Below are 72,089 nucleotides of genomic sequence, written 5' to 3'. Positions count from 1 at the left end.
CAGGATATATACTCTCTTTCTTTTGAAATTACATGAGGAAAATGAGGCATAAAAGATATCTCTGCTGGTACAGATCTGCCCCTTCTTAAGTCTGTGGTAAAATCTACACTGACTTCAAGAGGAGTTATGAAAGCAATGCAAAGCGCCTTTGAGAACTTTACCTTAAAAGATAGACCTGCAAGGGATTTTAGTTAAGTATCATAGCACCTATCCAACAGATGAAATTTTATAGCAAAATGTGTAGTCCTAAGTTAGATGTCTGTTTCCTTACAGATTGTACTAAAAACATGGAATCCACAAAGACATGCTAGTCAAGGAAGCACTTCAGGAAATGTCAATATTAAACATATGCCTTAAACCTTCTCCCTGTGCTGCAACTTACTTTTGAATTAGAGGAGAAGTGGCCTTCCACTTGGAATTCCATGTTTCCAAAGCCCTGAATTACAGCATTTGCTTCCTAAGGAAAGGGTGTTCTTTTCCTCTTCTAGCTTTTGGATAATAAAAGGGTCCAAAAAATGCACATTTAGTTTTCTTTGCCTCATGGAACTACAATCTCCCACCTCCTAGAGAAGTGCTTGCTCTCCCCAGCCACAGCTTTCCTAGATAATTAAGTAATCACTGGAATAGACAGAAAATGTGAAGTACTTGATAGTCAACCCCCCTCCCCACGAGAAAAAAGAAGCTGGGTTCCAGTTCGTGAATCAGTGTATGTATTTAATACTAAGTAATCATTACAGCAGTGACTGGAATCCAGATCTCCCCTTTTCCCAGGTGACTGCCTTAAGTACCAGACTCTTTCTGTCTTCTGAGAAGCTTGTTCTTTCACTAGCTTAATGAATATTTAATCACTCTCTGTGAAGTGGAACATCACATCTTGCAAGGAGAGGCTGTGAGCAGCCAACCCCAGAAAATCTACTAGCCTGATGCTTAGAACATTTGGGTGAGAGATGCCGCTTCAAATCCCTAACAAAACAGAATGAATCAGGATTTTCTACCTTTAAATGAAAAGAAGTTCACACTAAACTTAAAGCATATACTCAGTTCTACTTTTATGCAACAAATCCTGAATGGATTGGCATCCCCCATTCATTTATAGGGCCACAGAACTTGGCAAGGTTCAGGAGTTAAAACTATTCTTACAGCGTTACATATACAATAAATGTGTTGGATAAAGTAACAAAATCCAAAGATTGTATAGGCATGTGTTACACATCTGGAGGATCAGGATTTAGGCAGTTAGCAGATTGTCCAGAAGCAGGCTTTTGACTCTTGGATAATTTCAATAATGAAGTGCTGGCTGCTTGGGCACAGTCTCAAAGAGTTATATCATCTCCTAATTCCCTTTTTGGAGTTAGTAAAATTAAGAACAATAATTACACAGTCACAGGCTGCCTAAATTGGGGTCTTAGGCTTCCTAATCGGTTGGTGGGGTGAACTAGGTATCAAAAAGCAGTCCAGAGAGCTAGCCCACTGGGAGCAGGCTCATGTAAAGATAGCAGCTGTGAAAAATCAGCCACAGATTTTGGCTATACCATTGCCTCCCTCTGAAGATTGTACATTGATGTTCAGAGATTCCTCCTGTTGCCTATACAAAGGCATCTGGTGTCATAAATGTGTGCAGGGTAGACCTCCAGCTGCTCTTTAATTGACACCCCAGGTCTACTTAGTTCCTGTGTTATGCCCACCAGCTCTGCAGACAGATAAACCTGGGATGTTTGAAATAGCACTAGGGCCTTATTCATGGATAACTAAATTCAACCTTGAGTCATCTCAAGCTGAAACGAGTCCTGAACCCAATTCTTAAGCATCCTAATAATAAGACTTTCTTAGAGAAAACAGGATCAGTTCCAGATGTGTTTTAACAGACATACTTAAAAGCTGTAAGGCATTAAGGCTTCTTGAGTCCATGGTATGACATCAATGCACTTTGGAGATGGAGATCTAAAAATTTATGGTCCTAAATGCTAACTTTGTTACTCAGCTTTTCTATGAAATGCAGGGGAAGAATAGAAATTAGAAACTTAAATATTTTATGGGCCTCCCAGGATGAACTGGCAGCTGAACAGAAGATTAGAGCAGTAGGTTTTGGACTTGGGTCTCAAAAGTAAAATTCAGCTCACCCAATTTTACTTTTACTGTAAAGTTAAATGTCCATGACTGGACAAGTCAGTCTAGATTCTCTTTATCATTGACAAAGGCAACTTCACGGGTGCAAGTCATGCCTCCATAAAATCAGTCTCCTTAGGTCAGTGAGGGACTCCTAAATATAGCATCTAATGCCATTCCAAACAGCATAAGATATCACTCCTGGCCTATATAAGTCAAGTATATAGGTCCTGCTTTGTACCTGTAAGCCCAAAACACAATATGGATATCCTGGTTACCCTACTGCCTCTCCAGTGGCACTTGGCACCTCAGCAAGAAACATAACTAAGATCTGATCCTATGAACAGAATCACATCTCACTTGTCTGTCTGAAACATCCATATCATCACTTATGAAAGACATTTAAAGGTCTGGAATAGCAAAAAATTTAGTAGTACCACTTAATGTGTCTAAGGACCATTCTTATAAAAAATGAAGCCATCTGTACTTCATCCCAAACCATTTTACAGTCAAACACCTAAAAACTAAATTACTAAAAACTCTTTAGAAATTTTGAAATGTAGCTTTCCTAGAAAGCTCCTTCAAAGGGGAAAAAAATCATCTGTATACTCAATTATTAATACTGAAATGTAAACCATAAAAACACATTGTTTTGTCTTAAGCCAACAGTGTTGTACTTTTTCCATCTTTGTGTTAAATATACAACCTTATTATGGATAAACAACTACTATAAATATTATATCACAAACCAGTTATAAAAAATGTTTTTAGATACATTATTTGTTCATGCCTTTAAAAATAGGTAGAAATAAAAATTTATATTATATATTAAAGTGATGTATAAAGGAACCTCAGGAATAACTAGCTCAAAATTAAGGTTTATATGCTGTATCTTTCTTGTTTAATATGAATGTTCATTGTACAGGGAAAAAAAATAAAAGATACTCCTTATAGTCCTTTTCCTTGTTTTTATGAGCATGGTGTTTATGTATGATGGGTAAGAACATGTTTTTAAAGTGTTTATTTTTTTAAATACTTTTTAAAGTGTTTATTTCTGAAGATATCTTCATTGCTTTCATTGTTTAAACTCTTTCTATCCATACTTACTAAATATTTTTTACAAACAGTATGGTTCAAGCAATAGTCAATATAACTCCTGTTTACAACAGCAGTCTGTCAGGGGTTAATAAAGGCTTACCTATAACTACCGCCCTCTTCAAACTCTCTGTTTCTCAAAAGTCTGTAAAAGTTGTCCTCCCAGCTTCCAATAGCATTAATAAACTGAAAATCTCCAACAGAAGAAGCGGGTTTTGTCTTTAAATTTCCTTCACTAGAACTGCTCCATAGTGTTGCTTCCTTCCCTAAATGAATGAAGACCCTGTACTACTTGTGGCTCCTGGAGCCACATGAATGCACATGTGTGTCCATTGGTGTGTGCGTACAACACGTCTGTGCTGTACAGTGTGCTCCTCCCGCCTGCCTTTTTTATGGTCAGATGACCATTGAAATCACATAAATATTTTACAGGAGGAAAAAGATTGATTCTCCCTAGCTGTAACCCTTTAAAAGTGAAGAGAAATAGGTACCTCCAAGGAGTGATTCATCTATCCTGCATGAGATACTTGTTCAGAGGTAGGCTGAATTCCCATGAGGTGTTATACTTTTACATTGACTCCAAAGAGACCTTGAACAAACAGTTCAGGTTCAATGCCTATTTTTTGAACGTCTAAAGCCAGTTGAAAGGAATCTCACCCTAATTAATTGTTCTGTCCCAAAGGAAGAAATCAGTATTACTGTATCTACACAAAAGGAATTGACGATATCCATGTAGCTGGCCTGGTATAACAGAAGATTAATACTGCTCTTACACCCACTCTCTGCTGTTGCTTCCTTGCCACCCCTTTTTGGGATCTGCTTATCACAGCTAACTATCTCACCTACTTTTCCTTTCCTGTCTGTACCTTTGCCAGATAATCACCTCAGGCCCAACAGTGCAACATCATCCTGACCAGGACCTGCGCCCTCACGTTGGCAGCACATGCACTGCATTGCCCTCAGCCACTGATCTTACCTGGGACTTCTGCTGGGATCATGCAGCCCCAGGTCAAGCTCAGGGATGAGAGGGGGGAGAGGAGAAAAAGGCAGACTGTATTTAAAATATCTGAGATGCCATGAGGGATGCCCACTGCATTAATTTTTAAGAGTAGAAGCAAGTAACAGAAATTAAGGACCAGCTTAATATACAGTCATACAAAATACATTTTGCTATTGATCCTGGGAGTAGAGGACACCTCCTCTTTTTATATTCTTCTCATCTCCTCCATCCCACTTAAGACAAAGAAACCGAGTTGGATTTCTGAGAAGGTGAGGGAAGTTTCTAGCCCAGCCAACCAATCTGCTGTTGCTCCTTCCACTTTGGAGTCATTCTCATGTTCACACATCTGCAGCCAAAACAAAATCCTGAATGAACAGAGTCCCTATTTTCCCATGCTCTTTTTCAGACCCACCTGAAATTCATGCAGACCTGGGCCACAAAGACTGAGGTGAGGAGATACAGCTCTCCAAGGCTGGTTAATTAGCTGAGGCTTTACATCTGTGCCAGTGCCATGAAAAGGATAAGAACCTCCGGAGAGCTATTCAGCTCAGCTATCACAGCCAGTTGTCCTCAGGTGAAATAAATCTCCATCCAGAAATGTCTACCTCTCTATTTATGAACAATAGCAGAAACCTAACTGTTAGCTCAGACCAGACAATCTGTCTCTTTTATGGTTAAAAGTAGATGGGATGAACGCACAGCTCATTGACCATTTTCTTTGGTCACAAGGTTCACTCTGTGATGACTGATAAATAGAGAGATGCCACCAGCCTGACAGATGTATGAAATCAGCCAACACATGAATTTCATCAGATTCCCTTTCAGATCATTAATTACAGCAGGTGCCTTGCTACTGGTGGTAATCTCATTTACCCGGAGAGTAAGGAACACCTACTAAACCATGCACGAAGCACAGTAGTGCCAAACCTAAGGGGCACACCACAGAATAAAGAAGAAAGGGAAAAGATATAGACAAAATTATGTATGGGGAGATAGAAAATACAATGTTTCTTGTACAAAGGAGAGGTGGGATGGGAAAAATGACCACAAGTAAATGGAGTATGCTATGCAGAAAGACAGGGCTGGCTGAAGGGACCAAAGGTCAGATGGGGAGAGGGAGCATTATCCTTATATCATATCTCAACAGTAAAAGAGAAATCCTTGGGATTTCCTTGGGATCAGTGGGCATTCCATGTCCATGTACAGCTTTTAAAATGAATATGGAAGAAAACTACTGCTTGGTGGTTGTGGTGAAAATTGCCCATTAGAGATTGTGTGCAGATCATGAAGATCATTCCGCTTCAGATTATGGAAGGAACTAAAATTTACGTCCTCAAGGTCAAAAGCTAGGGTTTTATCCACTATACTAAAGAAGCTTGTGGTTTTTTATATATATTAAGTGACTGCGAAAGGACAGATTGTGCAACAACTAGAAGTACACTGTAAATATCAAGGTTACCAAAAGTCACACAGCAACCTTTCCAATAATCTGAAGTGGTGATAGGAGGAGTAACACAGTGAATTTGTATTGATGCAGAAATCATTAACCCTACACCCTCACTTGGATTTGCATTAAAGAAGCAGCTGGCTGTATTTTCATGGACATTGCTTCTACCAAAAGTGTTTAGCAGGTCAGCAAGTTTACTGGTTTTGAGTATGTATGTGCATGTGTGTCCACCCATGTGTCTGTGAATATTTGTTGGGAAATATATAATATCCTGAGCTCCTTATGTTACAAAACAGTGTGCATATATTATTCAAATATTTTAAACATGCGCTCTTAAAGACCACTTAAGGTGACTCAATTAAAAGAGCCCAGATTCTGCCAATTTAGCAGCTGTTTACTATTACTTTGGGCAGTCCTACTGAAATATGTAAGATTCTTAGAAAATGAGTTAGTCAGGCAGAATCTAACCCAAACTGCTATTTCCACAGATCATTGTAAACAACCATTTGTGTTAGTTTCATGCAGTCTGTTGTCACTCCTGTATGCTATGAATTGTCCTATCCTTTACAGATGGGCCCATGTAAAGCTAGAGATCATTGGGATGCCTGAGTCCCTTATCCATGTAAACCGGCTACTACTCACATTATTTTTCGGTGCCAATGATTTGAAACCCTAGAGTGGGCAGGCAATTTTAACTGAAAAACTGGGAAAGACTATTTAATAGTAAAATAAGTAATCAGCAAGCAAGTAACAGTGAATCATTAAGATGGTTAAGAAAAAATAAATAGAAAAGAGTAACTGAAAAAGCAAGGATAAAATTAAACAGTAATGATGATTTATAGTAAGATACTCTGAGACATGACAGAAGTCTCAGTACACCAAAAGGAAAATCTTGTTTGCTCAAATTATTTGTTTCTTCTGTCTAATGAATGTAATTCTAATATACAAGTGATAACACTGGCATTTCTTTGAAATGTTGATTCAGTTTAATTATGAAAATCACCAAGGTATTTTCTGGCTGCTGCATCACTCCCTGTACTAAGATTAATCACATCAACATCATTCATTTAATCTTCAAAGAGTAAGCAGTTGTCCACAAAAGCCTTCAAATAGCTTCATTAGTGCAATTTTTCAGACTCTAACACTTATCTGGCAGCATATGATTGAGAGTAAGGAAGGTCATTATATTCATCTGTTTCCTAATCCAGTTTATTTTTTAAGGTTTCTACTTTTTTTTTTTTTGTGGATAACTTTAAGCTCCACTTTCTTGTCCTTTATTATGGACAACCAAACCATGTGCAGTTTAAATGCAGATAAAATTGTTGGTGACTATCATGATTTACTCAGTTTGCAGCAGATGAATTTGAGCCAGAATGTGCTCCTCTCCCAAGCCCAGCACTGATTTAACATACATATTGTTTTTGTCACTAATCACAAAAAAAAACCCCTTAAAATATGTTTACTTAAAACATGCAAACAAGGTTAAAAAGGTGAGACACACAGTAATGTGCCTAATGTTTTCAGTGCCAGACTGAGACTTATTAACAATGTTTTAGAGAATAAAAATAAGTCCAACCTCTCCCTATTATTAATATTTAATTACATGCTAAGAGCCTCATCCTCTTCAGTCTCCCATGGATGCTAAAAAGACCTTCCTTTTTTTGCATATTACTTAGAAACTTCTCAGGCACAACCCTGGGTATTTTCAAAATATCATGGTACCCAGTGTCCAATTAGCTGACACTGTGGTACAATCTTTGAAGCATTAAATTTTTTAAATATAGCATTGCAACCAAACACATTAACACCAAGTGTGACAGCTCACTATCACAATCACAATCACAATGACAACCTAGTCAGACACAATTGTCTTACCTACATTGCACTAAAACAGCCACTGATCAAAATTTACTTAGTGCTGTTGTTGAAAACTAAAGCCTCCAGGTTTCGTTTTGGAGCTTTAAAAAACAAAGACCTTATTAAAGTTTCTGCTAACATATTTGCCTGCAGCTGTCAGTGAATTTTGCAAAAAAATCCATCAATCAGAAAAGGGGAATCCTTGAAATGCCAGGCAGCAAATGTATTTTTTTAAAATATAGACTATTTAAATACCTATAAACTGTAAAAATAGCCATTAAAATGAATTAAAATTATCCATTTATTTAATTTTAGATTACAAAAAGAAAACAATTTTGCATTTAACAAAAAAAACTTGAGTAAAAATTTACAAAAATTAATCTTAAGGCTCTGGTGAATTGCCACCATTGCAAATATGCCAATCATTCAGAAGGTCTCCAAAAGCATGCGAACATGTTTGAACCACTAAGACGATTGAACCACTAAGGTATTTGTTTTATTTACAGCTGGATTTAGTTTAGAGAGAGAAGCACAGGATAGTTCTGTAGCTACAAAGCAATATATTTGTTTCTGTTGTCTCTATATCTCACAGAGTTATTTTCATTCCTTTCCCTGGCATACAAACAGCACTCATGCCCTGTCCTTGGTATGAAGTGCTATCTAAAATCAATTGCTATATGAAGAAAACAGCATAAACAGACTCCACGTAGTTCTCAACCCAACCTAGCCACTCAACAACGTAGAGGTGAAGCTTTTTTAACCAAGGGTCCCCTGAAAAAGCAAAGATTTTCTTTATGCTTCTACTTAGAAAAAAAAAAGGAAAAAAAGAAGAGGAAAATCAATATTCTCAGAAGCAGATGTATAAGATGATACCTCACTTGCAACTTGTGGTAGATAAGACTTCCCCAGCTTTGGTGCAGAAAGGAAAAACATAGGCTAGTGCAATATTTATTCAAGGCAGAGAAGATTAAGGCATATCTCAACATGAGTTTACATACAAGCTTTAGTCCTTGGGCTATTTATGAAATCCAGATTATTTTTTTCCTTGTGAACTCTTTGGCTACTGAAGATTCAATGCTTGGGGACTCCTCACTCGTGACAGATTAAGTCATGGAAATAATTTTATTTAGAGCAGGGGTCAGGATGCAAGAAAGTCACAACAGCTGGAATAGATGCTGTAGCTGAAGGGATACAGAAGCCACAGTAATATGCCTCCACAGGTATTTATCAGCATTTTTTCATCTGGATATTTTAAGCCATGCTGATATCCCACCCTTTGTTTGAGGTGTAAGATGCCATATGTTTTTATTTCTACTTCCATATAGAAGAGCTTTCCTTTCAAGAACCAAGGGCCTCTGCAAAGGATTTGTTGTTGTTGTTAAGAAAAATAGCAAATTTGAGATTGGAGAATGGTGCTTTTTAAAACCTTTCCATAAATTGCTCTCAGATCTTGTCCCTAGATCTTGGCAGTATGAGGCCACATCATTTCAAACGGTGAACAACAGAGGGAATGACCAGATTCATCCTGCAGTTTGTCCCATTTCACTGAAATGCTTAGAAATTCTTATGTAAAGTAAGCTTATTTCTGCCTCTACCTTCCCTCTGCAGGACATGGTAGAGTTGGGGACCGCTATTCTGCCGTGCACTTTTAGACAGGAATCTTTGTGGAAAAGAAACAGCTGTATATCCTTGGAATCCTTCCATCCACAGAGTTGTCTGCAGTCATGGTTCGGTACTAAAATCAGTATGTTCCTAATAACTTAGCCTTGAAGGGTGACATTTAAGCTCTCTTTTTCACTTCTTTTTATTCAGATACTTTATTCAATGTTATCCTCAGGAATCCCAAAGCTTCTAGGTCTCAATCAGGACTTAAAAGAAGGAAAATTCTTCAAACAGATCTTGCTGTGACAAATGTGAGTATTATGTGCTACTGTTCTTTACTGTTCTCCTCAAATCTCAGTTTCCCTAATTGCACATTACTTCTCTGAAAACTATGAATTATATAATGAGTTTAATCAAGACATATGCTGCAAGCACTCCTTCAGTTATCAAGCAAAGATAAGAAAATAAAGCTAATCACAGGGAAGGCATTTTCAATTAATCTGCCTCACTGTGTCCATGTACAAGTCATTAATTTACATTGGTTGCTTTTAATTTTAGCAATAAATGAACTTTTATTGTTAATGTAGGAGCAGATCCCTGAGTAAGTGACAATATCCCTGACAAATAATCAATTAAGGATGTATTTATATAAATAGTAAGAGCAAAATAACCTGTAATCCCTCAAGACAACCACGAATACAAATTTATTTAGATCATCCCCTAATAGAGAATTCACCTCTCCAACGGTCATGATCTGTCTTTTTTTTTTTTTATTAACAATACACGAGTTTTCAATCAAAATTGGTACCAAGTGAAAAACCTTCTTCATAGAGCATGAAGAAGTAGAGATTCACCTTTCTGACAACCTTCTTTCCTGTCTTCTATATATCCTCATAAAATATTTACTCTGCTTCTGAATGACCACTCTGATTATCCTTAGACTCCTTTTCAGATTCCCTGATGATGTCATGGAAATGTTAAACCCATTATGCTAAGCTAGGACCTCCATCTACTGTGACCTCTTGGCACTAGCTTCTGAGGACAGCATGACACTTTTACATAAAAGTTAGTCTTCCTTTGGGTCATCAATAGGCGGACTCGTAATACATCAGTACTTCAATCAACACCAGGAAAATTTAACCAAGGCCATGTAAAAAGCCCAAACCCATTCTGTGCTTACAATAAAGTGATTAAAACATCTATGAAAAGGTACAATTATTTTCCATTGGAAAACAAGCATTTATATTATTTCACGGGTCCACCCCACAGGTAATACATGGCATTCCTTTTCATTAAGCTATTAGGGAAGTGATTAGTGACTAGCACCCTGCTCTAATTATCTTTAATGTAGTGTTTCAAATTGATCATGCATAATGCAATTAGAAATCATAATTAAATTAATTTATATTGATTTAAGCCTTTATAAGTTGTTAATAACCATGGCCCATTACATTAAATTCCTACAAGCCAACATTAATATTTCCAATATGCTGGAATATTTCCCTTTTCCCCCCTTCCTTGCATCGCCCACTCCTGCAGGAGCTCGCAGGCGGTGGCCGTCGGGGGATGCTCCCGGGATGCGGCCGGCGGCTCCAGCCTGGCCCTCAGCGGTCCAGCGCGAGTGGGTGCTGGGGAGCGAATCGATCGCTGGCTCTAATGCGGGAATAATGACCGCTGCCCGGGCTGGCAGCCGCCCCTTCGATTTCCATGGAGACGGACAGACCCCGACAGCCGCCCAAGGGGAAAACTCGAGGGGTGGGAGCCAGAACAGCGAGCGGGTGGGGAGTGCTCACCGCAGGAGACCAGCCGGCCCCCGCCGCTCCCCAAAGGGGCTCACCCCGGAGCTCCCGCTGCCCGGAGGGAAGGCTCGGGGCGCTGGCACTGCCCGGGCGCGGCGGGCAGCGGGACCCGCGGGGCCGGGCTGGGGGTGCGGGCTGGGGGTGCGGGCTGCCCCGGGGGCTCCCGGGACATGTGGCCGTGGCTGCAGCCGCCCCCCGCCCGGCGGAAGGCTCCCAAACCTCCCCTCTCCAGACACTGACCTTGTACCGACCGCCCCATCCTTCCGTCCCCATCTCACCCCCTCTGCAACACAAAGCTCGGGAGAAAGTTATTTGCCCCCAGTTGCAATTAAACTTGTGCAGCGCGGCCCCCTTTTCGGAAGAATATGCTTATAAACAGGCAGTAAATCATCTTAGGCGGAATGGCATGGGCCAGGTAGGACCCTCGAAAGGGAGCTCTACCCCCTCACCCCGTCTGACACCTTTCCACCCATACGAACGCTCCAGGGTCAAAATACGTTTTCCAGCGAGAAAGATGCCCGGCTGTAATAAAATCTTACCGTGGGGGGTGTCACAAATCATTTAAGAAACCATCTTTGCCTAAATAATATTTCCTTTAAAATAAATTCGGGATTCACAAATCACGATTCGGTTTGAAGAGGCATGAATTCTATTATATGTACAATTTAATCACGGGGTATTTAAAATAGACATTTCCATCTAAAATCCAATCAGAAATCAACACGGTACCTCGAGGCATTAAGATGATCATCTCCACTTTGCATTTGTAAACTGGTAGAAATAAATGTGGCTTGTGGATACCAAGAGGTCAAGTACGGCTGCTCAAATATTTTTCTTACAAAATGACGGATTTATTAGACAAATAAGTGGCCCGGCTGATGCAAAACCCCCAGTGATTGAATTTTGACGTTGAGTCAACAACAACTCGAACTACATCAGTGCTCCAAGATTTAGTTATGATGGTAGAGATTACTGAACAAATAGGAGGCAGAAATGAATACAGATTTCCTAGGATCTGCCCCTGGCACCCTCTTCTTGACATTCCCCTCCATATGCTATCCCTATTCACAGTGTATTCTAATTAAAGGACTGGGCTATGTCTTCTAATTTTACAAGAACTTTTAAATAATTAGTCTGGTGTGTGTTAAAAGGGACAGCTTCAGACATAAGGGGATTTCAGTCCCTTTAGGATCTCTCTTCGGCTTTGCAGTTATCATAGCCCCCTCCATGAGGAAGGGAGGAAAACGCCTCTGATTTGATTGCAGAAAGATGTGAACCCTGATCAAACTGCCGTATGCAAACACAGGCGTCCGCGGTTCATATCCAGCCCATTCAAAGGGAATGCCTGGAGAGGGGGGGGGGGGGGTAGGGTTGTGTCTGGGATTTTGGTGTGAGACTGGGGTTGTTTTTTTTTTTCCCTTCCCAGTGGAAAAGATGTTGAGGGTTCAGCATTCCTGTGAAAATCTGTCCACCGATCCCAATCGCCTCTGAAACCAGGTCGGGCAGTAGCCTGCACTGCCCTGACAGCGGAATTTTTACCACGCTGAATCTGCCCTCTCTCCTTCCTCCCTCCTTTTCCCCTCCCTCTCTCCTTCCCCCGCTCCCACCCTACAGGTGTGTGTATCCAAAGAGAGTTCCTGGGTCTGGGCGCTGTCAGCCGACAGGGAGCGAACCGTGTGCTGGAAAGCCTGCGTGAGCCGGGCGAAAGCCGTGTTATTCTTGCTTCATTTCTTCAGCGCTCTGAAGCGTTACTTTTACTTGCTAATCACGAAGGGGCGCTTAAATAATTGAGAGTACGTTTAAGCATAAAGCAGTCAGTTTCTAATCTTTTCAGGGGAAAAGGGACTAATCTGCACCTGCTGTGAGAGCCCTTTTTTTATTTATTCTGTATATTACTTCCACTCCAAGCTGGACCTGATGGCTCCAATTACAGTTGAGCCTTGCAGAATCCATACCCTCCCTTTCACAGCTCTTTTCTCTTCTCTCCTCCGCAGCAATAAACTTTTCCTTGGCAGAGAAAAGGGAGAGGGGTGATCTTAACAGACACCATTTAGCCAAGATTATAATTTATTTATTTTTTAAGAGAAGCTCTTCAGAATTCCCAAGGTCTCCAAATCTTCCTTCTTTCTATTGCCTCTACTGTTTCATATGCATATTTGTAGAAAAGAGAAGCACACGCAGGCTGTCACAGTGGTCCGGATTGTTTTTGGTTTTGTTTTGGGTTTCTTTGTTTTTTTGGGTTTTGGGTTTTTTTTTTTTTTAACAGGGGATGATTCGAGAGGAGTGTTTTAAAGTAGATTTTCTCCTATTAAGCGTTTGGGAAGAAATTGTTTAATAAGCCTTTCCTGTACTACCTAATTTCCCTGCCGTGTTTTTACTTTGGGTAGAGGCATCTCAGAGTATTGCCAAAGTTAATTCCAGATTTTTATCTCTCTAACCTACTTAGGATGCAAAAAGGAAAAAAAAAATCCCGTCAAATTAAAGTGAGTCCTCCTGTCTTGCCTTCTCCCAGCAAATAACTTGCAGCACCTAATAAATCTAGATGGAGTTCCTCATATAGCCCGGTGCAGAAATAATTATTGTCCTGGCTTGTTTCATGTCAGAGGCCTCTTTGGCTCATCTGTCATGAAACCAATTTCACTTTATTTACATCCATTTGCTAGTTTAATTACTGTGCTGATGAATAGCCTGAAGGAATTAAGTTACGAGTCTTTGGAAACCTAAAACGACAGATATATGGGTTACCTTTTAAATAGAGGAAGAAAATGATGGGTGGTGTGTGCACCAAAATTTAAAGGTAATAAGAGACTCTTTGCAAGGTGGAAATGCAGAATCAACTGACGCTCAGCCCATGCATTTCCCTCTGTCTTTATGTAAAGTATTACTTTGAGAGGCGCTCATATTTTTGCAGGTTTAATGCAATCTATATTAAAGCAAAGGTTCTGCAAGATAGGTGCCAGCTTGAGATCTAAGCATAGATGCATTCATTATTTTTCCAGCTACAGAAAGAGGAAAAATGTTAGAAAATAAGTCGAAAGTAAGTCTTAAAGACTGGCTTCAACATGACCTATGCACCGTACCTTACAATACATATCAATAGGGTTACTATCCTATGTCTGCAATTGCACAAATAATCTCAAGCGCCTCTTCCCTCTTACTTGCCTCTCTGTGATGCTCTGTACCAACAGAGGGGACTTCAACCAGCTAGGGGATCTTGTGCTTTTTATATAAACCTGCAAAACAATTGAGCTTATCCTTGTGTTAGCTGCAGCCTGCATCCTTTCCTCTTCTTCGGGTGTTTCTCCCATCATTTGCATCACACACATGCGTGTCACTTGACCTGGAGATCAGGGGTGGGGAACCTGCCCCATCCACCCGCACGGTCCCTGCTGCAGGATCCTGGCACACTGAAATGATCCTGCCCTCCCCTCCTCCACCACTCAGTAACTTTCCTGAGCCGTTTTCCTGAGCGGCTGCTTTTATAATAATCTAAAAATTCAAAACTTTATGCAGCGGGTATTTGAACGAAAGGTCAGTCTCTTTCATGGTCCCTCTCGGTCACCGTGAAAGGAAAAAAAAAAAATCCGGTGGCCTCGGAATTAGGTCGGAAGTGTCAATTGCAGGGGCTGTGCCCCCACGCGTCACCTACGGACTAGCAGACAAGGTCCAGGAGGAACCCGTGCGAGCGTGATCATTCTAACCCTGAAGACAAAGTCCCCCCAAAACCCTATCCTCCAAACAAAAGTAGAAACCAGATCTGAGAGCCCATGCATCTTCTCGGGTGCTGAGCCTGAAAGGCAGAATTTTTTGTGGGGCCATTGAGGGCTGCATGAAAAATTCACATACACAAGAGCTTTTACAGCACTCTTCTATACAGACTACTTCTTCTCCTTCTCCCCGTAATTTTGTGGATCCAACCCTTTCGTGGAGATCTCACGTGGGACAAACCTTCCTTGAAGAAATTATGTGAGGCAATAGGCAATAGGGCAGATATAAAAGCAGTGAGGATGGCCAGAGCTCTGGCTGCCTGCGGGGGAGACGATGCTTGATTCGCTAGAAAAAGCCTTCTCCTCAGACACACCCTCTGCAAGGAGATGGCTGAAGGGGTGGACAGAGACCCCCTTTGTCACACAAGTTGAGCAGCACTTTAAAACCAAATCCTTTGCCGAGGGAAACGCGAGCATCCTCCCTTCCTCCCTCAAAAATCGCTATCCACTAACCCGAGCTGGTTACACCAAGGCTATAAAAGAGCAGATCAAAAGAGAATTACAGCTGCCTATTCGAGGTACTCCTGGTCTTTATATCTGGGAGAAATGAAAGGAGAGAGTGTACAGCAACACAGGGTGGGGTATGAAAAGCTCCCTTCCCCCCTTCCCTGCCTCTCCCCTCTCCTCTCTCCCCCTTTGATTAATAGATCCATGTGGCTAACGGCCTGACATATGGTGTGCGAAGCAGCTTGAGATGGCACCTCGGGCATACCCTACGGCTATTAACATATTACAGGCTTCTGTGCAGCCGCAGACGGACAGAGGGAGAGCCAGGCAGGCAGACAGACAGACAGACAGCCTCCCCTCGCCCCGCGCCGCCTGCCGGGGCCCGCCGGAGCTCTCCTTGGTGCTGAAACTCCGCTCCGCCCGCCGCTCCGCCTGCGCGCAGCCCCCGCTCCGCCTGTGCGCTGCCCCCGCTCCGCCTGTGCGCTGCCCCCGCTCCGCCTGCGCGCAGCCCGCCCGCGGCGTCTCCGCCGTGCTGGAGTTCAAAAAGCAGGCGTGCCCGCCCAGAAGGATTTTAAAGTCCTGCGCCGCTTTCAAACGAAGAAGAGGAAAGCAACATCGGCATTACTCCTTATACATAAGCTAGGATTTTCTCCCTCTCCCTCTTTTCTTTTTTTCTTTTTTTTTTTTATTCTAGATGAAATAAATATGTTGCTATGTATATAAGTCCTTTATCACAGAGTACACAAAAATGGCCTTCTGTGGAATCTGGTCGCATATACAATGCAGTGCCATCTCGCAGTGCAGAAAAGACTTTCCTGCCAGTGATCCGAAAGTTAGGGAACTCGCACCTAATGCACCTGGCTGTGTGGGAGAGAGGTTATTCCCAGCCGTGGCGTTTGGAAGGAGGAATTATATTACACAAAAAGTGGCTTAGAATGCAGCAAAACCTGAGGTTTGTTTGATACATTTCGAGGGTTCTGACAGAAACATACATCACCCCCTGCACTCTGCCTTGTAGATAGCTGTCCCAACTCTTTTTAAATTTGTTCTGGCTGTTTAGTTGGGAAATAAATGCTAATACCAGATTAAACGTTTCAGGTAGCTTCATCTTCTGATTTCAGTAAAATAGTGTTAATAAGGAGCTTTGATGTTGTTTTACTTTCAGACTGTATGCCTTAAGGCAGAAAAGCGCATAAAGGTACCTGGGAAAGTAAATTGCCAGAAGCGAAGAGCACCCCCCCCTTTCAAAATCCTGTAAGTACTCCTCTCTCTTACATCAAACAGACCCTACGCAGAGCAGCGCTAGCTGTTCTGAGATTTCCTGGCTTTCACCAATATCTCCTCTTTCAATGCACATACGGCGACGTGTGCCTCTGTGTTTATGTGTGCGCACATTTCAGTGTTAGCAGCTGCTAATGAAACTGAAGGTTATGGGGGAAAATATGAAAGGGTCATTGCCGTAGCTGCTTTTTTATTATGATTATTTTCTTTTCCTCTAATAAGAATACAAAATCCCGTGAGTAAAGCCTCCTAGAGATTTTCGGTGAGGAGTAAAGCCGATGCAACGTGAGTAGAGAACTGTAGATCTCCACCACGCTGAAGCAGCCCAGAATAAAAGTTTTGTATCCTGTATGCACATTTGGGGCTTTCTTAGCTATTTCGCCAGTAGCCCCCTCTATTCTTTCGGGAGCCCAGCACATCAGCATCGCAGATTCCTCACACACAATCAATACATTTTGCATAACACGAGTCTCCCTCGCACGCTCTCTTCTTCTCTTGCTCCCTCTCTATTCTGCTTTGCCTCTCGTCGGTGGCCGGGGTTTCTACACGGGGCTTTTTTAAATAGAAATTAGCGCCGGCAATAGAGAGTCTCAAAAGCAAAACCTGCTTGCTCGCGTCAGAAATTTCGCTGTAGCCCACCACAGCAACCTTTCAAGCACGCGGTTCGGTTTCAGACAGACACAGCTTGTCTCCCTCCAGTATCTCCTCTTCCCCCCTCCCCTTCTATTCCTCTTACAGCAGTGCTTTAATAAAGTCACATAAGTGATTGAAATTAACATAAATCATTATTAGTTATTAGGATTTGCTCTAAATTACTCTGCGAATATAACACCAAACCCCATCTGCCACTCCTGCTCTAGCAGCAATAGATTGCAGATAAAATAAATGTCCTTACCCCATTAGAATGTTCCTGTCTCTGTAGCCAAAAGCCAAACAAAAGCAATAAATACAGAGCTTTTTTCTCTCCACTATTCAGCTGTGACTGTTTTCATCAGCTCTTCCTCTAGAAAAGCTCAATAGCTGCCTGAAAATATTGCATTTTATATCACCAAAGGGCGATTAATATTGCATTAACTGTATTTAACATTTTTTAAGCGCGAGTAATCTGAAATGAGTAAGTTTCTGTTACTAAATACAGGGGATGTCAGAGCTGGTGAAAACAGCTTAAAATATCTGTATAAACAGATTATTTGTTTCATACTTTGTATTTTTATAATGTTATGGTATAGTGTGCTCTGTTTGAAGTAGAAGAAGCCATGCTAATGGTCTGTTTAAAGTATTCTGACACTGTCTGGAGACATCCAAGTCTCTGCCTTCATTAAATGTTTATTGTCAACACTTCAGTGAAAAAAAAGTCTTGTGTAAGTGAATTTCCACTGCTGGATGCTGTCAACACTTTGTTTTATTCTGATCCGCGTGTACAAAAGTTTGTATACATTATGCTGAAGTGAAGAGAGGCAGAGATTTAGTGAACTATAATTAGTTACCAAACAAACTTTTGTTAGTAATTCGGTTTATATAATGACCATAATCAAGGGCTAAGTTATGTATATTGATGCCTCGTCTCCTTTCCGTGCAGCCCCCAAAAAGGTGTGTTCACGTTGACATACTATCTTCTTGTCAAGGAGCATCCTTTTTAAAATAAAGTAAAAAAGGAACAACGAAAAAAAAAAAAAAAAGACAATCAAACCAAAAGCATACACACAGATCTTACATCTTTTAGCTCTGCCTCACAATTTTAAATTTTTTTCTTCCACGCGGACAGGGGGTGAAAAGCCCTCTCCGCACGCCGGTGTTTGCAGCATGAGCCGTCTGTCTGCTGCCGCTGCCGGACCCGGGCTCGGGGCGGTTTGTCCCCGCACCGGGACCCGCCCCGCGCTGCAGCCGTGCGAGGGGCAGGATCGCTCGGCGTTCTCGCCCTGCGAGGCACTTCGGAGTCTTTTATGGCTCGCTTGTGGAAATCAGTGAGAAGTTACAATTTATCTTCAACGTACCAGGGCCGAGTGTCTTTTTAAAACTATTAATTTTTGTATAAAACCGTTTAGAGTGATTAACGTCTTAAGATATCATTTTTTAAAAGTAATTTTCCCTACCCCCCGACTGTCTGATAAATTTTAATTTTATATTAAAACAAAAAGAAGTGTTTAACCCCTTTTCCCCCAGAGTTAGAGATGCTTTGGTACACTTAGGTAAGCAGACTGAAGGAGTTAAAAAGCAGTTCAAAGGAGGACGTCTGCTTTCCCAGAGGGGCTGTGACTCCAATTTGGGAAGCAGATTTTGCACGTGCAGCTGTCCCTGGACGACCAGCCACGGCGAGCTCCGGAGCAGGGCTTGGCTGGTGACACGGCCATAAACCCGCACCCGCGCAGGGACCGGGCTCCCGGGCCCCTCTGCCCGCGGGAGCACCGCGCTCAGTCCGCCTCAAAGTTGCGTCTCAAACCAGCAGGCGGAAAGGCTCTCGGCGGGGGAGGGCGAGCATCCCGCGGCGCCTCCGCCCCCCGCGGAGCAGCAGGCGCGGTAGGGGCCCCCCACCGCCCGCCGCTGCCCTCGCTGGTGAGGAAGAGAAGGCGGAAAGTGCGCGCCCGTGCCCGCGGGCGCTGCCCGCCCTGCTGGCGCTGCTGGGCCCTCCGGTGCGGGCCCTCCTTCTGCCACGACTGCTTCTTCAAAGATTTATATGTGACATCTTATTTTAAATTAACTTTTGAGCCCTGGGTTTCATTCATCCATCCACGCACCCACCCACCCGCCGCCTGCCTATCTGTCTTGCTACGATGCGAAGAGACTTGCTTGCAGTTTTACCACCTCGGTCTCATCTCTGGGACCTGTATATTCAGCTGACCTATATATTCATCCACTGCTTTTCTCCCAAACCGAGCCTCCTTCAGGTGCGAAGGGGTCGCAAAGGAGGAAAAAGAAAAAGCCTCCCAAAAGCGGAACGGGGAACGAAGGGAAGGGGAGGAGGGGGGGAAGCGTCGTGCAGCACGCCTCCCATCAAGCTGTCTTGACAACAATTACTAAAGTTTTTAATTAGCCTCTTGTTATAATTCATTTTATTAATTTTCTAAATCTCAGCCCATGAATTATTAACGGCGGCCCCGTAATTGTGTTTGCAGCGGCGCACGTGATGGCGGCGGCCCCGCCGCGCCCGGCGCTCCCCGCGCGGGTCCCCTCCGCGCCCCGGCTGCGCAAGGAAGGGAACCGGGCAGCGCCGGGCCCCGCTATTTTATCAACTCTTAAATAACATAATTACCCATAATCAGACCCTCGTCTGGCAGGTGGAAACAGGTTCCCAAGCGGATTAGAATTCTGCTGCTGATCTTTTAAAAATCAATTAGGCTTGCCTCCGCTTTGGAATCAGCAGGTAAATATAATAAAGCTAAAAAAAAAAAAAAAATAGAGCCGGCTGAAAAGCGAGATATAAATAACTGGAGGGATTTAAAATCGTTTGGGAAATGCCAGAATAACACAGGGCACCACCGGCGCTATCAAGCTTTATGCGCTCGAGTCCGTCAGAGTTAAAATAATTATCTTTCGACAAATCTATTTCTCTTCGGAGGAAAGGGGTAACACAGGGAGGCGGGGAGGGAGGCACATAAACCATAAAGTCAGTGCTGTAGGACACTTCATTCTCCTTCTGGGAAGCCTTTTTACTTGTTGAACCAGGACCGAATTAGTCTTAATATCACAGGAGAGTAAAAATCAATACGACCGTGGCAGTGGGTGTCTGTTACTCACTTATGATGGCCTAATCTAAGTTGAAAGCAGGCGGAGAGCAAGTGTTAGGCAGAAATTCCGGGAGCCAAACCGCGTCTAGTAGACCTAGGACTGGAAAATCACACTAGGAAACACTAGGAGAGCGGCGAGATACCTCGGCTGTGGAGAAAAAGGCCGTTCAAGGGATGACAGCAGCGGAACGCTCATCGGCAAGGGGCGCAGGCTGGAGAGCAGGAGTCGTCAGAGCCGCCGCCCGGCAGCGGCCTCGGCCCCTGGCACATGGGCAGTGGGGGGGGATTTCTACATTTTTTGGCCACAAATGGCCCTTCTCTATGCGAGAAGCTGCGCACTGCTGGGGAATGAATGCGAACACATGTTCTGCCTCTTCGTCTTTTATCTTACTTTTTTCCTCGGATACAAAAGTTTTATTAGTCCTTAGGTTAAACCTTCTAAACTAACTTTCTCTTTCTTTCTTTCTTTCTTTCTTTCTTTCTTTCTTTCTTTCTTTCTTTCTTTCTTTCTTTCTTTCTTTCTTTCGAGGGATTTATTAAAAAAGCCTCACGAGAATTTTGTGGCTCTGTGAACTATTCAGATTCATCTGACAGAAAGCGGGACGTTTTCGGTTTTGCACAGTTTCCTACCATGAAAAATAGGAAACTCTGCAAAGCTTTTAGTTTCACCATCTGTTTTATTAACATACTTTTTTTTCCCCTTTGTAGTCGATAAGGATTGTACTTATTACAAAACAAACTCCTCAACTTTTCAATACATACATCGGTCATTACTGAATGATACAAATGTGGTATCGCTTTCAACATTTCAATCATTTGGGGCAGATGAAAAAGAAAACCCGGCATTTGTAATTATTTTTATTTGTTCATTCCTGACTCTCCAAAAAATGATATCCGGTAATACTTTTCTATAAAATAATATTTTTACAAATGCATTTATTAAAAATTCTGATGACATTTCAAGTTAATAACAACAGAAACAAGTCAATTTCCGGTGGACGAGATCTATGGGTTTTTTTAAAAATACCTTTAGTGCTTATTTTTTAACATCAACAGTTGTTTAAAATCACAGCTTTTTTAAACGTATTATTCTTTTCTGAACATCACGTGTCTTGGTTCACAGATTTACCGGCAAAATTAAAAAGATTTGGCTAAAATATGTCTACAGAAGAAATAATCCCAGCTATTAAGTAACTTTTTACATTTGGCATCTGATCTAGTCACAGGTCATCAGAAAATAGAAAGAGGTTCTTTGATCACTTGAAGCAGTAGGTGGCATCCTATACGTTCCTAATGAACAATTGCATTCACAACATAAGGAGAGATCAGTTTAGGATTTTCATATTTATTAACCCAAAATAAAAATAAAGTATCTTGATACATAATTAAGTGCAATTAGGCCAGTCAGAACAACATATAAACCTGAAACCACCCAAGCTTTTCTTCTTTATACATATTTTGTAGGTGCATAATCCTTTCCAGCACACTGAAAAGAAATACTTCAGAAGTCCTTCTTAAAATTTTACTTTGATTTATATTCTGCAGTTATAGAATAAACTTCAAGAAACACACGCAGCTAATATATAGTTAATTTTATTCAGAGCACCGATTTTCACATAAGAGCTATCTCAAAGTAATGATTTCTGGATTTAGCAGAAAAATACATCTCTCACTATTTTCTTTTTGGTAGAATTAGTCTTATCGTCTAACGGCCATACCTTGAATTTACCAGCCGTGGAAATATTTTTCTTTTTTTTAAATGCACCCAATAATGGTAATAATAACTATTCTGTTTTTACGTTTGTTTTATTTGTAAGTATGCTGGGACACATCTCCCTGTTGTATTTTGGCGTACAGAAATATTTCTGATAGAAATTAAATAGACTAAAGACACAACCAAGGAGAAAGCTCAGCAAACATACATGGACAGGTAGATTATTCAGTGAGACATTTCAGGATCCACACGTGGTTGCAGTTTGTAACCTTTTGTTGTTGTTGTTGTTGTTTTGTGCATTAAAGAAAATATTTACAATCGTCTTTCTTATCTTTTTTTTTCTTTTTTTTCCCCCTCTTTTAAATCTAAATACAAGAACGTGACAAGAACGTTTGTGTTTTCGGTGAAAACAGGCAGTTAAACTGTGAAATTACACCATCCACAAAAGATTCTACCAGAAGCTAGTCTATTTAGTGCTCAGTTTCAAAATGCATAGAATGTTTGCGCTGCAAACAATGATACACAAAATAATAATAATAATATTAATAAAATAAATAGATAAATAAATAGATAAATAAATAAATAATATCGAGACTTTATCACGGATCTTTCTATGCCTTTTCCCCCCTCTTTTCTTTTCTTTTCCTTTTCTTTTTTCTTCTTTTTTTTTCTTTTTAAATTTTTTTCAGATCATGTCATGCATAATTTCAGTCTATTGATTGTTTTGATTTAAACGGAATGGTATTCTCTTTTCAGAAATTCTTTTTTTATTAGAAAGCCTCAGCAGTCTCTCGGCAAGAGACAGAGTCAGAGATGGCTTCTGAACATCACCCTCTTTTTTACCTAACAAGCCCTGATAATTTTGTTTGTTTTCATTCCGTGAGACATGTAACGATTATTAGCAATACCGGCATGGTTATTACAGAATAACATCATCGCTTCCAATCCAGGAGACTGCGATAGTGCAAATTGAACCCCACACACTCCTTCCAAAAGCCTTCCTCCACGTAGCGTTTATGATACACAATAAACGACTTTTAAGCCCAAGAGGTTTTTTTGTCGTGTGTTTGTTCCCAACATGCACATCCCTCAGAAACAAATGTCATTCCAAACCCATCACCGGTGATTTCTTTTGCCTACCGGGTGCAATAACCTCCAGCCCTTGGAGGAAACCAAGGGGGGACCTTAACCTAAATCCAGCAGATTTGGTGGGGATGCCGGGGGGCATGCGGTTGGGAGCAGCGGGGAGGGAGGGAGCAGAAAGAACATAGTTAACCATGAGCCTTAATGAGTCTGAACATAATCTTTTGGAGAGCATCCCCGCTCTGGCAGGTTTGGCATCTGCCTCCAGATGCATCTCTGCAGAGAGAGGGACCCGTCTTTGGACACAGCTGGAAACGCAAACCACGCAGGCGAGGGAGAAGAGACAAAGGGGTTGTGGAGTAACTTTTTTTCCCTTGTATTCCTTGAGCTAGCTAGGATTATTGAGGCAACAACGGAGAGGAAAGGGACTGCTCCTTAGCCTCGGGGGTCCGCTCCCCCGCTCCCGGCCCTTGCCCCGCTCTCACCGCTCCCCCGGCACAGACAAGACCCATCGCCAAAGCCTCGCGCAAAACCGCGTTCGAAGGAAAATAAAAAACAACGGGAAAAAAAAAAGCCCAAAGAAAAATAAAGATCAAAACAAACAAACAAAAAACCCAAACCCAAGCCAACTAAAGAAAAAGTTCCCCCGCGCCAAACCACCGCTGTCCTCATTCATTACTAAGCCAGGGTAAAGAAAAAAAAGCAGAAAGTAATGAAAAGAGACCCAAACCAAACGTAGCATCATCATCACCAACAGTTTCGCCTTCCGGGTTTGTTGGTTGGTTTTGTTTTCCTTCGGAAAGTTGTGACTTAGGTTTCTCGGTTTGTGGCTGTTGCTGTCACGGTATTTATTGGTGTGTGTCTGTGTGTGTTTACGCTTTAAGTTGCTCTTTCTCCCGCTTTCTGTCGGGGCGCTGGGGGGCAGAGAGGGGAGAGGGCCGCAGAAGTGACCCCCCTGGGCTTCTAGAGCGTTTTTACCTCCTCTCTCCTCCTTCTTCTCGTTGGTGTCCCGGTGTCTTTTTTGTTTTAATAATTGATAGCGCACCCCCCACACTCTCGCCCCCCCTCCCCGAGTAGTTCGCGTTTAATTTCTACATCGTCCCTTGGTCCCCAGGAGCCTCCCACGGCGTCTCAGGCGACGGTGGCGGTGCGTGGGCGTCCCCCGCGGCCCCGGCCCGGCCCCCCCGGTGCCCCCGATGCCGGGGCCGCCCCTCCCGCCCGCCCCTAGTAGGTGGCGGAAAATTTCATCCGTTTCTGCTTCTGTCTCTGGTTGCAAAACCAAACCCGCACCACGTTCTTTTTGAGGTCCAATTTCTCGGCGATGGCGGCGATCTTCTCGGAGGAGGGCCGGGGCTGGACGGCGAAGTACGCCTCCAGCGAGCGCTTCTCCGGGGCGGCGATGGAAGTCCGCTTGCGCTTCTTTTCGCCCCCATTGAAGAGCTCGGGCTTGTTCATTTTTTCCCGCTGGGCGCCCTCGGCCTCCTCCAGCCAGGCCTGCAGGATGGGCTTGAGGGCGATCATGTTGTTGTGGGACAGCGTGAGGGACTCGAAGCGGCAGATGGTGCTCTGGCTGAGGGAGCCCACGCCCGGGATCTTCAGGTTGGCCAGCGCCGAGCCCACGTCGGCCTGGGTCACCCCCAGCTTGATGCGGCGCTGCTTGAAGCGCTCGGCGAAGGCCTCCAGCTCCCGCGGGTCCGTGTCCGAGTCGCAGATGGAGGCCAGGCCGGCCGCCCCCACCACGGCGGCCGCCGAGGCCACCTGCCCCGCGGCGCCGTGGTGCGCGGCCACCAGCCCCGGGTGCGGCAGCCCCGACGGCATGTTCATGGCGGCCGGGTGCGAGAGGTGGCCCAGGCCGTGCATGTGCGAGTGCGGGTGGGCCGACGTGGAGATGAGGCCGCCGCCGCCCCCGCCGCTGCCGCCGCCGCCCCCGCCGCCGCCGGCCCCGCCGCCGCCGCCGCCCGCCCCGTCGTGGCCGCCGCCGCCGCCGCCTCCGCCGCCGCCTCCGCCGGGCATGAGCGCAAGGGAGGGGGAGGTGATGTGGTCCAGGAGGTCGCCGGGCTCCAGCGCCTGATGGTGGTGGTGGTGGTGGTGGTGGTGGTGCGCCAGGGGCACGGTGGAGGTGGAGGTGCAGGGCACGCTGTTCATGGTGTGGTACGTGGCGTCGGGCTTGAACGGGTGGCTCTTGCCCTGCGAGACGGCGATGTCGACGGCGGCCAGAGCCTCGGCCCGCGCCAGCAGGGTCTCATCTAGGCTGGCGAAGATATTGCTCTGCAGCTGCAGGAGACACAAAACAGAGCGGGGTGCGGGGAGAGGAGGGCAAGGGGGCAGAGAGGGGGCAAAGTGCGGAGGGGGAAGGGGACGGGCGGGGGACAGCGTGGGGTTGCGGGAGCGATGTGGAAAAGGAGGGGGGAAGTCGAGGGAGGGGAGAGAGAGGTGGGCAAAGTTAGGGTGACGGCCGGGAAGGCGGCAGGAGGATGAGCGTGTAAGGGAAGCATGGGATCGAGCCAAGGGATTGGGGGAAGCGTGGTACAGCAGGCGACAGCCCGGGGAAGTGAGGAGAAACAGGGGGATGGGGTAGAATAATGGGGGATGGGAGGGGGAGGAAGCGAGGAGAGGGAGCAAAACGGGAAAAGAAGCAAAGAGGAGAAAGGTAAGGAGGCAAGGGGGAATCGGAAAAGGAGAGAAGGAAGGAATGAAAGGAACAAATAAATTAAAAAATTAAAAGGGGGGAAATGGAACGATAGGAGAAGAGAAAGGAAGAGAAGAAATGGATCTGTAACTCTCAGCTGGGGAATTGTGTCAAACACAAGAGCACATAAAACGCATTCCTTTTCAGAGGCCGAGTCATAAAAATTAATACAGAAAGTGGATGAAGTCGGAGACTCGTGTGAACACCGCTTTCAAAAAAGATCACAGGCGCTCAGATGATTGCAGAGGAAGACATGAAAAAAACATTAAGCGCCGCTTGTCAAAATGTGCCTCGCAGCGGTTTTTTTATTAATGCACATACACATACATGCAGTATACAGAAAGAGAGAGAGAGAGAGAAAGAAAGAAAGAAAAGTGTGTGCTTGTAAGGGAGAGAAAGAAAGAAGAGAGCTGCAGCTGTCTGTCCCTTACCGGTGGAGTTGGTAGACATGCTCTTCTTATTGCTTCCGAGCTGGAGTGTAGAGAGGGGTATTTGTGCTCAGGTAGGGTGGGATGCATGGCAAAATGAGGCTGTTTGCTGTTCATGGACATCATCTTGAAGGCTTGGCATGTAAATCCACAAACACTCCTAAAGTCGGAGGAAAAGTGCTCTCCGGGCTCTCTCCTCCCGCCGGGGGAAGCCGCTGACAGCGGCGGGTGGCGGTGGCGGAGCCGGTGGTGGCGGCGGTGCCGCAGCGGACCCTGCCCCCGCCGCCGCCGCTGCTGCCGCGGTGGTCGAGGCTGGGCTGGGTAGGCGAGCGGGCGGCAAGGCTCCCTCCGGCCCCCGCCGTCTCCCTCGCTCCCTCCCTCCCTCCCTCCCTGGCTCAGTTCTCTGCCTGCCGCTGCCCGGCGCCGGGCGCGCTGCGCTGCGCTCTGCCCGCACCTGAGCCCCGCATCCCGTGGCTACCGCCGGGCGGGCTCTCGCGAGAGCGCGGCGGCTCCGGCTTTGACAGACATCAGCTGTCTCCCCCCCTTCCTCCTCCTCCTCCTCCTCCTCCTCCTCCTCCTCCTCCTCCTCCTCCTCCTCCTCCTCCTCCTCCTCCTCCTCCTTTTCCTCCTCCTCTTCCTCCTCCTCCTTTTCCTCCCGCCGCCCCCGGTCCTTGCCTCCCCGCGCCTTGTTGCATCTCCCGCAGCCCTCGCCCGTCTCGCCGGGGCGGCGGCGGCGGGGCCACTCTTATAGCGAGCGGCACCGAGCACCGGGCGGCTGCGGCACCTGTGGCTGCCACACGTGCGCGCTGCGCGGCCGCCAGCGCGGCCCGGGGCGCCCCGATGGGGCGGGGATGGGCGGGATGCGGGACTGGGCGCCCCTTCCCTGCCCTGCCGTCGGAGCGGCGCAGGGAACCGGCCCGGCCCTCGGCACGGGAGCACAAAGGTGCGCTGCCCCTCGGAGCAGCTGAGCTCTGCCAGAGAAAGGGGCGTCCTCCGGCCGCTCCCCGCTCCTGCCGCGAATTGTACATCGGCTCCTGGAGAAGACGGGTGGCGGCAGACATTTGTTTGAAACACTCGGAGGCTATTGTTTTCCCTGTAATTTAATTTTCCCCCACCCCGTGTAGTTTTATTGCACCTATTGCTGTGCCAGGCGCCGCGGGTGACAGCCGCTGCGCCCACGCGGGGCGTGCGTGTGCGTGAGACTGCATCTCCTCCTGCATCTCCTCCTGCATCTCCCTCCTGCTGCCCAGCCCCAAGTCCTGCTCCGTGGGAAACCCAACTTGCACTGGCGTGGCCTGAAGCAGAAAACAATCACCAACTCTTTCTTTCTTTCCTTCTTTCTTTCCTTCTTTCTTTCCTTCTTTCTTTCCTTCTTTCTCTTTCTCTCTCTCTTTCTCTCTCTCTCTCTTTCTCTCTCTCTCTCTCTCTTTCTCTCTTTCTTTTCTCTCTTTATCTGTCTCTCTTTCTCCCTCTCTTTCTCTCTTCTCCCTCCCATCCTTTTCTGTTTCTTACTCTTCTTTCCCTCCCTTTCCTGTGGTTTATCCTTAGAATACTCTTGCCTTTGAATCAAACAGCTGAGGAGTGACACTGTTGGTATTATGAGTGATTTGGGATTTCCGTCCCGTTTTAGAGTAGATTCTATTTTTTCTTGTAGTTGCTTATGAAGCCTGAGGCAAAACTACGTAAGGAGCCAATCTGCTACCGGGCCTCTGAGATTAGTTCGAATCCTTAGCGAGCGGCCCAAGGTGAATCCTGTCTGTCCCTTGGGGCACCCTGGAGCCGTCCCTCGGTGACCGATCAGATGCTGCCTTGCTTGTTTCAGCAGGGCTGCAGGCAAGCGGGCAGCGGGGAGAGGCAGCGGGGTGTTTGGATCAGGGATGAGACAGCCTGGGAGTGCATCGGAATTGTTCCGTTTCTCCTGAGCGCCTCTTATTTATGCGCATAAACACAGCCGAAAGGTCGCGCAGGAAAACACACAGGCGCACACAACAGCACACACCACAACCCCAAGTGAAGACACATTTGTCTTCATAAGCCTTTCCCTAGCTCCCTAGCCAGTCCAGGAGAAAGGAGGGGACGTCTGCCAATTACTTGTGCGAGAGGGAGCCAGGTCTCCATCCATTACTGTGTCCCTTGGGGCAGCGAAATGCAACTTCATCTCTGAAGGGGGTGAACTTGAAACTGGGATTGGGCTCTCCTTATTTATCGAAATCATTGTATCAGAATCCACAAACCATACTTTATGTGTATTTATTGACTTTTTTTTTTTTAAGCCATGAGTTATTCTAGCCACTTCTCAGCTACTATCCATTGTAAAGGAAAAGGCTCCTGGGAAAGGGATGGGGAGTAAGGAACTGGGGGACATTAGGGTTTTTCGCCAAAGCTGCTGAAAAGTGCCCAGCTCCAGGAGCAAGGCCCGAGCTGAGCAGGCTGCCGTTCCCGACCCAGCCCAGAGCCGTGGTGCTCCCGGGCGGAGCTCGGCGGGGCAGGGAGGCGGATTATCGGGATCACGTCTCGTCCCGTGGAGGAACGCGAGGGATGCTGTTCCGTTTGGGATGCATGGGCGCTTATCAGTGTGCCTCTGGCGAACCCCACTCTCCAGGATGCTGTCAGACCAAGTTCATCAGGTTTCCCGAAGGAAAACGCTGAGAGAAGGGAAAATTGTGCAAGCGGTGGCACAGGCGGCCGGGTGGAGGGTTTCCAGGCTAAGCGGTGACCTGCCTTCCTGCCCACATACCACCGGGCACTTGCCTTGCCTCTGCGCCCGGGTCTTTAACTTCTGGGCTGGCAGGGCTGGCTCGGGGCAGCGAGGGCAGGCGGGGAGTGCAGACAGCCAGGGCAGGCAGCCGCTAGAGGTATGGGAACATACCATGGCTATGGTAGGTGCTGCTGGACGAGACCTTCTCCTTGGCTGGAGGACATCAACCCCCACCAGTACTTTTAAAACGACGCCTTCTGTTCACTGGCTTATTTTTTAAGGCCAGAAAGGCAGAGAATTCAGCCTTTCTCCCACCTCCACCCCCAGCGCTAGCAGGAGGCTGAGGAGGTGAGGACCTTTAGGAGTTCTGAGCATCCCATCTCCGAGGTGTCTTCTGAACCCTGGGATGGGAGTGGACGCGCCGTCTCTGCAGCTTGCCATATGCATCCTACTGGATTCTCCTCGGGGGAAAGCAGTCCCGCCCGGCTGGAGACACACCCCCTGTCAGGGACTCCTCGCTCCATCACTGAAACCGCGCTGGTGGCAGCCGCCCGAGGGACGGGGGTGGCGGCGTGCGGGGGAGCGAAACCTCCCGACCCCGGGGAGGAGGCGGGCGGCTGCTGCTGCTGCCGGCTCCTGGGGCGGCTGCTGCCCCCGCCCGCTCCCCGCTGCCTCCCCGGGGGCAGATGCCTCCTTAGGGAGTTGCAGCCAAGTCTTCCCTCTGTCTGATCTTTCAGGAGAGGGGAGAAGAAGGACAAGAAGGTTTTTTTGTGGAGCACCGTTTGGTCTGTCACTTATCAAGTCCCGGAGGAAAGACTTTTCTTCTCAGTCCTTGGGACTTTTTTTAATTTTTTTTTCCTCAAGAGCTAACTTTAGGCTAACTTTTAAAGCATCTCTAAAAATTCCGCCTGACCGTAACCACCGCTACGGCGGTGCTGCAGCAGCCGGTCCCGGCGCTGCCGTGCTGCTTGCTTGGCCGCACCGAGCGCAGGGGCTGCTGCCCGAGGGGGCTCCCCGGGGCCCGCCGGGAACCTGCACCCCTTGTCACCAGCCCCCGGTGCCCCCCCTGTCCCCGCCACACACTGCCAGCTCCCCGGGCAGAAGGTTTGAGCCAGGCTCAGAATCGCGCGGGCCTGGTAATAGATTTTATTTTAATGTTCGCTGTTGTTTCTATTCCTCGTGGGTGCGCCCAGCCTCATGAATACTGATGGTAATAAACTCGCAGGCTTTGCGGAGCGAGTTCATTGGCGACACGACCAAGCTGTAGCCCTACGTTTATGGCCCGAGATACTCAATAAAGCAAGGGAGGCATATATATATACACATTTACTTGTCTCCCGTAGTTTTCTCCGGCTTCAAATGCAAGAAATAGGCAGAATTCCTTAATTGACTGAACTGCCTATCTCGAGAAAGCAATAAAGTAACCCCTTATTCCCACAGTGAAACGATTTATAAATTAATTACTGTAACCCATTGTATTTGATTTCTCTTTTTAGGATTCCCCAAAGATGAATATACTAAAGCTTATGATATTAACTATTAACGTCTGATCACAGTTCGCTATATATCCCGACAAAAAAATAGCTGATGTGGATCTCACCGCTCACTCTAAACCCTCTGGATATTCTCATTTCAGCAAATGTTAGCTTTACACTTTGCAGTTGCGGTATTTGTCCTACCCTGAGTGTCACTGGGAGCACTGAGACAAAACCTACAGTACATGTGTTATTTGGTGAAGTTCACAGAAAGTCAATATCCCATTTAAAGTAAAAGCCATTTTTCCTTTAAATGATCAAAATTAACCTTCAGAAGAAAAAAACAAAACCCACAACAAAACACAACCAACCCTTGGGTGAATGCACAAAAAGTATTTCCTTGTCCTAATGAGGACTTTCCTTACATCAGCAAAGACCTGCTAATTACTGATGTACAAGCCACAACAATTGCTTTTGCAGCCAAAGTGTAGAATGTTGTCATATTAAAAATTGAAACGCTTGATGGTGATTTAAGTCCCAAGGTAGTTCACAACGTCCCCTTTCGGGAAAGGAAGGAGCCCGGAGCAGCTAGGGAGAGGTCCTGTTGGTAGTAAAGTTTCTCGCTCTCTATTTCAAGTGGTGCGGAGGAATTAAAAAGCGCACCGAGAAGCCCTTCCAGCACAACATCCCAGAAACATCCCTGCTCCCTTGCAGCCCCGCTCCGTGGGCAAACCGGCTGCCGGCTTTCACCCGCGTCCAGGATCCCTCGCGCTGCATGGTCGCCACGTTTCGGCGGGGCAGCCGGAAAACGCAGCTTCCCGCCCCCCGAGAGGCACGAAGGGCGCTCCGAGGGGACAGGGCTCTGTCCCAGCCGCGTCTCACCGCGCCCCGGGCCCCGCTCGGCTGCCCAAACGGGGAGCGGAGCGCTCGGCTCCCCCCGCCCCCCCGCGCGAATCAAAGCACCTTCCGAGGGGCTGGGAAGTAGTTGCCTTGTCATGTAACACATTGCCCTGATTTATTATAAAATTTTAACGAAATCATGCATATTTTAACAGCCTTTAATCACTGCATGAAAATTTAATTCATGAACTGTAGCGCGTTTAAATAAATGAAGTGTTAATTCATTAGGATTAATTAATTTGTTAAAGGATTGTGTGCAAGGTTAAGGTGGAAGAAAAACTCTTTGTTGGTTTCAAGTCTTAATCACCGCGTTTTGTTAACAGTGAAGGTGGGGAAAAAACCGCATTGAGGGCTTGTGTGGGGCGGGGGAGCCCGGGGAGGACAGCACCGGGGAGGAGCGAGCCCACGGGCCACGGACACGGGACACCTCGGCCTCGCCCGGCCTTTTTTCCGAGCTGGGGACCGTAATCCTGGCTGAGCAGGTGGAGATCGAGACCCTGGTGGGAAGGGATGGGGCAGGAGCATCCCCACGACCCCCTCTGGGCAGGGCATATGGGCTCCGTGCCGCTTTCCTGGCAATCAGCGCCAACACTTCTGTCCCCAAAATCTGGGGACAGCTCTAAGGCGGCCAGGATAAAAAGCACCCCCGACACGGTTTTCTGTGAGAGCTGAGTGGCCTCGGAGCCGCCCAGCCCTGGGGCTAGTCCGCAATGCTTTCCCAGGCATGCTGCCAAGGGGAGAGTGACTCGGAAAAGGGACAGGGACTATTCTCGTCCCATCCCTGGGTTCCCCCGGCACTTTCTGCTGGCTTGGAATGGGCACCCAATGGCCCCATGAGCATTATGTTGGAGCAGCTTGGCTACTTGTCTTCTTAGCTTCCCTAAAAACCAGCACCCACACAGCCCATAACAGCTTTAGGGAGGAGATAATGCTTTCTACTTAGGAGAAAAGCTGAAAAAACCAGGAATACTCAGCTTCATTTGCTCTGCATCCCAGTTTCACTCTCCTGTTCTCTCTCACCACATTCACAGCTGTCAGAGCACACACAAGCTTTCTCCTATGCCAGCTTTCCCCTCCACCCTCCAGCTAATGAAGGTGGCTTTTCCTGTTAGGGCTGAGGGACACTGAGGCAGTACCTCAATGCTGAGCCACAAAGGCAGGAGAGCCAGGCCAAGCCTTTAGGCCAGGCCTGACAAGCAGGTGGCTTGTCACAGCAGCAGAGGACTGCTGCAAGGGATCAAGGTGCAGGAAGGGCTGGACATGGATTAGTAGCCAGAGGGGCAATCCTTGGAATAACCACAAACCTGCATATTGAGTTACCTCAGAGCTCCTTTTCCCTGGTTCAAACTTGGGAAGGAAAAAGTGTAGAAGCCTTAGTCCATTTACACGGGGATGCGCTTATGCCAAAAAGTAGCAAGGAAGGGTTGTCCACAGTTTGCAAAACTTTAACCATAACCACAGCACGAAAAAGGTGTGTAAGGGCTGTATTTCAAGCCCACAGTTGGTGGGAGTCAGAGGCATGACTTGGATGCTGCGCAAGAATCAGGATCACACTCAGTTTAAACTGCCTTGAAAGGGCATTATTGGGTGAGGGAAAAAGGTGAGAAATGAAGAAGGTTTAAGGATGAGAGACCAAGTTAGCACACCTTGTACTGCATATAGAAACTGTGCATTGTGCTCCTTGCCGCCTTTTTAAAGGTTCTTCAAGAAGAGACAGCAGAGCACATTTAAAGCCAAACATAGCCCAAGTTTGTGTCTGGTGCTCGTAGGCAGAGCTATTCTGGTAGCCCCTCACCTGAGGAAGAAATACCAAGCAGAAATAAGGCCTATAGGGAATGGTGGATAAGCAGGTCACTTGCCAGACTTTGTGTGGATAACTCAGGATAACCAAGTAAAAACTTGACTTTAGCACTCCTGGTCTTACAAATAACCCAAAACATTTCACTAACAACAAACTTAGATTGGTAGCAAACTCACTTCCCTGAGCTCCTTAAAGTCCTGGGGAACATTCTCATGTTAAAATCTGCAAACTGTGTTGTATTTAGTACAGTAGGTATTACTAGATGAAGTAAAAATTTTATGAGTTATTAAATATCATTAGACATAATAAATCTCATCTGTACATCACTTGGAAATGTCTATTGTCTCAATAAAAATTCTAATAGTAAAGTAGTAGATCTTGTGTATTCCAGTTCTACATTACCACATAACTAGGTAACTACCATGAAAAAATAGCAGCAATGACCTCTAGTTTAGGCCAGTTTATCAAGTGCAGAACGAGATCAGGCAAGCAAGGCAGCGACAGAACACAGCCTGGAGAACTGAAACCCCATGTACAGCTGAGAAATTTATACTTGAAGAAACCCCAGTCATTACTTTTAGTTGAAATTTTGGAGTTGATATGGCACTGATCACACTACCAAATTTTAAGCCAAGAGGAATGAAACCTTTTTAACCTTAGGCTTGGCTCCTCTATCCATTCAAGCTGCAAGACACATGTGGTCAAAACATCTGTATTGAAAAGCACGCCTGTATGTGGTGTTCGTACTCAAAGGATGAGTAACATAACAAAACGCCTTTATTCTAGTTTGATTTCAGGCATGACACCAGTTGTATTCATGCCTCTGTAAGTGGAAGTGAAACATGAAAAATCAGTGTAAAATGAAGGCCATAAATTCACTGCCCCCGCACCACAATGAAACAAACCTGCAACACACAGCACTTACTGTGTGTTTGTGATTGCTCTGCAACACAAGGATGTTTTAATAAAGTCTTTGTCTCTTCTCCCAAAGACTTGAAGCAAGGCAGCATTTTTTTGACTCTTAGTAAAACTTGCCAAATCAAGTAACAGATAACTTAGTCGGTTTTGAGAGCTCCCTAATTTCTGAAATATATATTAAAATTGAACAACTAGATTTTTCTGTGAAGATTAGAAATTCAAGTGGTATACTGAAAGCAGTGTATGCAAGTACAATGCCATCCTGCCTGTCACCACGAAACAGTCCTTGCATGCATGGCTTGAATGATGATTTTTTGGTAAAGCTCAAAAAAGAAAAGTCCCAGTTCAGAATGAACACAGCAATTGCACAAATGCACGCTCACATTACAATGGGAGGTGTAGTTCTTGTTCAAACAGCTTACAGAACCTAACTCTACAAGATGAGCCAGTCCATTGAAATTTTCCAAGTGGCTATCACCCTTTTCAAAGGGACAAAGGGCAGCATATGGATTTTTCATATCATAGGTATTGATGAAGCGAGGACATCTGGACATCTGTTTCTAAGAAATGCCATCAGAGTTCTATATAAAAAAAAACCCCTCTGCATCTTGTAATTAAATATGGCCTTAAAAAGAACTTAAAACACAATAATGCAAAGAAACCAATTTTGCTCTGCTGTTTAATTAGGTCTCCTGCCTGTAGCAGGCCATCACATTATGTTGACCTGTGCAATACTTTCTGGAAGAGTCACCTCCAGAGAGGCTGAAAACCATTTCCATCAACTGCATCGATGCTGACACTGGAATGGTACTGTGTCTAACAAGGAGGAGGAAGGGAGATTTAAAGGTTTTTTTTGTGAATAAGTTTAGGTTTATGCTTTACAAAACTTAGATATGCATTTTCCAAATTAGGGGGAAAAAAAGTTCCCCCTTTTTTTTTTCTAATTCAATATTTGAGGCAACATGAAGGATTACAGTGCTTATAACATGTTTTATTCAATTCACATAGAAAAGCATGCAGTATTAATGTAAAATGGTACAGTATTAATGTAAGATGTTCAGTGCACATTAGGTAAACAAATCATTAGCATACAAACCCATTTTTATGGTCTATACAGGCATACTAAACACATTTAGAATAACAATGATTTTTGGGCACTAAATTAAAAATTGTGCTTAACTTCAAAAAGAGACAAGCCATAATTACAGTGTTAAAAGTGATGCTTTCTAACTGAAGTGCTGTGACCCTGAAAAGAAAGGAGCTGCTACCTTACACGCACTTAAAACAAGAGTTTCAGTACAGTACAGTACTATGAAATAGTCTAAGCAGAAACATTTCCTCTGGGAGGCAGGTTTTATGGCAAAACTGGCATCAATTTATAGCAATTTCATGAATCCATAGGATATATGGCCACTAGCTGCCTTACATGCACAAAATGTAATCTTTAGGAATGGGAAATGTAACCTTTAAAACTAATTCTTACATAAATGACTAATTTGACAAGACCACTTAGAACTGTCAAGGAGCCATTAGCTGCACTCACAATTGGAAGAGCATGTAATCTGATAACTTAAAGAGCATCAAAAACTCCCAAGCCCCCAGGTAAATAAAATGCCCAGTCAAAAGAATCTGGACTGGTTCTTCCTTGGAAAAGAGCTTGCAATGGGCAGGCGAATGTTCAGTTCTCACATAGTCGAAAATGACAGGATCAGAACTACAGGGAAGTCATTAAAAATTAAGTCCACCTGTAAATATTAAACATTTGCAGGTTTACAACTTTGAGCCACGTTTGATTTCCTAAGCAGAATCAGTTTTTGGTGGTTTTTGATGGACTAGCACTGGAAAGGCTGTTTTGAATTTTCCTCTTGGTTGACTGACTGACATTTTTATTTTTCCTTTCAGCTGTAAAGGAAGACACCCAAGGAGGATTAATCTGACTTTGAAGATCAGACGACATCTTTAAAAAACATGAACCAAACTTTTGTTCCTCAAATAACCTTTGTGAGTTACTGAACAGTACATTTGGGGAAAAGTCCCTTTGAAATAAAGAGTTTGTAGGTTTGGCATCAGTAGCCACTACATTTTGACCTGTAAACAGTGGAAAGTGATCATTCATATCTACGTCAGATGGGGAGAGGTTGGAAAACATAGCAGGTTTCCAGCCAGTTCTGTCAGCTACCAGATCACTTGTCTCTGGGCCCTTCATACTCTGCTCCTCATTCATCTCTTCCAGATTCTTCTCTGTTCCATTCAGAAGTTTAGCGCACTCTGTTGACTTTGAAGAACCATCAAGATCAGAGGATTTGAAATTATAGCACGGGCTCTTGCTGTTGTCTGACTCGGACATCATTGAGTCCAACTCAGAAATCTTATCAAGGTAGGCAGCATCCATAGAGGCCTCGCTAGAGGTTCTTGTGCGGTTCATTTCAGAAGAGCAGAGAGTATGCAACCTCTTAGGTAAGCAAGAACTTGTTTTATCACTGGACTTTGCTGTTGTCTCATCTGACTGACCAGCTACTGAATTTTGCTCTGATCCATCAAAATCTAAGTTCTCAGCAAAATTTGTTGGGCAGGTGCTCCAAACCCCTGTTTTTTCTGCAGTAAAACAGTTCAGCTTCTTTTCACTATTACAGCTGCTTGTGCTGTGCTCGGAAGAATCTTTGTTGCAATCATCTGAAGTGTCATGAAACCCTTCAAATTTCAGTTTTCTCAGGAATGTTGATGGTTTTCTTGCATTTTCTTTTCCATCAGGAGTGTTCAATTGAAGGCGACTGAGAGACAGAAAAGGAGTGCACGGTGGTGGAAGATCATAAAGCTCTTCATCTTTGTATGGGGTGCATTCCTCAATTTTATTCCACTGGTCTTCTAAGCAGGCATCCATATTTGTACTATTTTCATCCAGGAGAACCCTGTGACATCCTGGAAATAGTTCTTTCTTTGGGGCACACTGGGTATTTGAGCTGTTCAAGCTGTCTTGACTAGAAGAGCCTAAACAATTTCCACCACTTGCCAGCTGCTCAAGACTGTCAGGATTCTGACTGGTATTCAAAGCCTTTTTCTCCTCAGCCTGGGTTTTCAAACATGTTGTATCTTCACTGCTCCCACCTCCTTCAGCATGTGCGGAAAGCCCTCTCTCACTAACAGCACTCACAGTCTGGCTTCCTTTGCCTGCCTTTTTCAGCTGTAAGAGCTGACACTCTATTTCTTCTATGTACTTATCACTTCTTTCCAGTGCTTTTTTCAGACGGTTCATTTCACGTTCACTTTGTTCCACTTTGGAATGAAGTGCAGCTACTGTAAACCTACCAAACCTGCAATAAGTAAAAAAGAAAGAAAATATTAAGCTGGAAAAAGACATTCTTGTGAAGGTTTGCAAGCTCATTTCAAGACAGAATGAAGCTATTAAACACTCTATTAATTTGAAAACAAAAGTCAGAACTTCTTTCTGCTACTTATGAAAAAAAATACTGAAATCATCACAAATAACATACAGGTGGAGGAGATACATGAAAAGACAAAATTAAAGTATTAGTGGTAGCAAGGCAATAACAAGCAGATTACCCTTCCAGGGGCTGGTTCTATCAATTCAACTCAAATATGCATGAAGAATTATCCCCTAAAACAATGGCAAAGATTTATGATAACATTTGAACAGTGGTCCACATCTTGAAATATTTACATTCAATCATTTTCCTACAGTACAGCAGTGTTTTACAATACATTTCTTTCACAATGTCACCTTGTCAAAAACAAAATGCTGATATGAAATGCTGAAATTGCATTAGTCCTTTGAGGTGGTTTAAATACTTACATAGACAATTTCAATTATGTTCCTGTTAGATATACAGCTTTTCCTCACCCATCCTGTGGATGGCATATCCACTTACTTTGAGTTACTTGCTTTTCTGAGCTTTACAACCAGAACAATCTGATTTCTGTCTTAACTACAATACAAAAATCTGCTGCTTGTGGTTTGTGAAAGTTGTCTGCTCATGGGGTTTCCAGCCTGAGCACATTTTCAACGTCCAAGGTACAGACTCGCCTTCCCCTCATCCTCCACCAGCTTTCAAGACTGACCTTCCCCAGAGGCAGGTGAAAGTTTCAGCTATATGCCCTAATTCTAACCTGTCATTGACAGGTGCGCACCAGGGAATTCCCTGCTCCATCCAAGGCTTTCAACTTACAGAAAGAAAAAACAATTAAAGTTCTGATATTATTAGAAAGGAGGGAAGGATCTGCAGCCACCCTGAGACTCTGACAAACAAGGTTTTATATAACAAAGAAAGAACAATTCTGTATGTGGACTTATACTGAATTTCCATTTTCCATCTTGCAGCTCCGTGTTACAGCACAGGTTTCTAGTTACTCTTTCAGCTTAAACACTGCCTGAAATTTCTATGTTCTTCTTTGTTTGTCTGCCTGTCCCGCCCTCAGAGTCACACTGAATTTCCATTCCATTTTCCCCATTCCATCAGCTCACCTCTTCAAAAAATGCTCTCACTGCAACCCTTGGATCGATGAAATCTGAAGGTGGCTATCTGTGGCCTTCAACTATGCTGGCAAAACAGCCATGGATACACGCATGCATTTCCAGCAAACAATCAAACCATATTTTGCTTCTTCAAGTTGTGAGCTCGAAGCAGCAGGAAGCTGCTGTATGCTGACAACTGCAGTACAATTAACTGGACAGCTGGGGAAAGCAATAAGGGCTATCATAAGGCCCCAAAAACTGGGCAGACGTGACCAGATCTACTGATATGTTTCACTGCTCAACTGCTTCTGCATATTTAAAGAACTCTGAAGACTTTGGTGTAGATGGTTCAGTGATGGATAAGATTTACAGAACAGTCTAAGTCACTTCTGTCACAGCTAGCCGACCACTTTTTAAATTAGAGCAGCCTAAGCTTCATACAGTTTTGGTGTGTACCATTCACTTCCTTGTAGACAAGAAATGCCAATGTAGAAATTTCGTATTTAGTAAGATTTCTTTTTTCCCCAAAAGAAGATAGCTGGACTGTGACTTGATGGAGGCAAGGACCCATTCACCCCACAGGACCTCTACCCAGTTATCTTCATGTTCATAAAAAAAGAAGACAGACAATTTTTCATTTGCTTGCTCTCTGGAAAACAAGTCTTCCCAACTGCTTAAAGCAGTTGGTCCATTTCTAGCTGTACATAAGATGGAAACAGGAAAAAAGGCATAGAAGACTTTCTCTCTCCTCTATGAAACTAGGTAAAAGAAGAATCACAGCTCAAGAACGTTTCCATTATATTTTCAGGGGAAGGGGGTTACATGAAATGAGCATCCCTAAACACATATTTTGGTTTATTTTCTCCTCCAGTTAAAGGAACACAGATTTTAGTTTGATACAGACGGAGTCACTGTGGCACAGCAGGGCCCAAGCAAGAGCTTTCCCACTTCCTAAGGTGATCGAGGTATTTATTTTGCCTTTCTCTAACAGACTTATTCACATAGTCTTACAGGAGCAAACCCTACATTCCCTAATAAAAGACAGAAAGATGACACAAAAATACAATTTAACTGAATAGCCAAGTGACAGAGAGGGAAAAATGCTTTTGTAAAGCAAGGAAGATTTTCTAGAGTCTCCTCTAACAGACATGCTGACATAAAAATGAAAACATGTTTACATTTATATGCATACCTGGTAATTCCTTTTTAATGGAAGAATGGTGTAATATGTTTATTTAATGCAAATAGCATTAGTGACAGCCTGAGATTTGCTTATGAGGAAGCACTGTATTCTCAAGTGTAACTTTTATAACAAGTGTCCTCAGGTTAAAAAAATACAGTATGTTGTTCAAAGGCAAATAGCATCACTAATATGTTAATTGTTGCAGAGGGATGTGCTTGGGAATTTTGGTTTTCAGAAATGTAACATATGACAAGCTGCCTACAAAGTTACTTTCGCAGTTAGGCATTAGAACAGTACTTGCTTTCTGTTCCTGCTTAAAGACTTCCATGCATTTATTTCCTAAAGTTTCAAGGACACAGATTTTTAAGACAGCCAATTACTTCAGATACAGGTACTTTAGTGACTGATCTAGGAAGCCAGAAGAGAGTTTGAAAACATTCATATTTTGGTTAAAGAAACCAGAATCTCCCAATCTCTTCAAACCAAGCCACTTGTAAGACATTTTTCCTTTTTTTTCCCCTCCAGATATACAGTGAGCCTTGCTATAGCCAAAAAATTATGGTCTTATGACAGTAACAACAGAATGCAATACAGTTACATGAAAATAAATTTAAGATTCACCTTAAATCTAGATAAATTATATATTTCCTGAAATATTTGAATTATTTCACACTTGGTAACAAGGTGATGAATTCTTTGGTAGAAGTTAAGGTTTTTAGTATACATGTGGTAAAGAGCACACATATACCAAAAGGAAAGCCATATTCTCACACATGGACAGACTTCTGAGTCTTAGGGTCTTGTTCTTTAGTTGTATCACTGAAACTATGACTTTGGATCTCACTGCATTTCAAGAACATCCTTTGTATAGAAAACCGTAAGCCCAGAAAAACAAAATCATCACTCATAAAGTGAACAGGAACACATTTCAAGCGGGATTTGGATCCTTAACACAGACACCTAACAATATTTTACATCACCTTAAGTCTTTTACATGACTGCTGGCCCCACTTATCACTCTGGAAGGATGAATCTACAGACCCTGTATCACAGCTACCAGCCCCAGGAATGGCAGAGTATATGTTATAGTGTCTGAATTGACACTGGATGTCTAGATGAACATTCCAAGTTCATATTTCAGGACCTTTCCTCAGTCAGAGTCCTTTTGCTTGTACAGCATGCTTCTAACCTGACACCAATCAGAAAGCTGCAGTCATCTCTCACCTATAGTGAGCAAGAATAACAACATTGCTGGAGTCACTCTCCTTTGCATTATTCCACAACTGCTCCCTCAGTTATGTTTGAGTACTCCTATCCTGATTTTATCTGGGATACAGTTACTTTTCTTCACAGTAGCTACTATGGAACTATGTTTTGCACATGTGATGGAAACAATGCTGATAACACAGGGAGGTATTAGTTACTCCTGTGCTGTTCTTACAATAGTGCAGTTGTAAGAACAACTTACAGCTTCTGTGCAGTTCAACAACAGCTCCTGTGCAGTTCAACAACAACTCCTGTGCAGCTCTTACAAGGCATCTTCTGCCTCCTAATCCACCAGTGAGAAGGCTGGGGGTGCACAAGAAGTTGGGGAGGGACACAGCTGGGGCAGCTTATCCCAACACGCCAAAGGGATATTCCAGACCATTAACTCATTATGCTTAGAGTAAAAAGCTGGGAAAAGAAGAAGTAAAGGTGGGATATTCTGAGTGACAGTGTTTGTTTCCTGAAGTCACTGTTAGGCACAGATGGAGACCTGCTTTCCTGGAGACATTTGAACATCAGTCTGTCTGTGGGAAGCGGTGAATAAATTCCTTAGTTTGCTTTGCTTGTGCACAGCTTTTCTTTCCCTACTGAACTGTCTTTACCTCAACCCATGTGTTTTTTCCCTTTTACTTCTCCACTTCTCTACCCCGAGAGGGGAAGGAGTGAGAGGCTGTGTGGGGTTTAAGTTACTGCCGGGGGTTAAACCACAACAACTTCTGAAGAAGTCCATTTAGAAACTGTTTGTGAAGTTGAAGAAAAAATTATTCAGTTGTTTCTTCCTTCTCTTCTTACCTATCAGTTCTGTAAATTCAGTTTTAAGGTTTTATTTTATACATCAGTGACCACTAACTGCAGCACATCTGTCTGGTTGAGCCCTTGAGTCAGTTCAAAACCACACAACCTCAAACAAACTTTCTCTTTCTGGATAGCAAGCAGCTGCAATGGACAGTTTTCTTGTATAACCACGTCCCCAAGACTGGGGCTGCAAGGGTGCTATGGAAATTGACTCTCCAGTTCTAATCACCTGACGGCCCAGGCTGGGGACCACCCTGCAGTTCAGGATGCATCCTCCAAAGGAAACAAAGGGTGAAAAATGGAAAATGACAAGGTACACTCAGGGCTTATTAGAGTTTGGACATAAGGGCAATGCCAGAGAGTACAACCAAATCCAGCCCCATCATTTAGATGCACATTTTCCCTTCGGTTCTGCAGTTAGATGGGAAGAAAGGGAGGAAATTCAAGAACACACCCGCAGAAAGAACTACTAGTTTCTACAGTTCTTTGGTGGTATCATTTACCAGCTGTACCAGTTCTGCAATTCCCCTCTATATCACCTATGAAAGGTGATCTGCAGAGACATCTTGGCAACATCCCAGGTTTCATACAACTATCTTAAAAGTGTGTCATATTTGCATAGACATCAGAATTAAAAAAGCATTACTGCTAGATGAGGGCCTATTCCTAGCAAGTAAAAAAACCCCAAACCCACAAAAAGTCAAGACATACAGTCCACTGGGAACAGACAAGTCAGGTTCATTCTTTGAAATGAGCGTCCACTTTCATGAAGGGGATTGGCTGAATTTAGACAAATATCCAAAGCCTCTCCAAGCATTGTAACATCTATCAGTGAATCATTGATTTTCCATGTAAGAAAGGCAGATTATCAGCAGGGTCAGCAAATAGCAAAAGCTATAAAGAATTATTTCAGAACTACCAAAAAAAACCCCAATCCTCCTGGAAACCTGACAAAACCAGAGTGTGATCTGAATGTCCTTACCCATCTGGCCAAGGTTTAGATCCTCATGCCTGAAGTGGGCACTTTCTTAGGATTTAATGCTATGACTCAAGAACTCAGAGCTCATTTGAAGGCTATTTACATGCTACTTTCCTCTACTTAACTTTTAAGGCCACACTGCAGCTAGTCTTCAAAAACAGTCACTCCTCTGGACCAGCAAACTTGCAGACAGGTGAGACCACAGCCCAGTTTTCTATCAGAGAAGACAGCAAATGTTCTTACCCTCTGGATATGGGTTTTTAGAAGCCTATTTATAGGTCTGGTGAAGTGCAGATTGAATTTTGTAGTCTGGTATGTGCAGAAATATTTGAGTTAGGTACCAATTTAATGTTATAAAGAATGACGAAGAAAATCAACAGCTCAACAGGTTTAGATTTCAGTGTACCCGAAGCCACAAATCTAGACAAGATAAACAGTAAAACTGAAGAACTGCTCCTCCCTCCTTAAACTGCAACAATAAAACAACTTGCAAAACCAGAGAAAAAAGATAATGCAACAATTTTATGCATGTTACAGATAGTTTCTCAGACTGGGATTTTAACTGGCAGAAGGAATTAAATATTTAGGGAAAAGACTCCTAGGAAGCCTAGAAGTCTGGTTCAAACCAATTTGAATCTAACCATTCATAAAATACACTATACCCTGGAGTAGATGGACTTGCTAGTTATTTTCCTTCAGGTAAAAAGCAAACATCCCTTTGCCAAAAAGGCTTTTAGATCCACTGTGCCCTGCCAACAGACCTAACGGCTTTCTATTTCAAGTAGAGCTGGAAGTAATAGGGCTTTATTATCCTGCAAAACTTAAGTTCAGAAGTTTTTTTGTTCTATATTGTGAAAGTGGAAGTTGCTGAAAATTCATCAGGAGAAAAGGTAAAGAAAGAACAAACAACAACCACAAATCAGTCTGATTTGCCTGAGAAATGGAGGACTAATGCAGGTCTTTGGCAAGAATCAGAGCTAGAAACTTACCCTCATTTGCCTTTCAGACCTGTGTCCCAACTATATGATGGTCTGGTATTCTGATGAAGGTCTAGTCTCAAAAATATTTTCAGGAAAAAAAATAAAAATCCAATCAATAAATCAACATCATCAGTTTAAAAAATGTATAAAAATTCCTGACATGGCTGAAATATTGATTATATTGACATACATGACATTTTTCAGCAGGTTTTAATGGATAAGAACAAAGGAAAAACAATCCAAGTTTATGATAAAAGGAAAGTTTTTTATTGACCACTGAAGAGACTAATTATACTTTTCCCTGTGATGTAAGAAGTAGAGTCTGTGTTACAAAGGGATCATTCACCTGCCATTAGTGTTCCCTCTTCTGTAAAGCAAAGTCCACTAAAACAATTTATGTTGAGCTATTTAGCTCCAATGTCATCATGCACAAAATGAACTACAGTTGGGATATACAGGGACTGAACACCGACAAAACCTTTACAAAATATTTTGATACCAGTTTTATTTAGGTACTTATTTGTTTAAGCATGAATCCGCACCTGAGAAACTGAAGCTAAAGAATATATGAAAAATGAAACAACAGTGGTGACACTAAATTACAAAAATCCAATTCAGTAGCTATTTTGAATTACAATAGAGACCTACTCAGACGCTTTTGCAAAAATTACCTCCTGAAAACTTCTGAAAAAAGCACACAGGAACAACTATACTTGCAAATCTATGTACTTGCACACAAGTTTAATTCTAGTGACATTGTTGGGCTCTGATACCTATGCTTTCAATTCTGATTTTATAGGCATGTTAAAAACCCCATCTATTCCAAGCCCTGTTCAAAGTGTTAAGCCTGGCTGAAGGACCCTTTAAATATTATCAAAGTTTGCCATCAGAGCTGAAAGAATATTTAGAAAATGTCTTGATGTTAGGTCTGATCTGGATATTGACCAGACTAATGACCACAAGGATGAAAGTTAATTTAAAAATTATGCTAACAACATTAAGATAGGAGTGATTTCTCACCATCTGAAGGATGTGCCTGGGATTTGAAAGAATAGAGTTTGATATGCATCAAAACATCAACCTAAATCCCACACTTTGAAAGGGGACACTAAAAGCACAAATGTAAAATGAGGAAGGAATGTAGCTTTTTAAATAGCAATTTGGCAGAACTGGTATTGGCCATTGTACTAGAAGTGTCATGTAAAAGGAAACAACAAAAAAGGTATTGCAAGATATTGATACATGATGTTTTAGAGGACAGAAGACAGTTTTTCTGCTCTAGTTAGTGCTACCAAGACTTCTTGTAGTCTAGTATCAGTTCTAAGCATTATGACTTCAGAAAGCCATAAACACTGGTGATTCTTGAGTGCAGAGCAAAACCAAATAAACACAAGCTTACTTTTTCTCTCAAGTCAAAAGTATCTAGAAGACCTGGACAAATTCAATCTTTAAGATGTGATGAAGAATGAATGGGTATAGGCTGGATGAATCAAAATTGCTAAATTTAATGAGCTGAAGGGTTTTTTTCAGGACAAGTTTTACCTCACATGTACTTAAATTCTTGTAGCACACGCTGGGCTCAAAGCAAAGGCAAAACTCAATATAGCAGAATCAGGTACAGAAATACAAACTCCAGAAGTGTTTGAACTGTTCCTAGCCCAGTTTAAGTCTGATTCAATTAATGTCCTAAATCCCATGCACCGCTCTAGAGTTATCACAGGCCAAAGAAAATTCCCAATAGGCAAGCAGGATGTGATATTTGCTCAGGAGACTAAAAAATAATAATAAAAAATAATAGCAGAGACACAGACAGGCCAATCTAGTGGGCATCTGGATTGCAAGACAGACCCTGACACCATCCAATTTATAATAGTATTTGGCTATATCTGGGCTTCTAAAGCAGAAAGTGACAGGCTATTGTTTTAGGCAACCACGGTAAAGCACACACAAGGCATGGGAAGAAAGAGAAATTGTCTCCACTGGGGAGTTTAGCTGATATCAGAAAAGTAAAAATCAATTTATATTACCTTGTCTCTTCTAGATTTTCTTTTCTAGGATTTATTTAGTTATATCTATTTACTTTTAAAGTTTGCCATCCTTGCCAACTCACTATTGAGTCTTATGGGAAAAGATACATCATGCCATAAAAGCCACTGCCAAGCCCTTAAACAGGGCTCTATCTTATTAGGGGTCTTCAGGGCACAATGTGCTTTCATGTATCCACAGCACAAGGATCATGCATCTTCTTTCCTACTGTCTCTAATAACAAGCAATGTGGCAAGCAAGCTCTTCTACAAGGATGAATTTTCTCTTCCAGCAGGTGTGTTGCTAGAACTAGAACAAAATCCAGAGAGCTTTCTTTTCACATCACACAGGTGCCTCCCAATCCCCTTCCTCAAAAGCTCTGTAAAAACCTTTGGCCAATATAGCTATTAGCTTTTTAATATCTAAACAAACGAGAGAAGAAAGGTAGAAAACCAAGGAAAGAAAGGAAAAGAACTTTAAAAATATCAATATATTGCTTCACAAAGTACTCCCAAGAAGAGGTACCTTAGAACACAGCTCTAATGATTATGGTGAAGTTTTTGCTTTTTGAGGCTGTTGTTGTTGGTGTTATAACTGTTTAAAACAGAGTATTAAACACAAATATCAGTTCTGAGAATGTTCTCATGCTGCAGAAGCTCAATTCTGCATATGTTGCTCAGACACAAATCCAGTGTTTCAATACAAACCCAATACTTCCATCCTGGCCACGTAACAAAGGAACAGCACTTGTAGTTAAGTCATGTTCCTTGACTGTGGACTTGCTGTGATTCTCTAAGTTGCATTTCTCACCCACTTGCTGCTATTTTGTAAGTTTCATTTTTCACCTAAGTCCATGAGGATAAAAATTCCAAAGTCTACCTGAAGACACATATGCGATACCATGTACACCACCACAGTTTTAGGTTAAACAGGCCTACAACAGTTGAACAGTCTATAAATAAAAGATAGTAGCTTTTAAAATATTCACATACTTTTGGGGTGATCTACTATCAACTTCAGCTTTTAGTCGCAAATTCTCTCTTAAAAGGCTATTGTTTTCCATGCTCAGTTTCTTATTTGCCTAAGGAAAAGAAAAGGAAAAAAATAAGTATACAGTAAAACAGAAATGACTTCTAATATTTATAGGACAAGCTGTTTCGCCTTTTTAAAGAGACAGAACTAGAAATGTGCAGGCAGGAAACAGCCTTCAGACAGGGACACCACTTAAAAATCACCATGGGAAATGGTTTGCAAAACTGAATAGCGAACAGACATTTTTTATTTATATTCCCAAAATACATAGCAAGTGTCCTATCTAGGGAAATAAACACAGCTATGTTAGTTAGCACAGAAAGTCATTAAGGAGATGTCCTAATGGCAATTCCATGTTTTTTTTTCCACATGACTAAATACGTTAAGTACATTAACATTACAATGTGCAGGTATCAGCAAAACTAATGTTGAACAGCTTCCTCCATTCCAAATTAGAGCAAGATTACTTTGTGGGTTTTTGGCTTGTTTTTAAAGCATAGTTATCCTGTGGATGTAAATCCATTACGACAAGCTATTTGCAGTCTTTCTTCACTTCCAAGACATTCTGATTAAGATTCCTGATTCACAACCATTCTTACTCCTTGAATTGAGGTCAATTCTTCTTCTCAGTTCAGCAGACACCCTTGTTAACAATACACTTCATATAGAGAGAAATTTCCCTGCCACCATGTTTCAGAACAATGAATGCCACTATCCTAACAAGCAGAATACACTCTTTGCACCTCCTAGAGTCTGCTCAATCTCCCTATGCTAAAAACAGCACCACCAGTCCAGGACTCGTAATTCATAGCCTCAATTAGATAATGCTTCCACTGCATAATAAAAGTATGATCTAGAGCTAGATATGAAGAAAGAGCTATGCAGTTGGGCTCAGAGTGAAATGTACTTATTCAGAAGCATCAAACAGTGAAAGAAGAGAGGCAGAGGACTTTAAATGCTCATACAAATATCCCTAGCAACCTTTCCAGGTGAGGGGGAGGAGCAATGGAGCAGAAAAATATAAACACACCCTATCCCCAACATCACAATATTCCTAAGTACAGAAAGAATAACTAGAGCCTTGTGTTAAAGAAGGGAAGGGTGAGCCCCGGGCTGAGTGTCAACTACTCGGTATTTAAAAAATAAAAGCACTAAAAACTATCCTGAAAGCAATGAATGAGAATTCAGGAGTGCTCAGTTCCAAAGCATCATCAAACCATTTGACAACATGGCCAAGCCCTTTCTGTCTTTCCAAAAACACAGTTCCCCCAGCTGCATAATAAAGTAAAAAATTTCATTACTTGTGTAGTACTGATAGGCAAGGCATCCATGTGGCACATGGCGAGGTGGGACTGAACCCCTCTGGTGTCCTCCTTCTGTCCTCCTCCTTCTAGTGCTCTACCCTCCAAGTCAGTAATCTGCAAGGGACCCCCACTTACAGCACAATGTCTACATCAATGAGTTCATGTAACTGCATTTTTAATGAGTGTACTTAGTCTAGGCTTTCTCCCATGGAGTTTGTTTCACCACTCTCATAGCTTTTATGACTCCACTCAAAGTAATAATGGGCATTATTTGGGCATCCCTATATTTGTCTGCTCTAGAACATTAAATGATAAAGGTGGTTGCTATTTCCTGATTTTGAAGTTTTGAAAAAGAAAGTGGTGACAACCACATTTATTGAGGGATCTTCTCTAACTGGGAAGTGCTGTCTGGTTGAAACTCCTGGGTCAGGTACTTTCAGGGAGAAGGTTTCTGGTTCCAGACAGTGTGTGCATGGGAAAGATGTCTTGCTGTTCAGAATAGGAATGGGCAGTGCACACTGACAAGTGAGACAAGGTCTGCCAGAGCCAACTGACTTTAGATACTTGTACTTATGGAATTGAGCAGCTGTTGTACAGGGAACAGATGGGAAAAAAGTGTCGGACTCAATGATCTTAAAGGTCTTTTCCAACCTGAATGATTCTATGACAACAGTTTAAGAATTCTTCCCTAAACCTTAAGCCTCTATTTTTTTCTAACTCTTCACCAAATTCAGAGATTTCATACACTTAAATCTCTTTTCTTGCTAAGGCTAAAGTTATACTGAAAAAATATCCAAGCAAACCCCTTCTTCAGTTCCTGTTACAGTGTTCTTTTTACTTACCTAGGGAAAAAGGTAAAAACTTAGTCATCCCAAAAGAAAAAGAAAAAATAAGAAAATGAGGCAGTACAGTTTAACTCAATGAAAAGAAATCTAACAAAAATATAGGCAGACAAGAACTTCTTGCTGTGAATCCTATTTTGCCATCTACAAGTGAATCTGAAGCTCCTGGGGTCCTAGAAGTCACATTAACAAAATGGCAGAACAGCACAATGTGTGCGTCTGAGTCTATAGCACAGAAAAAGTGTGAACACTATAAATGCTAAAAACTTTTAAAAAGAAGTCCTAAATGCCCCACACTTCAGTTTTGCAGGAAGTGACCCAGTATTGCTAATAGAAGAAATCAAGGCAGCATTTTGAATAAATACAAGTCCAGTTTTTTCTACCTTGATTTCAAATTAACCTGAAATTTCACTCTTCATCAATGTTTGTGCCTGCAGATATATTTTGCAAGATACTTTTATTTAGAGTTTTTTTCACATGCCTATCTCCTTCATCCTTGCTTCTGCAGTATCAGATTTACTTCTGTATTACATCAAGATGTATAAAAAGTCTGCAGGTTTCCAGTAAAGGATATTCTGGTCATAAAATGCTGAAGCTTGTCTATTTTCAGTCAAAGGGTCAAGTTACTCTGCCTCAGCAAATTGCACCAAAAATATCGGCTAGCAGGGTGCAATAGTGCAAAATCTGCCTTAGCCAACTGCACTGTGTTTGCCCACTGAATGTTGCAAAATAGATATATTATATAGATTATTGCAAGCCTGAAAAATCTGGTCATCAATACTGTCGACAAGTGCTACTATAATCCAATTACCCAGTCATAGAGTGACAGAGGAGTTGAATAAGAGTCACATACAGGACTCACTAGAACAAGCAATAACATCTGACACTTGCAAGGGCTATATGGAAATACTATGATACACCAACAGTCACTGGAATTCAATTTTTTTCCTCCTTCTTCTAGATCTATGAAGTACCTGAAGGTCACGGTAGCTCTTACTCCCATTTAACTAACACAAAACAGTTACACTACACAATAGCTGAAGAAATGTGTTTGTTACATTTATTACCTCCCTTAGCTTGTCCACATTATCCATCAGTTTTTCACACATATCATTGGCAGTTTTCAGCTTTTTGCTCCATTCCTCTGGGGCTTCTGGGCCACTGGTACTTGCTTCATTCGCTGACTGGCTAGTTTCCTCATTTTGGCAAGACAAAGCTGATGCCACAGGATCCAGAAGAGATTTCAGCTGTATCTGTAAACTGAGGTTTTTACCTCTCAGATCTTCTACTTCTTTTTGCAGGGATTCTATTTCATCCTAAAGTTGTCAGAAATTCAGAGGAGTTAAAATAATTTGTGAGATTAATTAAATAATACTGGCAAGTTCCCATAGCACTTTAGAAACACGGGTTCTGGCAAGCCCAGATGCATGCCTTCACTTACACATATATCTGAGTATGCTTATGTACTGTGCTTTAGGCAGGATTTTAATCAACCTGCACACTCAAGCATATTGAAGGTTTTAGTGCAGGGAATCCCTTGACTACATAAAGGACCATGAACAAACTGTTGAGCAGACCAAAAGCTTCAAAGCATTCAGCAACATGAATCTATTATTAGGGCACTCTGTGGGAGGATTTCCTGTATCAAGAGTGTTCTTAAGGTCGTCCTCTGCTGACTCATTTTCTGTTATTTAAGAGTGTTTCTCTCATATTATTCTGAAACGTCACATGTTGGGATGCTGAAAGTCTCCAAATTCAAAACAGGCAGAACACTGCCTGGAAAAGGCCACTCTAGCTACACCAAAGCAGCAACATCTTACAGAAGAATCTCAAAAAGTAAAGAACAAAGCTCCTAGCTGTAACAGTCTGAAGCCACAGGGAAGCAAAAACCTTCCAAAGCCTCTTGTTAAAGGGATAAAAGAAATAATTTATCCTGAAAACATTTCTTCTACACTGTTTACCAATTCAAGTGTATGAGTTGTTAATGGTAATACTACTTAAGGAGGCCATGTACAGCATTTACATAAATCCAAGGCATATTTTCACAAATAATTATGCCTGCCTCTGCCCACAGCACGGAAACAACCATGTTAAAATAAGCGTTTTTTTAGAAGAAATTTATGTTATCCTAGGAATAGCTGTATGAATTTCAAGTCGATTCCACAGAAAGGCAGGAAGTGTCTTTTCCTTATTCCTTCTCTCAGAGAGACTAAAAGACCTGAGCTATGGGCAAGCTTGTCATAAAAGATAGCTCTTACTTCCCCAGTGTTAAGGATATAGGGAGAGTCCATTTCCTCTCCCTCATTCTCCTCTCTAGGTTTTCTTCAAAAATATGTGATGTCTTCACACTGCTGCTACTGAGGAAACAACAGCTGAGAAAAAAAACTAAGCACATTCCTTATTAACAGCTTTCCATCTTCTTCCCAAGACAGCATTCTTCTAGCAGGAGATTGGAGCATTCAGCTCTACTTTCAAGCATTTACTCACTTTCAGAAAACAAAAAAACAATAACGCTAAAAATTAACCTACACCAGAAGGTTACAGTGAGCAGTATTCTTTAAGACAGAATTTAGTCTCTCTGAGCAATTCTCTGAGGGAATTATTTCAGAAAATGTCTGTGTCTGTATTGAAGACAAACCAAAAAGTTCCCTACACCTAATACGCATCAAGAAAACGCTGCCATACCACCTGGGTGTCAAATTCCCAGAAAACTAAAGAATTGGCTGTACTTGGCTACCTGGTGTCTAGAAAGACTATTACTATGGCTTCAGTGGGACCACTTCAAGCACCAGCAAATGCTCTCTTGTAACCTTAGTCAAAAGGTGGCGTTTTAATGCAACTGAGTTTCAGGTAGATACAGTATACACCTTTACTCAAATTAAAACCTGCAGGACTCAAAGCAAAAGGACCATTTGTATGTTATAGTTTAACAGCTGCAGTTCATCTGGAAAGTCACAACACTTCCCCTTGTCCTTACCTCATATTCTTTGTGGAGCAATTCAAGTCTTGTTTTACGTAGGTGTTTTCTGACTGTTGGACTAAATATAGTATCACTTTCACTTGTTCCTCCTAAAGCAACAATAGGATGAAAGAAGCACTGATACTGTTTCCTTTTCAGTCAATTCAATACTAGTAATCCACCTTATACAACTTTTCATATTATCAACTACAAATCCATCTAATATTGGACCAATTGGCTACCATGGAAGATTTAAAGTCCTTTCACTTTCAGAACAGGTTCAAATTGACTTCTAAACTAGTAATGTTTAGAAGTCAAAATCTTGATTAACAGCAGGAAGAAAATTTTACATTTTTCAACTATTTTTTTCCTTAACAGAATCCTATGTTATTTAAGACCATACCAATAAAACAGAGCTGAAGGAAAGGGGCAGGGTATCAAGCATACATTTAATTAGTACAAGTTACTGTAAGGTTTTAAAGTGAGATTATTCAGGTAATTTTTTCCCTCTTAGAATGAAATAGCAGGGCTGATATTTTATGTCAAATAAAGACTGCAGTATTTCCTAACTCTGGGAAAGTTAAGAGCCTCATGCAGTTGCTGTAGCTTCATCTTATTTCTGTGCTAAGAGTAATTTTCTTAAAAATAAAAAAGAAAAGGAGGAAGTGATAAATAAAACAAAACAAATAAACAACAAGTAAAAAAACCCCACATACTCATTCAAGATTCTGGAGTGAAGTACACTACTTCTCAGCTAATTGCTGGTCTCTTAGGTGAACAGGTTGCAGTGTATAGGTGAGAATGCATTTTTAATGCATTTTTTTCAGTTAAAGGCACCATCAAACCAAAATTTAAAAACAATGATTAGAGCCATTGGGTACTTATTGTGTTTGGATAATCTAGCCATTAATATACATAATGTCTTTGGAACATTCCAGTAACATCCCTAATAGCTACAAGGTTAAAGATTCAGTTAATTCTTCCTTAGATGTTGGTAAAAAACACACAGAAGAAAAGGTATCCAGGCATCTCTGGACTCAAAGTAATCTCCTCCAGCAGTAAATACCAGAAAGTTATTTCAAAGCCTAAACTTGTCCTTACCTATAATCTCCTTGCAGGGATTTTCAGGTGTGATGGGAATCCTGCAAGCTGGGCACTGATTATTGTTCTTCAGCCACACTTCAATACAAATGGAACAGAAAACATGGTTGTTCACACAGATAACTGGATGACGGACCTTTTAGCATTAAAGAGGAAATAAAAAGAAAAAAAAACAAACAGACTATGAATATCTTAAAACTCTTTCAAGTAACAAAATAAAAAATGCACAACCCCATCTCAGCGCAAGTCTGGCCTTGCAGGCAAGTGACACTGTTGTTTTGCAGGGCTAGCTAGGAGCAATCTCCTGACTCACAGCACCAGATTTCGCTCTTATTAAAGGCATCAAAGCTATAACAATTTCTGCAGAAATAAGGTCCTTGTCTGCAAGAGCTTATTAATAACCGGAAGGGCAGCAGCACCTTTACTTTACCCCACAACCTTCATGAACTACAGCAAGCCACTCCAGCGAAATGCATTCTCCTCCCAAGGCAGAACACAACCAAAGTGGGTGCCTTTTCAAAAGTGAGGCATGGAGGGATCTCTACTGGCACCAGCCAACACTGTGCCGTGGAAGAGGTATCATTGCAACATAAAGTGTTACAGATTAACTTTAGCCTGCAGAAAATCAGCTTCATGGAAAGCAGCTTTTAAAAGGATCAGGGCCAAAACCACAGAGCTGAAATGTGAACCAGCAATCACTAATTCAAGTCTCCTGCTAGATATGCATTGCTACTAAATAAGTCATTAGCCAAGAATGGGGCAGCTAACTGAAGGATTAAATATTCCAACCAGACACAGACTCTTTCAAGCTTTCCCTCCCCTTCCAAAACAGCACGGTAAACAAACTTTTAGAAAATATTAATGACAATGCACTATTCTCTCCTGTCATTTAACTATAAACCCTGTTTGAAAGTAAATGTGCATAGAGGGACCAAATATGACGAAGAAGAAAAAGCCTTTATGCCTTACTGCAGTTTGCTACAGCTTACGGTAATACACACTCCCAAATCTCTTACTTGTTAACATTAGTATTTGTGTTAGGGGTCTTCAAATAATTGTTTTTCCTTCACTCCAATCTTTTTCGAAGAAATGTATCTTTAGACACAGAAATGTCAGAATATATATTGTTGTAAATTCTACTGTACTGCACTTAAAACCCAAGTTCAAGAGAATCTTCATCTTTAAATGAAGTTTCTCATAATTTTTAAGATATTCCTCTTTCATTCTGTTAGTAAAGTAGTAAAACTAAAAATGAAAAATGAAATGTTGGCAGAGAGAAGCAAGCACCTGGAAAGGACAGTCAGTAACCACTTGGGCCAGAAGACCAGACGTGTCCTGTAGCCATTGTACCCATATGATCAGCATTGCACGAGCTAAACCCCAACTGTTTAACCACTGAAATATTCATGGATATGAATTAAGGCCCAGATCTGTCACCTTCTTCTCCAATTCACTCTCTATGCCTCTGTTACCTTACAGGATCCACAAAATTTTTAAGACCTCCAATATGATAATCCTGAGAGTCCAAGGAAGTATCTATACATAAACAGAAACTCAAGTCACTGAAAGTATGAACGAAGAGAGACTGAACTTTCACCTCTAATTAAGAAGACTTTTTTGTGATTATTGCAAGCATTAACGCACCAATGTTTTGGAAACATTTAAATATTACAATAAAAATTTCCATTATTTGTAATTTAAAAATTCCTATTAGCTATTGCTTTCTTTTATAAGAAAAAGAGCCTTCCCACCTGCAGCTAGCAGGGGAAAAAAAAAGACTTTTTCTCTAGCCATACTTCTTTCTTACTCTGAAGCAGCCTGACATAGTTATATGGATGGTGATGAAAAGATACAGAGCAGAATAACATAAAATAATCCAAACAGGAAAAGATGTTTCATGAGTGCAAGTTTTCCCCCCAGGGAGCAGGAGACCCTCAGTTACCCCAAACCTGACACTGAAGCACACTTCTTGCACATGAATGATTACTCCATATCTCTAGCAAAATAGTAAGTCACATTTATTACTCTCCAGGGTACAGTGCTTCTGATTTACACATCTTTATAAGTTTCATTTCAGGGCTGGGGTTTTACACTTTAGTTGGCTCAGGATCCACACAAAGCAAGGCACACCAGGACAGCAAAAGCTGCTATTGAAATGTCACACCATGGCTGGTGGTGCCACTGCCCTTCCCACTAATTGTGACAAGCCCAGGGGGTGGGGGATCAGGACATATCTATTACTAAAAAAGCATTTTACTTGAATTACAGCACAGTTCCAGTTCATTCATTGACCATAATGTCTAGAAAGACTACAGTTTATTTCAGAAGGCTTGATCAGCTTGGTGATTTTGAACAAGTTCCTAATTTTTCCCTCCAACAGAATGCTATTCCTATGCAGATCCACATCCAATCCTGTACTCATCTACTTCACTTTGAAGGCACTTCTGGGCCTTCAGGCAGCACTAATGGAGGAGCAGGCACATGGAAAATCAGAGACACACCAGTGAACCAATCCCCAGACATCCTACACTGTCTCAACAAACACAGAACTGTGTCTTGAGCCCAAGCAACCTGTTGACACCAAAACCAACAAGAGAGATCTTCAGACATCCTGGGACAAGTAAAACAGTCTGAAGCAGATGGCTCCTGATCTACTATTTAATTAAAAATACAGATATGTTAGTGTACACAGCCAAGAGTGTACCAAAAGAACATTCAGGTAACAAACATGAAATAGATCCAAGCAATTCACTCTTATTTTTAAATGGTCATTGCACATCTTGCCAACATACTTTTTGACATTGCTCACATCAACAAAATGGGCTAATATATGTCCCTGCTGCCCAAGATTTCAGCTCCATTAAAAACAATGAGCGGCCAACTCATTGAAAGAATTTCTCTGCAATATCTCCTTTTTCATCCTCTTACCATAATGCTCAGTGAATAGTTCGTATCTTGTAATCAGACCTTTGCAAATTTTACAGGGGTAGCAAGACATACATTCTGAGTTTAGGGTCGGCCTTTCACTTGATTTGAAGTCTATGCTACAAACCATGGACGTATCAGATTATGTCAACCATCCATGATACTCCCTGCTTCCCCCAAAAGATAGTAAAAACTGACAAGATTTTTTCCCTAATTCAAGCTAAACAAATTCCTTCCTCAAACCTTGATCCTAAGAAAATCAGTTTTTCTGGTGAAGTTTTTCAATGAACTTCCAAGGTAGAGACAAAGATGTCTATCAAAAAGAAAGGGCAGTCAGAGCTGTCAGATTTGCCAAAATTTAAACAGATTTACATGCCTAAAAATGAAAGCATTCAAATATCTTTATTACATGCATCACCAATGGATTCACAATTCATTCATATATGTTAATGTATTATCTCAGGGCAAGACAGCAAGGAAGAGGGTGGAAGCCTCTTCCAGTACAAATGCAGGAACATCTAAAAAGGAAGTGAAAGTATGAAATAGTGGCTCGGAATAACGCAGTGGCTTTATAGCAAGATATGAATGAATACCTAACCAAACTGTTAAGTGCTTAGATCAGAAAGTAACTAGGAATGGATTCAAATAGCATACATCTTTGTCAATTTGATTTCAGTCTCCTCCTGTCATTCTTTCCACTTTTTGCAGAGTGAAAGGTATTCACGCTGCATTACATATAGAGTACACTTGGGTCCTCCTCCATTTCCATTAGACAGATAAACAGAAAAAGAAAAGTAACAGGATAACAGCCAGAAAGTCTTACTCAGCTTCCACAAAAAAAGCGAAGAAATGAGTAAACACGGTTTCTAAAAGAAACACACTGTTAGAACTATGAGGCTAAAAAAAGAGAGACGTCTGACTACTTTCACTACCAGTGCTCCACACCTACTTCACACATCAAATGTGCCTGCTCTTTTGTTATCACCCTAAACAGAGAAGGTCTGGGACTAAAGGCCAGGTGAGTTAGAAACAAACCAGACGATAAATGCCAGAGTACAAACATAAAAGGCTACGTCTACCCTTGTAATTATTGTTGAGCTTTAAGAAAAGAAAACGAGGGAGAAAAAAAAAGAGTAGTAAGGAATGCGCAAAGAATTCGAGAAGCAATTAGTGACAGCCATGAAATTAGCTCTGGGGCTTTTAGAGAAGACCAGGCTAGCAAGAGCCCTCTGCTTCCCGAGGGAGAAGAGAAAGGAACTGAGAAAGGGTCAGAGAGAGGAAACGGAAACTTTTTCTCCAGACTGCTGCAGTTTTGCTCAACACTTTTTAAATCTCTTTGCTTACACACCCCCTCTTTGTTTCATTCGTCCTCCGCGACACAGCACCACACTCAAACACAAGCTCCCCGAGCATTTTATAATAGAGTATCCTATTGGTACGGGGAGAAACGCCCAAACCTCAGCACCGGCACCTGGGCAGCTGCACACTCGCGTACCTGGGTCCCCCCCCGGCCCATTCAACACCTCCCGGGCCGCTCCCGCCGGGACAACGCGCGCTTCCCAACATCCCGAGGGTGCCAGCAAGCCTCGGCCACTGCCGGGAACGGGCCGCACACAAATTTCCTTCCCCGCACGGAGCCTCAAAGGACACAACCCCGGCGAGGGTCAGAGCGTCGAGGCGCGGCGGGGCCCCTGAGCTGCCGCCACCGGCCGGACCTCCCTGCCCCCTGCACCCATCGCCGGCCCGCGGGGGCCGGGAGCGGCGGCGGCGGCGGCGGCGTTACCTTGCCCAGGCAGATGTGGCAGGTGATGGGCAGCGTGAGGGACAGCGTGACGCTGGGGCCGTGCTGCGCCATGGCGGGCCCCGAGCGGCGCGGCCCGGCCACAGCAGCACGGAAGTCCCGCGGGCGGCCCCGGCCCCGCCAGCCCCGCTACGGCAGCCGGCGAGGCCAAGCCGGCGGAGCGGAGCGCCGTGCGCGCTGGCAGCGCTCCCCTGGAGGGCGGGCGGGAGCCGCGGCTCCTCACGGCTCGGCTCTGCTGCTGCTGCTGCCCCCCGAGGGGCGGCCCGGGAGTCCGTGGAGGTCTCAGCCTACGCGCGGCATGCCTGGGGGGAAGCACGGCGCCGTGGGGAGCGCAGGCACAGTGCCTGTGCAGGAGGAGGCCGACGCGGTAGCAAGGGTGATCTCCCTCCCCCTGGTAAACCTTTGCTGTGCTCAGGTTTCATCATGCTGAATTAAATAAACGGCTCGTTTAATTCTGTTAATTGCCCTGAATCACAGAATCGTAGAATAACAGAGTTACAGAATTACAGGAACACAGAATGGCTCAGGAGAGAAGTGACCTTAAAGATCGTCTTGCTGCAAGCCCGGTGCTATGGGCAGGGACACCTTTCACTGGACCAGTTTGCTCAGAGCTCCATCCAGCCTGGCCTTCAACACTCCCAGGGATGTGGCATCCACAACTCCGGACAGCCTGTTCTAGTGCCTCACCACTCAATCTCTAATATAAACCTGCTCTCATTCAATTTGAATCTGTTCCTCCTTTTCCTGTCACTACATGCCCATGTAAATAGTCTTTGCCCATGTAAATAGTCTTGGCCCATGTTTCCTGTAAGTTCTCTTCAGTTACTGGAAGGCCACAATTAAGTCACCCTGAAGCCTTTTCTAGCCTGAACAATCCCAATTCTCTTAGCCTTAGCAGAGAGGTGCTCCATCCCTCTAACCAACCTGGTGGCCTCCTCTGGTCTCAGTCCCACAAGTCCTTCCTGGGATATGGGAACGCGTTCTCATGTTCTAGGGGAAGCTCCCAGGACATGAGCCCCCATTCCTCATTACCTGCAGTCCATCTGCAGTCTCTCTTGACATCACTGCTGGGTTCCCACACTGCCCTTCCACTGCACAGACAGCTTTGCTTCCTGGCCCACCACATTGCCGGGCAGCTCAGCTGGGATTTGCACAACCCATGCAGCTTTGGGGGCGACAAGGAAATGAGGACTGGGATAAGCCCTCATGCCCTGCAAGGTGCTGTGTGTCATGATGCCATGTGGAAGACTCTGATCCATGGAAACCAAGGAGCCAAATCCAAGGATGAAAATTTTGCATCTGCCACCCAGCTTGTGCCAACGACTCCAAATCGTGGAGCTTTTGTGTTGCACTTTCTGGGCTGCTGGAGAGAGCTGGGAAGCAGTGCTGGGGGTATATGTGGCTCCTAGGAGCCTGCTCACTTGACCTCAGTCCCAGGATTCCTGTAGTTTCTTGTAAATGTGCCGCAGCATGCTGAAAATTATAGACCTGAGTGATTTAACATTGCACCACAAGATAAATGCTTATAACGCTGAGCAGCTAATTCAAACAAGCATAAAGTTGTGGATGCAATGATGAACAAGGAAAGTATCTTAGACCGACATAGCAGAGTTGCACGGATGCATTTCAGTTTGATATAGGTAAGTCACTGCAAATAAAGAGAGGGAACTAATCCATGGTGACATTCCAGCATAGACGAGACCTAGTGGATTTGATGATGACACAATGCTTGGATAGGAGAGGATTTAAATAAGATGAGCTTGATAAAACTTGAGTGCTTACATGTTACAACATTTTCTAGTAAACTTCAAGAAAAATTACTGTCAAATAATTTGCCAACATAATGCACATACCATTAATTAAGATAGGCTGGAGTGAGTGGACATGCACTTCGAGGAGATTCTTTTTGTCTTGGCACTACTGACGTGCTACTTAGATAGAATGGTGCTCAGAGAAATTTTTTCAAGAGAAATGTAAATTTTTTGAGACTTTTGAGCTCAAAAGAGAAACATTGAAGCCTGAAATTCCTTAAGTTTATTGTGCTGCCAGCAAACTACGCAGGAATGCAATGAATCCCTCTTATTTATCTTTCTTAGCTTTATTTTTATATTGACTTTTATTGAAAAAATGTGAATAAACAATATAGAGAGTAGAAAGGGTAAATGCATGAAAGAGAAATCAAAAGCAAGGAAATGTGTCTTACATTTGACATGTGAAACTCTTTTAAATGAATCTGGGATAAAGCAGGAGCCCTTTCAAAGACATGACTTCCACTGCTTCAAAAAAGTGTATGTAACTGGAAAGTGACCTGTTAGAGAACAAGCTCTGTTGGGATGAATATATTTTCTCTCAACCAAAAATAACTTGTAAAGGAGTTTATTTTTCTGAATAAGCTGCTAAAAGGAACATGTTTTCTCTTAAGGAGGTTAAACATATTTGTTTAGTGGATTTCTACTGAAGTTGTATGCATAGTCTGTGAAGGAATACTTAAAAAATTATTTGTGATCTAGTAGCGCCTCAGGTTTTGTTGAAATTTATGGGTTGATGTTACCAACTCTTCAGGGGTATGGAAAATACTTAATTCTGTAGTACTGAAAGTGAGACCTCAGAGAGTAAGGAGAAAGGAGCTGGAGGGGTAACAATCTGCTGCAGCTGAGGGGAGCTGAGAAATACCATGTAAATGCAGGAGGTAACAAATATTTAACAGGTCCGGGCTATTGAACACCATAGTCCACATAGCATGAAGGATACTTTTGCAAGAGGGCTGGAGCCAGGATGAAACAGATAAAAAAATTCCTGGAATGCCTGGCATGCTTCTGCTGAGGCACTGGGGCATAAGGATCAAACAGTCAGGCAATTTTCCTACAATCTGGCCGCTGCTGGTAAATCTATAGAGAAAAGATGGGTTAAAAGCTGAGACTCTAACCATGAATGATCTCCTAGGATTAAGGCTTCATTTGTGAAATGCTTCAGCAGCTTCACTACCTGCTCCTGGAATCTCAGAAATCTGAGAGGATTAATAGTGGAAATATGAAAATAGAATCTGTCACAAAATGTGAAAAGTCATTTGATGAGAGCTTGGAAAAACCAATACAGGACAAGAAAAACTGATCAGAGTACTAAACTGAGATAATTAAGTATCTTCTGCTTGAGACATATATTGTTTGATTCATAAAGATTAATAAAGTTACCATACTTTTGGCTTAAAGTACATAAATTCCTTTATTTTGGATCTGTGTATGTTTCCCAGCAGTGTGCAGAGAGAGGAAGGAGCAGGTGTAGGTATGAAATGTCTGTCTTCTTGGTAATTAGCCCAGTGACAAATAATGCAGTCACATTGCTTCCAGTAATTTGAATATATAAATAAATTAATAAATAAATATATGTATATATTTGGATGTGGGGCTTTATGCCATGAAAACCTAACTTAAAGGTCATTTCTTGTACCAACACAAGTAGATATGATAGCCAAACTATCCACCCTCAGTAGCCTCTTCTGCAACAGTGAAGTCTGTTCAAGTTGGATTTGAAAAGTTTCCTCTTCAGGAACAAGACTGGATGGATCTTCAGCCTTTATAAAAGGGTTTGCCTGGTGTTTTTGCACGATTTAGGGGAATATAGAATGAAATTTGCCTCAAACTGAGTAAAGAAGCATTGGATTCTAGGTACCTAAGTCAGACTTGTGGTTATTAAGGGTGAGAACAGGTTCCCCCAGCTCAGGATTTTACTGTTGAGGAGCCCTGCAGAGTGATGGTCTCACTGGCTCCTGTTGTCAGACACCGTCCCGGGGATTCACCAGCTTCTGTTCAGAGACCATTCAATGGAAACATGTAGCTCTCAGATATCTCTGTCTATGCTGCCTAAAGACTGTAGGCTGCTCTTGCCACCTGCTCTTTGGGAGTTCCCATTTGGCTTTCATTTTAAAATGTAAGCAAATTTCATCTCTCTCCTTAAAATATTGTTTTGGGGGTTGGCTACGAAAAAGATTTGGTGTTTCCAGAAAGGAACTAAAATGAATGCTAGAGGCCAGAACATTAATCTCTGGCCATTGGGTAAGAGAACTGGGACAGAGAAAAAGAATAACTTGTTGATTTAATAATATTTGAGATTGACAGTCTTGTGGAAACTTGGTGCAGTTAGTCTTCTTCACAAGAAATAGTAAAAGATGTCAAATAACTCCTAAAGTTTTCATTTTGAGTTTAACTGCTGTAACTTTATCCTCTTAAAAAGAATATTTCTGCTCTCAGGTTCCAAACCCACAAGGGAATTCAAGGACTAGCTCAGATGTAGACATCTTGCTTCTAGGCATCCGAAGTTCAGTAAGAAAAACCCCATTCTCATGATCTCTTTTAGATTTTTGATCTTGCAGTTCTGATGTTTTCCATTTTTCTTGATGTGTCAGCAAGGAGGCAAACAAGTAAATAGAAAATGCTGGCTTGTACCTGAAGTTGGTGCAGCTTTCATACTTAGAACATTAGGCTGTGCCCTTCTTCCTTTCTGAGGGTCATGCAAGAGGCTGATTTCCCTTTAGATCCTTGTTCAGATATTTTATCTAAACAAACTGTATTATACTAGAATGACATCTGAGGGCAGGGAGAAGCTCCACAAGTATTGTGCTGTGCAGGCGCTCATATATCTCAGCCTAAGGATGTCTCCATGGACTTTTCACCAGACAGGAGACTGTCTGGATGAAGGCTGGTTGCAATGAGCCCCAGATGTACCAGGTGAGGTGCTGACCATCAAGAGGATAAACAGACTTTCTAATCTTATTTGCTCATTTTATTTGCTAGTACATAGAAAGCCTTTGTGAAATAGGCAATACAACAGTGAAGAGGGGTGAATTTTAGCTATCTTTTATTCATAGGAAGTTTCTTGCTAACCCACCTGCATAGATTTAACTGACTTTGGAGACTGCTTCTGCAGGGAATATCTTCAAATTTAGCCCATTATTCTACAAGTTTTGGTTGCTACCTTATCTCTGGCATTGCTCCAAGTGTTTGGTAGTTTGATGCAACAGGCCTTGATTTAAATTGTAATTACAAAAGCCTTTCAGAAAACCTTGTGGTGCCTGCTGCCAGCAGAGGATCTGTCCCCTAGGATGTAGTGAAGAATGAAGCAGAACATCAGAAAAGTTTGATAAAGTTACAGAGATTACAGAAATCATGGTCTCCCTTCCCTTCCCTTCCCTTCCCTTCCCTTCCCTTCCCTTCCCTTCCCTTCCCTTCCCTTCCCTTCCCTTCCCTTCCCTTCCCTTCCCTTCCCTTCCCTTCCCTTCCCTTCCCTTCCCTTCCCTTCCCTTCCCTTCCCTTCCCTTCCCTTCCCTTCCCTTCCCTTCCCTTCCCTTCCCTTCCCTTCCCTTCCCTTCCCTTCCTTTGTTAAGCAAGGGGAGGCTGGAATTAACAGTGTAAAATCTTAATGAGTAGATTGTGCTGAGCAGTGCGGTTCACCTCCATTATTCTCCCAGTCTCAAATGTTTACCAGCCAATCAGAGCATTCCTTAAAACCAGAAATTTATAGTGAAAAGTCAGTCCTAATTGAATTTCTTCATTAAGAACACCATCAAACAGATACAGAACACCTTACACCACCTTGTTTAAATTAGATTCATTTTTCTGATTAATTATTAAAAGGAAAGTTTAAAAAATCATAAAATCTTAAGTGCTATTAAAAATTGATTAGGAATGCATTTTTTTCATTGACCCAGTTTGTATTTTTTTAAATTTTTTTTGTCAAAGCTAATACATTTGAGTAGCTGCCTCAGACAGAAGTTTGTAATCATTTGGTCATCAGTCAATTAATCACAGCTTCATAAATATTGATCTCAGATTACATTTATTCTTCATTCTTGAAAGATAGTTTTTTATTAATTTAGGCTCCCTCACATACATTGTGGTTTACACTGAAATTATTTTTAAAAGTTCTATTAAAATTTAATTTGAGCAGCCAGCCAACAGTGCAGCCACTGCACATTGTGCCACCTTTCGGCAGGTTTGTCACCTCCTCCTGGAAGGTCCTGAGCACTCACGGGTCATCCTGTAGGGCTTGCTAACTGGCATCTGTCACCTCTTCATGTGGAAGATACATACCACTCATCCCAGGCAGGAGTAATTTGTGACTAAGTGTGGATTTTTCTGAGAGGAGCGAAGAGGGCTCTGATATTTCTCTTCCCACCCTCAGTAGCCATGTCCTGGTTCCTGGTAGTCCATCACAGATGGTGTTTGTTCGTGATTGTCATACAGCACTTGGCTGCCCCTTGGCCTCTGCCAGACATCCCACAAGCCATGTGAGGGGTGTGCGTGTGGGTACATAGGTTGAATGTCCCCAGCCCTTCTGCAGTCCCTGTCATGGAGGTCACACATGACCTTGTGACTCATTCTAGGATGGTAAGGGTGCTTGGGAGTGCTTTTGCAGGGCCTGCCGCTGCCTCTCTTCTGCCTAGGAAAAAATCCAAGCATTTGGAGGGAACACAGTCCTCCTCATAGCACATTCATCAAGCAAAACTGGAGCAATACAAGCAATCTTTATTAACGTTTCTGGTCAGTTGCACCTAATAATTTCCATCTTGACAATTAATTATCTTTTATTATCTTTTTTTTTGTGTGTGTGTGTGTGTGTTTTTGGTTATGCCTGATCTTGTAGTTTAAGGAACTACATGGACATATCAGGATTAAGAGCACACATTTGAAGAGTGACCTGAAGCATTCCCCACACAGGATGCATCCTTTTCTACCCCCTACTTTGTATTTTACTTTGAATGCTGTACTTCATGCTGAGATTGACAAATTTCGTGGTTGGCTTCTGCAGTAAATTTGGTTCTTTGTCCTGTGCTCTGGTAGAAAAAAATCATGTAAAAGTCAATGTTCCCTAAAATCTCACTTGACTGAAGACTTTAGAGTAATGGGATAATGTAACCACTATTATCTTGTACAGCTCTGAAAAATTCTACGATTTGTCTTTAATGTCTGACATCAAAACTGGTTGCCTGTTGTTGTCACTCCAAAACTCTTATTTATTCTGGCACTGCTCTTCTGAGACGCTCTGAAATACAGCTTCAAATCATGAGCAGCAGAGTGTCCTGGTGTGCTCTCCAGCATCAGTATGGAGTCATGCAGACCCCTGTTAGCATTCCTTTTTTTGGCTGATGGAGAATGGATCACTTTTGTGACTATCCATTTATCTAAAGTTGCAGAAAGCTGATGTAATTTCCAGAGTCCTATTCCCCAATCAAATATACCACTCATTTACCATAAAAAATTAAATCACACTGCAGCAAATTATCACACCCCTTCCTTTAAATCTGTCACACACACTGCTTTTCTCCACTTTCAGAAAAGTCAGCCTGTAAGGATCATGCCAGAAACATGTGCAGAGAGCATTCAGATAACCCATTTATTTTATGAATAGCTGTGAAGATTTAAGATATTTTCATCTCTGAGCTGTGTGCTACTTATCTGTTTGCTGCGAAGTTAGACCATTTTTTACTTTCATTATCCATGGACTATGAATATGCTGGTCGTAATTTCTTTGTTTTGCATTATGGCAAATCTAGAAGGGCACTGTCTGCTATGGCACAGTCACTTCCAGCAGAGAAGAGCTAGCAAGGGTATGCAACTGGGGACATGTTAAATTGCTCCAGCTGTAACCTTAAAAAATGCTTATCTATTCTCTGTATTGTGTGATCAGAAGTGGATTCTAAGGCCAGCTGCAGCTAACATCTTCAAACAGGAGGGATGCCAAGGAGATCCAGTAAATATATCACCCTCTGACCAGTTCTTTGCGATAGTGTGATGGCTGGAACCAGGTTATCCAGTTTATCCAGTGGTTTGACAGATGCTACTGTGAATTTCAGCAGTGTTTTATGTTGAGTTTGGTAATCCCAGACAATCTTTCCTGGTGGAAAAGAAGAAAAAGAAAAGCTGCAAAACAATAGAGACAGATGATTGTAACAGTGCCCCAACTCTTCCTGTTTTTTTGCTGCAGACACCTGCAAAATGGCCCAATTGGTGTTTTCCCACTGAAGTATTGTGTTACTAATTCACTGCTCAACAACTTCAGCACTTCTGAGAATGGGTACGGTAGTTGAATATAAGGTACTAGCTTATGAAAATGCCTTTTTCTAAAAAAATTAAATCTTTCCCTAAACGTGCAGAGTTCATTTAGTCTAGAATATGCAGAGCTGTGTATTTCAATGAAAATATTTAAACTTCAGAATAATGTAAGAGAAAAACAATGCATTTCCTGTGAGTATATGCTGTAGATACACCTGTTTTTAAAATTTTTGCATTAATTGCATTGAATTGATTAAATTCAGCTGATATTTGAAAAACTTTTCTTGTTAAAAATATAAAAAAGTGGAATTTTACATTTTGTTAATATATATATGGTTATCCTTGGCTCAAAATCAGAGACCTCCGGAGTGAAGTGGCAACCAGGACATTGTACATGGCTCCTTGCAGGACCAGGCATCTGCCAGAAAGATGTAAAAGATGCTATAGATCCAAATCAGCCCCAGATCTTTTCTTCCTCACTTACCTCTGAAAACTGTAATCCCAGTTTCTCCATCTCTTCATTGCAAGAATGTTTAGCAAAGATGTTAAATATTCAAGTAATTTTTCTTCTTGTCTGTCATTGTAATGTCACCGGATTAAAACAGAAATCTCCCACCCTGTTTTTAGTATTTTATAATAGCTTGTCAAATGTGACTTCAGAGTGCTCCTGGGACACCACAGTTCAGGTAAATGTGGTCTAAGCCTCTGAGGCAAGTTTCATAAAAAACATAGTCAAGAAATAGACTGCTGTACACATCTTAAATTGACAACAGAAGAAGGGAGGGAAGCATGTAACATATATCCAGGAACTGCTGCAGTTTTATAAGCTTTGTGCTATTGTTTTTCAAATCTTTCTGGGGGAGTTATGTTAGGAAGGAAATGGAGAAACAGAAGAGTAAAGAGAGAAGTAATTGGAATGAACAATGAATAGGAGGAGTGAGGGGCCAATGAGAAAACTGTAGCAATGCTGTGGTGATGTTATCAATATCCATCAATCTGGCTTGAGTGATGGCTGCAGCTGTTCTTGCCAGCTTTGCTGCTTGCAGCTCATCCCTGCAGCTCCCCCACCCTGCGTGGTCATGGGGTGGAGGAGGTGGTGTCCTGGTAGCTTTGAGAGGGGCTCCCTCAGTGGGTGTGCTCTCTTCAAGGAACTCATAAAGAGCCCTTTGAAGGGAGTGCAGGGTGCACAACTTCCATCTTGGCTGTCTAAAAACGAGTAAGAAATTTTTTTAGATTCTTCTTTACCCAACAAAAAGCTGATCTCACCAACCACATCTGGGAGTCACTGCCAAGAAACAGAGCTTTCTAGGATATGAGACATCATATCTTCAGATAAACATCCTAAATAAATTTGCCGAATTGTATTTTACAAGTGTCTAGTTTTAATCCAGGGCCTATAAAGGGTTGCTAGAGTGAGTTGGCCAGTCATTGTAGATTTCTCTTAGGGCTGACAAAGTGAATTCCACAGTTTGGTATTAGAAAGCTGGGTGAAGAAATGTCTGTTTCAATTCGATTGACCAAAAAGGTGAAGTCTGACCAGTAGCTAAAGATCTTGATTTCAGTGACATTTCTGTAATAATATCCTAAGTGCAGTGGGTTTTAGAGCCAGCTGTTTATTTTCTGGGGGGACACTAAGGCAGACTTGCTTACAACTGTATTTTCTTGAAATGAACCAGTCTTGCTTACTGACAAATCTCTAAATGAACCATTTTGCCAGATATACTGCACCAATAATTTTCTTTGTGAGTCTTACTTGCTACAAAACATCCTTTGAAAAGGATTGTACTCTGCCAATAAAATCTGCCTTTTGGAAATTTTTTGTATATTGTTTATTCACCTTTTTTTTTTCATTTTATCAAGTATTTTCTAGTATTCAGAGAAAGATCTTTGGTAACTTTAAAGAGTATAATAAAGTTAGTTGGGGAATACATGAATTTATTTAAAGTGCTTATAGGAAGTCTGGACTGCTGTATCATCTGTGCTGAATTATATGGCTAATTAATTTGCTAAGTGCGATGAGGAAAAATCAAGGACTGTTTATATCTGTCCTTGGTTTTGATTTTCTTATAAATGTTTACTGTAGAAAACTTTGATCTTACAGTGTTCTGAAAAGAAAAAATCCCAGCTTTCACTGGAATTGAAGACTGAAGAGGCAGCCTCCAGTGTCTGCACCTGAAGACCTCTGTGCTCAAAGCTGCTACTGACTTCAGTGGGAATTTTGCCTAAGTACAAAGAGAAGTGCAGGAACTAAGAGTAGGAGTAGAGGCAATGTTGAAGTTTCACCTGAAAATTAAGCTTTTAGGGGCTATAAAATGTTAGGTTTATTTTTGTTTGGTTGGTTGTGTGTTTTCATTTTTTTAATGTAATAACTACAGGTATTTTAGATTCAATTTGTGCACCTTTAGGCTGAAAGGACAATTGCACTTAATAACTTATAACTTAATAGCACATCTAAATGTGTTTTAAAATACTTCAATTTACCTATTAAGACCAAATAGACTGTCTGTTAATTTGACAGAATATCCATGTTCCCTGAACTTAGGGCTATAAAAATTGTTCATCTGCTCAGTCACAGGCCATTTAATTTTGGATGCATCATTGCCAGTTGGTTACAGTAATTAGCATTCTCTCTATTGTAGCAGCTTCCCTGAAGCTATGCTAAGTAGGGTTACACTTCTGTATGGAAACATAAGCAGCCTTGTGCAAATGAGCCCGGCCACCCATCTTAGAGACAGAAGCCTTAGCTACAGCTTCTTGGCTCAGGGTGCCCTATATGCCCACCTGCAGATCTTATTTACTGGTTATTAATGACATGAAGTGTAGGCAGCTGTGAAAGGCACAGCATGGCAGCTCAAAGCCTCTGCTCTAAACTATTCTCTCAGCCTTGTCATTTCTTTGAGTGATGCCTAATTTCCTTTCTTTTTTTTAATCTTGCCCTTTATACTCTCTTTTAATGAAGTTATAGGACAGAAATAAATTATCTGTGTGTAAATTGTATATAAATATACACATGCATATATATACATATAAACATACCTGTGAACTGAGGGATGGCATTTGCTAACCTGTGAACTGAGGCATGGCATTTGTTACTTGGCACTTAAAACAAGGGTTCTCAGATAAAAATGTTTTGATAAATCCTCTGTTATTATGAACATATGCTGTGAATATTTTGGTTCAGTATGTTTTTCCATGTCTCCTAATGCCTGAACTAGTGTTTTTGTTGTATTTTTAATGGAGACACCAAGTGCCAGCACCAGATTATGAATAGTGCTGAAATTGTTCATTTGTAAAGGCTAGAATAAACAGTACAATTGCTAAACCATAAATAAATTAAAAAGAAGTCAAGATTTTTTGCCAGTTGTTCTGCAGCCTGTGCACATTTTCTTGTTCTGTGTGAAATGTCTATGCTTTCATTTGGTTTCCTGGGAAACAAGTGAGGGGTGGTATGCACTGCAAGATGTACTCTAAGAATAATTCTTCCCATTTAATCCACTCTGATTTTTACTTCTTAATATACTGGAAGGTAACTAATATTTAATACCATGAAATGTATCTGTGCATGTTTAATGATTCAATTAATCAGAGAGAAACCTTCTTTATAATTAAATATGGATAGGCTATAGTCTTTTCTTCTCATTGACTGATGCTTCTGAGAATAAGGGATAAGAATAATTTTATACTATTATTCTGTGTGCCTTTTATTAGAACTCTGAACTGTTTGGGTGTAAAATCAATGATATAAGTACATTTTTTTAGACTTATGCACTCTGCAGTTTCTGTATTCCATAAAGTCTAGCCATATGAATTTAGATACCAATACCACAAAGACTTATACGTGTTTAAGCACAAGAGAAGTTCAACTGATGCTAATGTGATTACTCACATTAAGTGTAAAAACTATGCTCGAGCCTTTGTAGGACTGTCCCTTTCAATTTCTGGAAGAGGCCTGATGGGAGCTTGGAAAAGATTGTATATGGTTGCTCTGTAATTATTGATTTGATGGCAACTTGTGGCCATAGCTCATCTCCTTTAAGTAGCCATTTTATTAATCTGGTCATGGACCCCTTTTGACTTGATTACTTGAAGAAAGGTTACAAACCCCAGTGTATCTTATGCTTCCACACTTCCATACAAAATTCTATAAGTATAGGCTAAAAAAAGCCAATTGTTGTCAATATAGTATGAGGTGGAGGGCATCTATTGGGAAGTTAATAAAATAATGATGTACGTACAGGCAGATTTAAATATGGAAATGGAGATTTCCTGCTTCTTGATTTTGTATAAATTGTTGAATATATTTGTTTAATGATTTATACAGAGCCTCAAGCCATAGCAACTAGGTGGTGTTTACAAAAGTTAAAGCATAAGTTACATGCACAGCCTACAATGGGCCTCATTAAATGACCACTTATGCTGCCAAGGGTACCATATGTCAATAGCCATGTTGTGAGACCACTTTTCAAGTTTGTCACTGCTCATATTTCACATAGTCATTTTTTCCAACATATGTTCCTACCTTTTTAATAAGAGGATATTTTTCATTATCATTTTAACAGGGAAATAATTAGCAAAAAAATCAAATGCCAAAATTTTCCCTTATAAATAGGCTAAGTTTAAGTGGGTAATAGGGTGCCTAGTCTGAAGAATAAAGAAGTGGTTATACTATTTCTATAGCATTTCAGTCAAGAAAGACCCATTAATTTGTTTTTAGGGTGACCTTAAGCAAGAAAAAATAGTGTTTTGCTCAGTTAGGGTCCAGGTGTCTGATGTGTATTATTTGACTGTTTCTGTTGATACTTCAGAAACTGTGGACAAAACTCTGGCATCCATGGAATATCACCAAGACTGGGTTTTCTTTCTTAGGGGCAGTGGCATGCTGCATTCAGGTGTTCATTAAGAAGGTGATATTCATTGAAAAGAAAACCAATAACCTTCTCTGGAAAAATATTCCAGTCAGTATATAAGGAGGGACTGATGCCAGCTATCATGTCTGGAACACCTTTGTTCCTCGTGTTTTAGAGATCAGTGCTCAAGGATTAAAGCACCCCTTCATTGCTGATGTCCCAGCTTCCTTGGCTGTAGTGGACAAATGAAATAATGTTGTGTCATTGGAGAGTAAAAGGCTGTTGATTGTGACAAAATGTGCCCCAGGTGAGGAAGCCAACATCTATATCTGTCCTGAAGGAAGTCCTGTCATCAGGGATGGTCTAGTGAGGAATTTTATCAACCTGTGTTTACTGTAGGTGCAGAGTCAGGAGGTAGCAAAACCTCACAATAAGCTGTGCAGGTCATCTGCAGATGAATAACAGTGAAAGGTTTGGACAATGCCAAGCAGTCACACGTTGGGTAAGAGTTTAAGTCAATTTATTTTAAGGGAATTCACTATTTTATAGTGTTTTAAGCAACATTATTTATAGTATGTTTGAAACTTCTCTCCTTGTGTGGTTATCTTTGGTAGCTCTTCTGTGAATGTGTATTATTGCATGATCTTGAGCTATGTCACCTCATTACACTACAGGGTAAAAAACATGTGAAATATTCCCTTGAAAAGTCAAGGTTCTCCTTCTCTCAGACCTCCCATTTCTAGCATGAGAAGGTTGGGAAACGGTGTTTAAAACAGTGCCTGACAGGCACAAAAAATTGTTGTCACTTTGAGATGAATTTTTCCAATTTGACTCATGGACATTTTCAATTGTGGTACAAGTCCACTTTTGGTGAAATATTTTTAAAGGCAAATATGACCTGATTGACTATTGCCTATCACATGGTTGTGCAAGTTAACACTGTCATATGTGTGACATAGGGGATACAAATACCTTCTGTTCATGAATATGAAATGAAATGTGAAGAATAATCAAGCTAATTTCTTTCTGGGTCCCAGCCTCAAGGTAATCTTGATCAAGGTTTTCTGAAAAAAATGGCATTGTAGGTACTTGGGTACAGTGGAGAGAGAAGAACTGTTGAGATCCAACATTAGGTAACATTAACTGTGAGATCTTTTGGACTGTTCAAGAGTTCCAGAGAGATGCCCAACTACTAAGTTTCAGGGTCCTGCGCTTGGATCAGAACAAGCCCATGCAGCACTACAGGTTTAGGGGAATGTGACTGGACATCTCTCTGACAGAAAAAGACCTGGGAGCCCTGGTTGACAGCAGCTGAACATCAGTGTGCTCAGGTGGCCGAGAAGGCCAGTGGCGTCCAGTCCTGTATCAGCAATGGTGTGGCCATCAGGACCAGACAGTGATTGTCTCCCTGTACTCAGAACTGGTGAGACCACATCTCAAATGTGTCCAGTTCTGGGCCCCTCACTGCAAATAAGGTACTGAGGCACTGGAGAGGGTCCAGGAGGGTCCAGAGAAGGGCACTGTGTGAAGTGAAGCTGGTAAAGGGTCACCAGAGCACAAGTCTGATGAGCAGCAGCTGAGGGAGTTGGTGTTGTTTAGCCTGGAGAAAAGGAGGCTCAGGGGTGACATGACTCTCTACAGCTCCTGAAAGGAGATTGCAGTGAGGTGGGGTTGGTCTCCTCTCCAGGTAAAAAAGGAC

General features: G+C 42.5%; 2 protein-coding genes across 2 annotated transcripts; both read right to left on the bottom strand.

The window, feature by feature from the left end:
• Nucleotides 1-24,147: 24,147 nt before the first annotated feature.
• On the bottom strand, nt 24,148-26,376 carry POU4F1 (POU class 4 homeobox 1). The gene is made up of 2 exons (XM_030952687.1): nt 26,044-26,376; nt 24,148-25,197 (listed from the first exon to the last, which is right to left on the bottom strand). Exons 1-2 carry the CDS (start codon nt 26,164-26,166, stop codon nt 24,148-24,150), a joined length of 1,173 nt encoding a protein of 390 aa, XP_030808547.1. The 5' UTR covers nt 26,167-26,376.
• An 8,426-nt stretch (nt 26,377-34,802) lies between these two features.
• On the bottom strand, nt 34,803-57,643 carry OBI1 (ORC ubiquitin ligase 1). Its single transcript, XM_030957509.1, has 6 exons — nt 57,478-57,643; nt 52,770-52,905; nt 51,687-51,778; nt 49,777-50,025; nt 46,524-46,612; nt 34,803-37,143 (listed from the first exon to the last, which is right to left on the bottom strand). The coding sequence occupies exons 1-6, from the start codon at nt 57,547-57,549 to the stop codon at nt 35,640-35,642; spliced, it is 2,142 nt and encodes a 713-aa protein (XP_030813369.1). The 5' UTR covers nt 57,550-57,643; the 3' UTR covers nt 34,803-35,639.
• Nucleotides 57,644-72,089: the final 14,446 nt, after the last annotated feature.

Source organism: Camarhynchus parvulus, chromosome 1 (genome assembly GCF_901933205.1).
Source record: "Camarhynchus parvulus chromosome 1, STF_HiC, whole genome shotgun sequence".
Lineage (NCBI taxonomy): Eukaryota > Metazoa > Chordata > Aves > Passeriformes > Thraupidae > Camarhynchus > Camarhynchus parvulus.
The sequence above is the reverse complement of the archived record's forward strand: the minus strand, read 5'-3'. Positions and strand labels throughout refer to the sequence as shown.

Excerpts from the sequence above, each read along its gene's own strand:
- POU4F1 (XM_030952687.1), bottom strand. The coding sequence starts at position 26,166 with ATGATGTCCATGAACAGCAAACAGCCTCATTTTGCCATGCATCCCACC. Across the intron at positions 25,198-26,043 it reads CATGTCTACCAACTCCACCG|CTGCAGAGCAATATCTTCGC; the intron begins GTAAGGGACAGA and ends TGTCTCCTGCAG.
- OBI1 (XM_030957509.1), bottom strand. The coding sequence starts at position 57,549 with ATGGCGCAGCACGGCCCCAGCGTCACGCTGTCCCTCACGCTGCCCATC. Across the intron at positions 51,779-52,769 it reads TCCCTGCAAGGAGATTATAG|GAGGAACAAGTGAAAGTGAT; the intron begins GTAAGGACAAGT and ends TTGTTGCTTTAG. Across the intron at positions 37,144-46,523 it reads GATAGTAGATCACCCCAAAA|GTTTGGTAGGTTTACAGTAG; the intron begins GTATGTGAATAT and ends TACTTATTGCAG.